This window comes from Ictidomys tridecemlineatus, chromosome 8, assembly GCF_052094955.1.
Source record: "Ictidomys tridecemlineatus isolate mIctTri1 chromosome 8, mIctTri1.hap1, whole genome shotgun sequence".
NCBI lineage: Eukaryota > Metazoa > Chordata > Mammalia > Rodentia > Sciuridae > Ictidomys > Ictidomys tridecemlineatus.
The window spans coordinates 126048019-126120107 of NC_135484.1; the positions used below are offsets into that span (position 1 = coordinate 126048019).

Sequence of the window (72089 nt, forward strand, 5' to 3'; positions counted from 1 at the left end):
GGATGATCAGGGGAAGAGCTTTATGTTCTGGTCAGCTGCCACTAGTGTGCTTCAATAAAGGCTTGATTCAGTTATACGTGAGTGGTCTGGAAGTCAGTTTATGAAACCCTGGAATGAAGCTTTAACTATAAAAAAGTGATGCTTCATTATTTAAAACTTTTTCATGCAAAAAACTTTATTGTTTGAATTTAAGTTAGATACCCTGATACATATATATGTGTGTGTATATATATATATATACATATATGCATATATGATTATAGTCATATAAGCATATTACATTCAAATATATATGATTATAATATATGATTATATTCATATAGATGTAATCACATGATTATATTCAAAACACATATCAACTCACATGGCTTATTTTTGCATATAATAGGATTCCTCTTCATTAAACATACTTATCGTCTTTGTGGAATGTTTGTTCAAGACATTTGCTTAAAATTAACAGGTTTCTGTTCACCTCTTTGGTTCTCTCACCTTGTTTAGAGTCAGTTTCCTTTAGCCACCCTTTTTGTTTCTGTGACTGTATCACACTTTCCTGTTTCTTTACTTGTCTCATATTATTTTAGATTGTGTTCAATTCTTATTTGACGCCCTAAAAATTATTGTTTTAATAACTTAATCTGTTAGTTTAAGTTAATAAACTTGTTTTATCATCATTTGAAGTTTTGTTACTACTCAGTTTTAGAAACTTCTTAAGTTTTAACCTTTGAGTCCAGAGTTTCCCTTGTACTTGCATAATTTCATAGTCAGTTAAGGATTGACAAAGATTTTCCTCAAATACTTTTGAGTTCAGAAGGCCTCCATCCTCTGCTGATGGATTTGTGTTCCAACTGAACCAGAATGGTATGGGAGCCATACTGGTTAGAGAGTTACAGATTTCCATGATTCCTGATATTCTAGTTGGGTTTCCTGAATAATGCTTCTCAATTTATTTTTTGCTTCAATTACTTTCTAGAGCTGCCCAATGATTTTTGACAATCTTAACAATCTTAAAATTTTTGCCTGATTGTCTCCTATTTTGGAGGGAGAAAGAATTTTCTATTTTCTCACTTCTAACATATCTGGAAGTCCCATCCATCTGTTTAGCTTTGACTTATTAATTAACTCTACCTATTGGATTACCTCTCTCTCTCCAGCAACCTACAGAGTGGAGCACCATGCTTCAGATGGCCCCACCTAAAACTGCTGAGAAGAGAAATTGAGATTATTTTGAATTTCAATAGAAAACAATATTTATTTTATTGTCAGCATTATTTTGGGGGACACACCTTAAGATCTCAACCCCTAGAGGAATCTTCCTTTATCTCTAGTGATCCTGAGGGGAGGAGGCCCCTCCTTGAGCACCAGCAGGAAGAACATTCTTGGCCTATTATTTCTTAGCAAATACCATTTTCTCCTTTCCTTTCCCTGAAGACACTTTTTCTCAGCTTTTATATTTTTAATCAAACCAAATATAGGATGTTTCTCAAACCAGATATAAGTTGTATTATTTTCTCAAACAAATAAAGAATTCACATATTTTAGTTCTGTTTTGTATTTTATTTTTATTTATAATCATTTAAAATTTTTGCTTTATATTTTTTCTCCTACCTGTTTCCCTTGTTTCTCTCTTTTTTTCTGCTAGCAGACAATCTCTATTTTTCTATTTCTTTCTTTAATCTTTTACTTCTGTTTTCTCTTTCCTCATAATCATCACATCTTATATCACTTCTGTTCTCTTCCAGTCTACCATCTAAATATGTAAACCCTTTTGAAATCTTGCTGTTCTTATTATAGGCAATAACTAATCATAGCATTTCTGTTTATTGTGATAATTAACATTATAGACATTATAGTAGAAACTATTTGGTATAATGCTGTAAAACATGTGCATTTATTGTTGTTATTATTTGTCTTCCTCTAATAGTGAGGTACTGAAAACCATCAGAGACACTATAAATTCACAGTGTAGAAGCCCTACTGCTTCAGATCCATATTTTTAGATGAGTATACAAAAAAAAGAAAGAAAAAAAAAAGAAAAGAAAAAGAAAGGGAACAAATCACTCCAAGCAAACCAAGATACTCAAATAACAGAATCCATTGAAGAAATGTCATAGAATGAGTTTAGAATGTAAATGATTAAACTGATTTGTGAAATAAAGGATTTTATAAGAGAGCCAACACAGGTAGCAAAAGATGACTTCAATAAAGAAAGATTCTAAAAAAAACAGAAATTCTTGAAATGAAGAAAATCATAAACAAAATTAAAAATTTAGTAGAAAGCATCACCAATAAGACTAGACCACTTGGAAGGCAGAACCTCAGGCAATAAAGACAAAATATATAAGCTTGAAAATAGAGTCAACCACAAAGAGAAGATGGTAAGAAACCATGAACAGAACTTCCAACAATTATGGGATACAATGAAAAGACAAAATTTATAGGGATAGATGAAAGTGTGGAGATACAAACCAAAGGAATGCACAATCTTTTCAATAAAATAATATCAGAAAATTTTGTGAATCTAAAGAATGAAAAGAAACCTCAAATACAAGAGGCTTGCAGGATCCCAAATGTGACACCAAATGTGCGAATTTTTTTTTCTATAATTTTTCTGAATGTGTTGACAAATATAGAAAAACAGAATTGTTCTGTGATTGTTTATTGTACATCCATTAATCATGTTATAGGTGTAAAAAAGGATTCTAGGAGTTTATAAGTCAATGATAATTTTTGAATTGTTACATTGACACTTAATAGATTCATTTGTACATTAGCTTTCAAAAATAGACTATTCCTAATTTTTTCTCTTCTCAAAGATAGAACTCTAGAGATTATTACACTATGTGAACTGAGAAGAACAGTGGAATTATTACACTAGAGATTATTACACTGGATTTTTACACTAGAGATTATTTCACTATGTTAACTGAGAAGAAACAGCTGCATTGAAAGGCTCCCATGACAACAAGATGCACTTCTTGACTAACTAGTGTTATGCTGTGCAGACCTTAGGACCTCTGTACTGTGGAACAAACCATTTTTAAAACATTTTGAATTCTCCCTTAAAGATTTTTCTAAAAGCATCTTCAGTGTCTTTACAACCAAGATTAAAATGCTCTGTTTTTTCTGTTTGTTCTTCAGGATGTCTTGCTTGAGAAAAATTCTCATGATTGCTTGTGCTTTATATTAAGGGTAATGCACACCTGTCTTTTCTTTGAAAGTGTTTCTCAAAAGTTAGCTCACATTTTCTCTATGTTAGAAAATAGTGCACATATACCCCAGAAATGTTAAGCAATCTAGTACAAATAAAATATTTCTGTGTGTTTTCTTTTTGCTTCTCTCAATATTATTTATCCTGAGATTTTGTATAAAATTTTTGGTAATCCTGATTTTTCACAGAGTCTGGATGTCACTCACAATTCTAGAAGGAATAATATCCATAGACTTAAAAGTTTACATACACATTAAGTTTCCCAGAAATAAGGGTATTGAAGAAACTTCTCAGAAGAAATATAAACAGTTTGTGCTATACTTCAGACACAAATATTACAAGGTTTTTGTTTCAAAAGAGAAAACATCTCATTTCTTAGCATGTAAAAAATAAATTAAAGAATGCCTTAATTAATCAATTAAGTTTAAAGCTATTATTTAGCATTATAGATTTTTAATATTTAATTTGTGCATGTGTTTGTGAGTCTGCATAAAATAATACTTTATGACAATTTTAAGTTACACAGACAATTTTCAAGCTAAACATGTCATAATTTTTCTCTTATAAAATAAAGTTAATCCAAATAAAGAAAAAAAAGGTGGAGGGTGTCTCATGGAAATAGAAGGGAGATCAATGCAACAGAGAAACAGGATTAATGGGGAAGAAAGAAGGATAGAAAAAGAGGAACAGTTGAATGATAGCTATGTATCTATATGAATATACCCCAGTGAATTTCATCTATGTATCTAATAAAATAAAAATATATATATTATAAAACTAATTTAAAACACACATACATATTTACATATATGTGTATATATATTTTTATATTTTACATTTATATATGTGTATATGTGTTATATATACACATATTATATATATATATATGTATATATAAATACACACATATATATATGTGTGTATTATATGTAAAACTACAAATAACTACAAATAAAAAGAAGAAAGACCAATAGAGTAGAGAAAAGGTAACTAGGGCAGGGAGGGGAGGGAAAGGAGAGTCATGAATACTGAGGTTCAGCAAATATATTCCATGTCTGTATGATGATGTAAATAAGAACACCAATATTATGTATAACTATAATGCATTAATAGAAATATAAAAATAGTATAAGAACTAGATCAAACACTGTGTGATGTTATTTTTTAACGTAAGACATATCTTCCAATTTTGTGTTTAGATCTTGATCTTGTCAGAAGACATGTTAAAAGTCTGAATGATATTTTGTTTTCTTAAAAGTGATTGCTTTTCCCTAAACCTCAGATTAAACTCTGAACATATTTATATATGCACATAATTATACACATAATTATGCAACCAACTACTTTATTCTCAAAAGTTATAACTAATTTCATGCTAAAGTTTTAAGCTTTAGTTCGGTGTTAGAGTTACATTTTAGCACCTTCAATTTTTAATTATAGAGACTTTGGAAATTTTTACTTGCAAAATACCCATTGCTGGAAATATATGTTGTTTGTTGAAGTATCCATGTTGGTTTATAATCCCTGATTGCTAGAGACATGTTGAACTTTTTCATATATATCTTATCTATTTGTGTTTCTACTTTTGAGAAGGGTCTTTTTATTTCTTCTTAACATTTGTTAATTAGGTTAATTGGTTTTCTTGGTGGTAAGTTTTTTGAGTTCTTTATATACTCTGGGTATTAACCTCTGAGGGGTACGTTTCCTTTCCTGTGCAAAAGCTTCTTAATTTGATATCATTCCATTTATTTGGGTTGATTTCTTTGGCCTTATGAGTCTTTTTAAGAAAGTAAATGCCTGTACCAATACATTGGAATTTTCAGTCTATCCTTTCTTCTAGCATTTTCAGAGTTTCTGGCCTAATTCTTACTCCTTTGATCTGTTTTAACTGGCTATCCAGTTTTTCCAGCATTATTTATGCTTCCTTTATTTTATTGCTTCAATTTTGGCCGGTTGTATATGTCTAGAAATATATCCATTACTTTTGAAATTTCATTTTATCATATAAACTTTCAAAATATCCCTAATGATCCTGTTCTCACTTTATTGGTTTTATTCCACTTTGTTTTTCTTTTGGTTAGTTTGACTGAAGACATATTTTTTTGTCTTTTTATAAACCAACCTTTTTGTTTCATTGATTCTTTTTTAATATTTATTTAGTTAGTTAATTTTGGGTGAACACAATATCTTTATTTTATTTTTATGTGCTGCTGAGGATTGAACCCAGTGCTTTACACATGCCAGGCAAGCATGCTACCATTTGAGCTATATCCCAAGCCCCTCATTGTTTCTTTATATTTTTCTTTATTCTCTATTTTATTAATTTTAGCTCTTATTTACTTCCCTGTACTGATACTGGAAATACTTATTTTTGTTTTCTAAACTGACTTACACCATTGGATTGTTTATTTGGGATCTTTGTTTTGTTATATAAGTATTCATCACTCAAACCTAACCTTTTAAGAATTGTGTTCATAGTTTCCCAAAGATTCTGGTATGTTATGTCTCTATTGTCAATTAATTCTAAGAATTTTCAAATCTATCCATTAATTTCCTCTATTTTCCATTCATCATTCAAAAGTGTGCTGTTCAATATCCATTGATGTTATTCCTGTTGTTTTCTTGTAGTTTATTTCTCTTTTGTTCTGTTATGATCTGATAAGATGCAAAAAATTATGTGAATTTTTTGTGTGTATTTAATATTGTGTGGTTTTTGTTTGAAAATATAGTCTGTTTTGGAGCTGAGAAAAATGAATTTTGTTCTTGAGGGTTATTCTATTAATATCAGCTGAGTCCACCTGATTTATATTATTATTTTAATGTCTAAATTGTCTTTGCTGACTATGTGTTTTTGATGAGCTACCTGTGAATGAGAGAGAGGTGCCAAAATCTACCTGTTATTACTGAATTGGGAGTCTGAGATTTTATGTATGTGTGTGTGTGGCCCCCAGTTTTCTGAATATTTGTATCATGACCTCTCATTGTGTTTTCTATACTTATGACATGTTTGAGTCATTCATATTTATTATTATTATATCTTTACATTTTATTGTTCTCATTTTACCAATACAAAGTGGCCTTCTTTTTCTCCTCTGATTAATTTTGCCTTGATGTCTGCTTTGTTGAATATGAGTGTGTCTACACTTGTTTTCAATCTACATTTGCATGAATTATCTTTTCCCATCCTTTCACTTTTACCTCATGGATGTTTTTGCCTGTAAGATGAATCTCTAGCAAATGACATTTTTTGTCTTGTTTTTAAATCTAGCCTACTGATTTGATTTTTTAATTGGTTAATGAAGACCATTTACATTCTGTGTATTTATACAGAGATGTTTGCTATTATCTGTGATTCCTTGACATTTTCTATAGTGCTTGCTTAATGGTTATCAATGCTTTTAATTTATCTTTATCTTTGAAGAGTTTTATCTCTTCAATTCTGAAGAATAGCTTTGTTTGATATAGCAATCTTGGCTGGATATTATTTTTTCTCAGGGTTTGGTGTACATTGCTGCATGCCCTCCTGGCTTGTAGAGATTTTTCTTTCTTTTTTTCCTAGGAAATCACAGGTTATTCCTATTTATTTATATGTATATCAGCCACAAGTTCTCTTGAGGCTTTTAGGGTTATATTCTTGTTCTGAATGTTAAGAATTTTAGTTATAATATGTGGTGGACAGTTTCTCTTTTTATCTTGTGTATTTTTGGATTCAAAAAGTGTCCTGTATCTATGTATCTCATACCAAGATTTGGAAAATTTTTCGATATCATTAAAAATGTTTCCATAGTTTTTTCTTACATCTCAATCCCTATTTTATTCCAAGGATTCAGAAGTTTGGTGTCTTAATGTGGCCCTCAGTTTTCTGAATATTTGGATCATGACCTCTCATTGTGTGTTCTATACTTATGACTGTGTTTTCAAAAAACATAGACCTTATCTTCAAAGAATAAAATATCATCTTCTACATGTTCTAATCAATTGGTGAGATGTTCAACTGAATTTTATTTACTGAGTCTTCCATTTATTTTTCAGTACAGCTCTCTTAATTAAATTGTGCTTTCACTTTCTGATTTTTAGGTCTTAGGTATTTTAGTTCTTTGCACATTGAGTGACCAACTTTTTGAATACTTTGGTATTTTATTCACATCATTTTTTGTAAATTCATTCATGGGGGAGTATACATTTTGAGGCATGTTAATTTGCTTCCTAATGTTTTCTAACATCTTATTTTTGCACATCTATTGAGATGGTTTCTTTATCCTCTTTTATACAGGTCCTTTAGGGAGTAGTTGTCTGTTATTAACAAGCCCTTCAATTTAGCTTTCACATATATGATTAGTCTATTCAAGGTGATAATTTCAACCACTATTACCACTATGAAATTGGAGAATTATCACCAATATTGATAATAATTTAAGATCAAACTCTACATCGACATATGATGTACAAGTTATTGTTACTGATCTTTACAACTTTATTGAGAAACATGGGAGAGAATTGATTTAGAATATACCGATAAATTAAACATCCATGGTATTATGCTAAAATGGATTAGATGCAGGAATATAAATGGACAAATAAAAATTTTTAAAATAGTGTGTTAAAAAGAAAAGTAAAACAAAGAAAAATGGTGGGGGAGGGAAGGTTTATAAAATTAAATTTGATGAGTATATAAGATACAGAAGAGAGGATGAGAATAGAAATGGGGAAGCAGATAAGATGTATCAAGAGAAGATCCAATTAATAGATGAAATACCTAAAATTAAATATAATTTTTTCAAACTCAAAATGTGAGGGAAGCCTAGGAATGAGTTTGTATCAAGCATTTGATGAAATTCAGGTTATTTCCTTTTTCTTGGTGAAGTTTTAGATATGATTTATTTTGATTATTTCTATTTCTGACCCAAACCAGCCAAACTTATTCAGGAGGTCTGTGTGCAGAATTCCACCCACATTTCTTGCTTAACCAGATCTGTGGCACTTCTCCTTCCAAGGGTCTCAGTCTGTGTGGAACTTGTCAGTCTATCCTCCAGTCCTTTCTAATCTTGGGAGAAGTGGTTCTTGGGTCACTACATTTCATCTGACCCTAATCAAACATAGTCACCCCCAGCACAATAGTCAGGCTCCTTATCCCAGAGCTCAGATAGTCAGTTGCAAATGAAAGTGTCCTTTGTTCTTCTTAGATTTGTAGGCTCAATTTCCTGCCATGCCACCAAGCTGTTCCTTTGATTTTATCTTGGAGATATCCTACAGCATTTTGAGTTATTCTGATCCATACTCTTTCATTCACTAAAAAAGATATTAAAAATACAGCTCATTAAGAGAAAATAAAATGTGGTAAAAGAATAAAACAGAGCTTAAAAATTTCAAATTTGGAAAAAAATTAGAAGAGAGGTAGCACAAGAAAGCCATAATAAAGGAGAAAGAAAAAAAGAAGGGAAACAAAGAGAAGAGAGCTTAAGAATTTGAATATTAGAGTGAGAAGGAAGGAGAGGCAAAATAACAAAAAAGAAATTTAAAAAATTAAACAAAAAGTAAATAAATGACCCCCACAAAACCCAAACAAAAAACAACCACTAACTGGGAATAAAACTACCATTTGACCTAGCTATCCCACTCCTCAGTTTATATCCAAATAAATTTAAAACAGCATACTACAGGGACACAGCCTTATTGATATTTATAGCAGCTTAATTCACAATAGCTAAATTGTGGATCCAACCTAGATACCCTTTAGTAGATGAATGGTTAAAGAAACTGTGGTATATATACACAATGGAATATTGCTCAGAAATAAAAGAGAATAAAACCATGGCATTTGCAGGTAAATGGATGGAGTTGCAGAATATAATTCAAAGTGAAATTAGCCAATCCCAAAAAGCCAAATGTTGAATGTCTTCTCTGATATAAGGATGCTAATTCATAATGGGGATGGAAAGCTGGAGCATGGGAGGAATAGATGAACATTAAATAAGGCAAAAGGAAGGAAGGGGAAGGTGGGATATCAGGGAAGGAAAGATGATGGAATGAGAAGGACATCTTTACCCTAAGTACATGCATGAAAACATGAATGGTGTGACTCTACTTTATGTCCAACCAGAGACATGAAATATTGTGCTCTATTTGTGTAATATAAATTGCATCACATTCTGCTGCCATGTATAAATCATTAGAATAAATAAAATTTAAAAAAAAATAAAAGAAAAACACTATCCCTTAAAAACAAAAATAACAAGAATAATAAAATGAAAATAGAAGAAACAAGTGTATGTGCAAGTAGTCAAAATTATGAATAAGGCTGAATGTACATTATATAAGCCAGAATGTCCTTTTCATTTCTTCTTGGGATATTTGTCCCTTAAAATGAGCAAGGAATGGATTTTTTAAGGCCTTTCTCTTATTTATGTGGCTCACCAAGCTTCCAGATGGAGTTGCCTAAAACTGAAACTGGTTGAAATGGCTCTCAGCTTTCCTCTTCACCAGTTCAAGGTAAGATAAAATAAAAAATATCATCTACTGCAGTTTTTGTTTTCCCAACTGATGCACTTCCATGGTGATCCAGACTGCAGTGTGTTTATATTGGTGTACTTCCAGGATGAACATAGGAAGTTCTGGTGGCTTGAGTATAGGTTGAATCTGAACATTGGAAACTTTGTCAGGTTGTATCTAGTCTGAAGAGATTAGCTTAATATATTTCCAAGAATGGTCCTGAGGATCATTCAGATGCCAATCTCAATGGGACATTTGAATCTCAGGTGCCTCCTGAGAATTCTATTATAGAGTAGAATAACTTAGCTTCCTAGGTGAAGAGGGAAGGTGACATATCATGCACTCCATATCTAAAAAGATATAGTCTTCAAAGACTCAGTCCCTTAGTGTAAGCTTGCCTAATTGTTTGGATTCCTGAAGACATCTGGTCTCATAAATGAAAAATGAAAAGTTCAAATGAAAAGTGAGTAGTACTCCTGAATTCCCAGGATACAATTTCCTCTGTGTCTATTTCAATTACATTCCACAAGGTGCACCCTAGTTCACATGGAAGGCACCGTATGGGATGGGACACTGTGGCAATATTTGCGATATCTCCCTGTTTTGCATAGTGGCAAACTCAAATGTACCCTCCACAAGAAGAATCTCTGCATCAAGCATTCCACTCACAAGTTGAGAAACATGGAACAATTTCAAACACTAATTTGCTGTACTGTCTCTGTGTAAGTTCAAATTACCTTCCTATGAACATGATGTGAAGAAAATGGAACACTTTTACACTGTTGATGGGATTATAAATTAGTACAACTATGGAAATCAGTGTGGGAGTTACTCAAAAGAGTAGGCATTGAATGACAATGTGACCCAGTTACAGCCTCAATATTTATCCTAATGAATTAAAGTTATCATACTATAATGATACAAGCAGAGCTATGTTTATAGAAGCAGAATTCACAATAGCCAAACTATGCTACCAGGCTAGTTATTCATAGATAGATGAATGGATGAAGAAAATGTGTTATATATACACAGTGGAGTTTTATTAAGACATAAATAAAAATGAAATTATGTTATTTTCAGGAAAATGGATGGAAATGAGACCATTATGTTGAACAAAATAAGCCAAATTCAGAAAGTCAAAGGTCATATTATTTTTTCTAATATATGGAATCTAGAGAGGAAAAAAAGAAATTTAGTATTTGGGGTAGGAATATAATGAAAATCAAAGGAAGATTAGTATAAGAAAGGGATTAAGAGTCTGTAAGGAGAGCAGGGAGAGGGAAAGGGTGAGAAATGATAAGGGCCAAACTATATTGTTCTATTTTATGTACATTTAAATATGAACAACAAATTTCATCATTATGTATAATGCAACAATAAAAAATGTGGAAAAAAAGATAAATCATTCTTTGAAAATATAAAGTGCTTTACACAGAATGCACAGAGTAGCAAGGTTGTCTACATAGATTTGGGACTACTTGCAGAGTGATTAAATATTTCTCAAGTGACATTGATAAGATGTTCTTAGATAAAATATTGTCATGCTATTTTTATTATGAGTATATAGAACTAATGCACATATATAAAAATTTATATTGTTTTAAATTTTTACAACTTAACAAAGTTAGTATTTCATTATGTACCAACTCAAATAGAATTATTTTAATATATTTCCAAGAACAGAGTACCATTCTGGTGCATATTAGCCAAGTATAATTCTTGCCTAACGTGATGATAATTGTTATAACAAATGCAACAGATTTTGCAAGACGAGCTTATTATATAAGAATTAGGACATGAATGAGTTCATAAGAAAAACTTTTATAAATTTAAAAAATTATAATTGCTAAATATTTTGAAAATTTTATTTGGAAATAAAAATTTTCCTCACTAGGTTGCTTAATGCCCTTTTTATATCCTTATTCCTTAAGGTTAGATAAAGGAGTTGACTGTAGGAGTCACCACTCCATAGAAGAGAACCATGCACTTGGGCTTGTTTCTTGTAATGGAAGAAGAGGGGCTAAAGTTACATGCTAATGGCTGGGCCATAAAATAATAAAACAACAAGGAGATGAGAGAAACATGTCACAAAGTAGTTTTTTTTCTTTCAGAAGATTTAATATTAAGTACAGCATGTCCAATACTAGTATAGGAGGCAAGAATGAAGCACAGAGGAATAGCAACACAAAAATGCACACCTCAGACAGTGTGAGCTCATTATCCACCCTTTTCATCACAGGCACTCTTTATAAGAACTGGTATCACACACAGCAAGTGATCCAGTTTATTGATGCCACACAGTGGTAATAGTGTAACAATGGCTTCTGAGACAGCAGTTATTCCACCCAGCCATACAGTGGACACTAACAGAACACATATTGACTGACTCATGATAAGGGTGTAGTGCAGAGGTCTGCAGATGGCCATTATAGTGGCCAAAGAAGATGATAGCCAAGAGAAGACATTCTGTGCCCTGCCCCCATTACATGGAAGACATAAAGTTGAACTTCCTCATATAGCTGAGAATCTTCTTAGAGCTTCCCAGGTTAAACAGCATCTGAAGTACAATGCTTGGGGTATAAACGGTGTTCAAAAAGGAGAGGTTAATGAGGAAGAAATACATGGGGCTCTGGAGATAAAGCTTTAACTTAAACATCAGAATAATGGCAATGTTCCAAATCATGACCGAGGAATACATTAAGAGAAGAATAATGAACAGAGGAAGTTCTAGTCAACACTGGTCAGAAAATCCTAATAGAACAAACTCCTCAGGGTGGCTTTCATTACTTAGTGCCATTTTCTTTAAAGTGTTTCACGTATAAAAGAAAGTGCCAAGGGAGTTAGCAAGATGGGGACAAAAAATGTGACAATACATTTGCTTGCACTCATAGAATATTGAATACAGTAATTTGGGGTTGAAGTAACATAAAGCAAGAGGTGATGTAGGGAAATTTTTACACTAAAAATTATAGGTATTTGACAACTATTTACCTTACCATTCTGAAAGAAGTTTTCTCTTCTGTATAATAAGGTGGAAAATAACTATCTCCTTTTGCCTTTGTGAGGATTAATTGAAAAAACAAAAGCAATAGTGTTTTGGAAACTCCAAATTTATGGTTTTGGAAACTCCAAATTAATGGTTTTGAACTTTAAAAATCAACTGAGAGGTTAATATTAATTTCTTTGCTTCCTATGTGATAGAGTAGATCTGATAGAGTAGATGTGAGATGAGTTTAAGTAATTGGATGGCTCATTTTAAGAAAAACTGCTTCAAGATATTACATAAATAATAAGAATCATAAAGGTAGTCTGGCATGGTGGGCCATGCCTGTAATTCCAGTGTATCAGGAGGCTGAATCAGGAGGATGACATGTTTCAGGCCAGCCTGAGCAAATTAGTAAGGCCCTAAGCAATTTACTTAGACTTTGCCTTGAAATAAAAAATAAGTAGCTCTGAGGTAAAGTGCCTCTGCACTCAATCTTCAGTACAAAAAAGGCAGGGGGGGGAGTTAAAGAAAAAAGAATCATGAAAGTGATCACATTACAATAACAGAACACCAAGAAAGAGAAAATATGAAATTTTGAGTATCATCAAGACAAATGAGTCTAGGTTTGAGGGTATAGCTCCATGGTAGGGCAATTGCCTAGATTGCACGAGATCCAGAGTTAAAATCTCAGCAGCCTAAAATAAATAAATAAATAAATAAATAAATAAATAAATAAATAAATAAATAAATAAATAATCCTCAGCTACATCTAGTCAGTTAACTCATCAAGTCTTCTCTATAAAGAGAAGTTTTGATTTTAAAAAGTATATCTTAAGTATTTGAAGTTAATCAAGAATTATAAACACTTTTTAACATTAATTTCCTTACATTTACACAGTTTGCAATGACACACTGGTTTTATAAATTGAAAGAGCTAAGCTATAATAATTGAGGTCTCTTCATACCCTAGAATTTCTTTATACATTTATGTTTCTTTGCAAAAAGATTAGTTCAAGCTTTGAGCATTTAATCTTCCCTGTTCAATTTTAGATAATTCATCCACTTTTTAGGGATTTTTATTTATCAAATTATCTCATTACACTCTATTTGGGGAGAGAGGGCTACTGGGAATTGAACTCAGGGGCACTCTGCCACTGAGCCACATTCCCAGCCTTACTTTTATATCTTTGCATTACAATTCTTATTACACATTTTTCCACAATTTTTCATATCTCTGTTTGTATATAAAATATGTTGACACCCAATTTGTGCCTTCATACGTGTACTTTGGATAATGATGTCTATCACATTCCACCATTCTTGCTAATTCCCTGCCCCCTTTCTTTCCCTTCCACCTGACTGCCCTATCTAGAATTCATCTATCCCTCCCATGCTCCCACTCCCTACCCCACTATGAGTCAATATCCTTATATCAGAGAAAACATTCAGCATTTGTTTTTTGGGGATTGGCTATCTTCATTTAACATTATCTTCTCCAATGCCATCCATTTACCTGTAAATGCCATAATTTTATTCTTTTTTATTGCTGGGTAAAATTCCATTGTGTATATATGTCACATTTTTTTTATCCACTTATCCACTGAAAGGCATCTAAGTTGGCTCCACAGTTTAGCTATTGTGAATTGTGCTTCTATAAACTTGGAGGGGCTGTGTCCCTGTAGTATGATGTTTTTAAGTGCTTTGGGTATTGTCTGAGGAGAGGAATAGCTGGGTCAAATGGTGGTTCCCTATTAGATTTCTAAGAAATCTCCATACTGCTTTCCATATTGGCTGCATCAATTTGCAGTCCCACCATCAATGTATGAGTGTACCTTTTTCCCCACATCCTTGCCAACACTTATTGCTGTTTGTCTTCATAATATTTGCCATTCTAACTGGAGTGAGATGATACCTTAGAGTAGTTTTGATTTGCATTCCTCTAATTGCTAGAGATAATGAGCATTTTTTCTTATATTTGTTCATTGATGGTATATCTGCTTCTAAGAAGTGTCTGTTTAGGTCCTTAGCCCATTTGTTGATTGGGTTGTTTGTTTTTTCAGTGTTTAGCTTTTTTAGTTCTTTATATACCCTAGAGATTAGTGCTCTCTCTGATGTGTGATGGGTAAAAGTTTGCTCCCAGGATGTAGGCTCTCTGTTCACCTCACAGATTGTTTCCTTTGCTGAGAAGAAACTTTTTAGTTTCATTTCATCCCATGTATTGATTCTTGGTTTTAACTCTTGTGCTATAGGACACAGAGATTAACTCGCAAAAATACAACTACCTTATATTAGACATAGGTGTCAAAAACATGCACTGGAGAAAACATAGCATCTTCAACAAATGATGCAGGGAGAACTTGAAATCCATATGCAACAAACTGAAATTAAAACCCTATCTCTCATCATGCACAAAACCTAACTCAAAATGGATCAAGGACCTAGGAATTAAACCAGAGACTCTCCATCTAATAGAAGAAAAAGTAGGCCCTAATCTTCATCATGTGGGATTAGGACCAACTTCCTTAATAAGACTACCAGACTTAATTTTTATTTAGAGACAGGGTCTCACTGAGTTATTTAGCATATCAATGTTGTTAAACTAATGATCCTCCTGCCTCAGCCTCCTGAGGAACTGTGATTACAAGCATACACCACTGCACCTATTTTATTATACTCTTTTATCATAAGACTTTTGACATATAAGTACAAATACATTTTTTAACTTTGGGTAATTTCTTTCAGGAGATATCCCAATTCCAGTGGAGAGACATTCAAATCCTGAAGTTACTTTATATTTTTCAGGACATATTTTTTCTTTTTTATTTAAAAGTCTTATAAAAAAGTAATGATATGAATGAAGTAATATTTTCAGGAAAAAAAATTGATTTTTTAAATTTATGTACCTTTCACTTATTTATAATGTATGCTACATAAAAATTACAATCTTTACAATGATGAATACCCAGATGTGAAATTAACATTGCATCCTTTGGAAAAATTGTAAGTTATTCCACCAGCCAAATGGTTTCATATAAACAGATTATATTCTTAGAGCTACAAAGCATGTTTTCAATAGTCTCTATTTCAATAAATCTTGAAGGCCACCTGTTCAGGTGACAAATAGTTCTACTCAGAGTTAAAATATTAATGTTGCCAATTAAAATAATGTATCCATTATTTTAGCTATATATGTGTTATGCCATAATGATTTAATAAGAACTGATTTAATAATTAATAATCAAATGAAAATTTAATAACAAAATGGATGGCATTAAAGAATTGGATTGAATTTAAAATTTGCAATCTAAAGACATTATTGAATAATTGCACTATAAGATACTTACTAAATATACTTTTAACATTATTATATTCACATTTCGTAATTTTCTACCTTTAATCATCCATTAATTTTTTTAAAGAGTAATTTTATATTTGATCCTCCATTAATTCTTCCAAAATTATTCTTATTTATTCTATTAATATTATTCACATCTATATATGTATATATTAACATTAAGACATTTATACTATCAGGGACTTTGTTATTTTTCACCTCATCAAGTGTAGTTTTGTTTGTGAGCACTGATCCCCTTAAAGACATTTTACTTCCCCAGAGATCAATAGATCTACTCTTGTACTATCATAAGCTTTATAATCCTATCCTTATATTTCTCAGGTCTAACCTATTATTCTCATCATATTTTATTACTTTTAACTCTTTTTTTGAACCTCTACTTCTAGTAATCTTTCCATACTTATTTTACTACACATTACACTATATCCATGAATATTTAGTCATGTTAAAAGTTGACAAGCTGTGTTCTTTCTGATATCTTTTTATTTCTATTCACATTTTATTTCTAGTTTATTTATACATATATAACTTCATCAAAAGTAGTATTTTAGTTATAATTATAGTACATTTAGCTTTATATTTAGTAACAGATCATTAGAAAAAATAAAAGTAGTTGCATTCAAGTCCATAGCATCTGGTTGAAACATATAATTAAGTCAGTCTACCAAATTCCAAATATATACATATATAATTTACATGATTGATAGAAGACATCATACCTCATCTGAGTATTTAATACGTGGAATATAGTGTTTATTGTAATTTAAATGACTCTAATTATGATCTGTGAGACTCAGAAATATATTAATTACAGAGAGAAGTCTAATTGTTCTTAGGGCCAGCAAAGTAGCATTTTTTAAATTTTGAAAATGCTCTTTGAAATGAAACTCTCTCTCTCTCTCTCTCTCTCTCTGTCCCTCTTTATGTGTATTAGGCACTATAATCTTCTTTCTAGTACACATTCCACCTTCCCTAAAATTCATGGCCTCAATACATGTGTATTATTTTACTTACCTTATCTGGGTAAATATTCAATAAAAATGAATTATGAGGGAATAAACCAAGAATCAAGGAATACACTTGAATTGTTCAAGCTTTCAGAAAAGAATAAATAAACCATAATATGCAGATGATTATTTAAGTATTCCATTCAGAACGTAATTTATCAGGTGATATGGGGTACCAAAGAGAAAACAAACAAACAAGAAAAAAACCTAGGTTAGGAAGGCAATAGTAGAAAATATCAAGTATATGCATTGTGGGAGTGCTATTTGTATGCTATTCCTGAGACTTCTTGGGCATTACTACTGCATAGTCCATTCACATATCTTTCTCCAAGATGACTTAACAGAGCAAGTTCCTTTAAATAAAGCTCTCCATGGAAATGCTTCTTATGTACACTTGGTTACCTCCAAGCTGAGTTTGGGAGTTAGTCTATGTTAGATTTATTTAAAATAAACTCACTCCATTTCCCAAGATGCTGAACAATAATTTTAAAGATAATACAATTAAAAAGAATAAATAAATAGAAAATAATTAGAGTATAGTTAATTTGAATAAATGATTCTGGAGCATTTACATACGAATACCTTGAATTCTCTTATTTGACAAATTCTTACAACAGCTCACATAGATTTTTGATAATGGAGCAGAATTTTGAAAGAGAAGAAGAAAGTGACCTTTCCAATTAGAAAAATTGAAATGATATTTTAAAACAACCTTCAAACTATTGAATTTATTTATTAAGAAAAATATGAAATGATGATTGAGTTCTGTGTACTGTTTCTTTGTCTCCCTCCACTTTGTGTACATTACACACAGAGATACCACTAAGATTTTTTATTACATATATTAGCTACATTTTTCTGAAAACAAAAACAAGTAGGTTGAGTAGAGAGATAAATGGAAATAGTTTTCCTCTGACCACTCTCTCCTTTCTCTAAAGGTAGCCACTAGTATTAAATTACAATGTATTTACACATTATATATCTGGAGGATAGTCTCTACTCCCATCCCCTCCCCAAACCCATTCTGTATCTCAATATATATTTCTGGTCAAAAGACAAAATTACAACAAATTTATTTACATATCAACTTTTTAAAATCATGATACCCAATAGCTCCCTTTTTTAAAAATAGGATACAAGTCCCCGCTGAACAATGTCAAAACAGAGAATTTTGGAAGATGAAGATGAGGAGATAGTGTTCAAATTTTAATTGTTTTTCAGATTACTTGAAATTTCTTTTCTGTCTTTTTGTTTTTGTGTAATGGGTAAAGTACAGGAAACATCCTTATCACACTGACTTAGGTAAACTGGAATTTCTCATTTTCAGGAATAAATGTTCTTTTGGAGGATCTAGTTACTTAAAGTTTCCATTTTAACTATAACATATGACCTGAGTGACTCCATTTAGCTTCTTATGGGCTTTTGGGATAAAGTACAGGTGCTCACTCCTAAGCAATAGCCTCCCATTCTTCATGTTTAATACTTTTACTGTGTTGTTTCTCTAGTGGCTGGATCAAAAGGATTCCATGATATGTGGCTCCTTGTCAGGTTTAGCTGATAGGAAACCCATCTGAGGATTAAAGAATGAGTGGATAGCTGGTTTTGGCCATTTTCTCCTACTTCTAACTCAGATAGAACAAATGACAGTGACTTTGTTACTCAATCAAAGGACACAGCTCTTGGAGAAGGCCTTGTACATTCAGACACTGTTTCCAATGGCAAATACCACTTCTTCTCTTTGCTACATTAGGCCTTTTTTTTTTTTAAACCAAGCTCTCCACTGTTGCTAGCTTCAGGGTATTTCTTATATAATACTCATAGAGAACATCTTTCTGGTTTATCTCAATCCACCCCACAACCTTATAAATGCTTTTTTTTTCAAAACTACCCTTAATACTCCAGATAGAGTGCACTCTACGTGTTATGTTGGGAACATTAAGGGCATTCATTTACCATTACAAACAATCTAAGATAATTTTCTGTTTTATTGTTTGTTTACTGTTTTTGTTTGTTTATTTCCAGCTTGTATTTTCCTCATATTTTCTTTACTTTTTCAGTTCATAGAATAAACTTGTATTTATCATGTACAACATGATGGTTCAAAATATATGCAAATAGTACCATGACTAAGTCTACTTAATTAATATGTGGTTATATAGCAATTATGTTTTGTGGTGAGAACATATTATATACACTGTCCTAGAATTTTTCAAGGCTACTACATATTTTGAACAAAGTGACCAAGTTGTACAATAGATGTCTTGAATTATCCTTTCAATAACTTGAAATATTGTTCACCAACATGTTCCTAACCCACCCATGTTCCCAAAATCCTAACTTCTGGTAGCTACTTTTTTACTTTCTACTTTTATAAAACCATTTTTTTTGCTTCATGTATGAGTGTAATAACATGGAGTATTTCTCTTTCTCTACCTAGCTAATTTTGTTAATATCATGATTTCCAATTTCATTCATGTTGTTATCAATGGCAAAATTTGTATATATAAAGCCTTTCCCTCATCCACAGATGGGCACTTAGATTAAGATATTTTGAATGTGGAAAATAATGGTATAATTAATGTGGGATTAAAGGTATAGGTTCATTATGTTGATTTACTTTCCTTTGGATACATATCCAGTGTTGACATTGCTGAATCTAATGGCAGTTCCATTATTTCCAATAGGCAATTTATGTATTTATTTTCCCTGCATGAGACTTTGTGGTGAGCCGTTCCTGCGGACTGTGGTCGCCATTACATGATGGCGCTGGCTCTGCTGTGGTCTGTGAAGGACAACTCCATATCAGAGAGAGTTGGCGTATTGTCAACTCCTTATCAGAGAAAGTTGGTGTGTTGTTTTCTAGCACCCTGTGAGAAGGGTCCACGTGGCAGCTTCGCATTGGGGTTCGCGGTGCTTTATTAAGGCTGGGAGGGGCATCCGAGGAGATTAGAAGAATTATTAGAAGAATATCAAGGGCCTGAATAAACTGCTGAAAGAAGATTCCTGAGTCGCGTCTTCCTTGCGGGCAAGGGGGTCGTGACAAGACTTTATTATTTTTGTTACAAAGGTTTGTTCCTGAAACCATACTTTGGATTGAACAAACAAAATATAGTAATTTACAAGTACTATTTTCCAGTATTTATTATTGTAAGCTTTGTACTCTGAAGTATATATGATCAGGACTTGTCAGGTTAAAAGTATTGAAAAGTGTTTCCATTCACATTGTTTTCTGATTTCGTTTCACTTTTAAATTAATACATAGAATTTTAAATATTTATGAGGTATCATGATATTTTGATATACACACACTTATATATAGTGTATGGTCAAATAAGAGTAAATATATCTATCTTCTTAAACACTTATAATTTTTTTATTATAAAAACAATTAAAATAATTTCTGCTAGCTTTTTTGAAGTATGTGGTGCATAATTAATGATAATCTCCTAGTATGCAATGGAACACCAGAATTTATTAATCTTATCAAACTGCAACTCAGTATTTATTGACTAACCCCTCATTTCTCTTTCTCCCTTTTACACTCTTTAAGAGCTTTCTATACCCATGATCTTAATCAATTTGTTTGAGATTATACATGAGTAGAATTTCATACTTCACACTTCTTTTTCTGTGTCTAGATTACATTACTTAGCATATTGATCTCCATCCAGTTCCAGTCATGTTTTAACAAATGACAAGATTTAATCCATTTCATGTGGCTTCATATTATTCAATTTTGCATATGTATGACAATTCTTAATTGATTCCTCAGTTGATGAATAGTAATTAGACTATTAATATTTCTAGACTATTATGAATAGAACTACATCAAACATAGGAGTGCAAATATGTTTTAGAAATACTGAATTTATTTCTTTTGTATATACGTTAAGTATTTTTATTGCTAGATCATATATATCAATTTTTAAGATTTTGGAGACCTATATAACTTTTCAATGATAACTCTATTAATTTGCTCTCTTCAAAAAAAAAAAAACAGTATGGGAGGATTCTTTTTTCCTCCACATCCTCTCAAGCACTTTTCGTCTTTTGTGTTTTGATAATAACTAATCTAAGTGAAGTGAGATGATGCTTAACATTAGGATTTGATTTCCATTTCCTTAAAGATTTTTTCCTTTTCATAATATTGGTCATTTGTATGTTTTCTTTAAAAAATTTTTTATTTATGTCTATTGCCCATTTATAAATTAGATTTTAATTTTCTATTTTCCCCTGAGTTGCTTGAGAATTTTTAAAATATTTTTTACTTGTTCTTTCTACATATAGATGAAAACAGAGTGCATTTTGACATATTATGCATACATAGAGTAAGTATAACTTGTTCCGATTAGGATCCAATTGATGTCTATGTATATGATGTAGAGTTACAATGATAAGGATAGAAAAGTTATGTCAGATTTATTCTACTGTCATTTATATTTCTATTCCCAATCCCTTCCCTTCAATCTACTTTGTCTAGTCTAAAAAACTTCAAGTCTTTCCCTTTCTTTTTGTGGGTTAGCATCCACATATCAGAGTGAGAGAGAGAGAGAGAACATTCTGCCTTTATTTTGGGGGGGACTGGCTTATTTCATTTAATGTGATATTCCCCAACTCCACCTATTTATATTCAAATGCCATAATTTCACTATGGCTGGGTAATATTCTATTGTGTATATATACCATTTTTTTATCCATTCATCTGTTATAGGGCACATAGGTTGGTTCCATAGCTTGGCTATTGTAAACTGAGCTGCTAGAAACATCCATGTGACTGTGTCACTGTAGTAGGCTGATTTTAAGTCTTTGGGGGATATGTGAGGCATAAGAAAACTAGGCCAAATGGTGATTCCATTTCGAGATGTCTAAGGAATCTCTACATTGCTTTCCAGAGTGGTTGCATTTGCAGTCCCACTACCAATATATAAGTGACCATTTTCCCCCACATCCTCCCCAACATTAATTGTTAATTATATTCTTGATAATTGCCATTCTGACTGGGGTGAGATGGAATGTCAGTGCAGTTTTGATTTGCATTTCTCTAATTGCTAGATATGTAAAACATTGTTTTCCTATATATTTTTGACCATTTTTGTTTCTTCTTCTGTGAAGTGCCTGTTTAGTACCTTTGCCCATTTATTGATTTTGTCAATTCTATTTATTTTTTCCAAAGAACCAACTTTTTTCCTTTGATTTTTTGAAAACTTTTTTTCAATTTTCTGAATTTCACCTCTGATTTTAACTATTTCCTGTATTCTACTGCTTTTGGTGTTGATTTGTTCTTCTTTTTCTAGGACTTTGAGATTTAATCTTAAGTTATTTAGTTGATGATTTTATGTTCTTATAATGAATGAGCTCAATGCAATGAACTTTCCTCTTAAAACTATCTTTATAGTATACCAGAGATTTTGACAAGTAATGTAATTATTCTAATTTATCTCTAAATATATTTTATTTTATACTTGATTTCTTCTGCTATCCATTGGTCATTCAGTAGTGTATTATTTAGTTTCTAGGTGCTTGAGTACATTATATTGTTTTTATTTATCATTGATTTTTAACTTCATTTTATTATGGTCTAATACAATGCAAGCTATTATCTCTAATATTTGTGTTTGCTAAGATTTATTTGTGGCCTAAGATATGGTCTATTTTAGAAAAGGATCTGTGTGCTACTGAGAAGAAAGTGTACTCAGTTTGTTGTCTATAGATATCTCATTGTTTGGGGCATAAATATTCAAGATTGTTATGATTTATTGGTGTATAAATTCTCCTTTTGTTAAAAATTGTTCAGCAGTATAAAATATTCTTCTTTGTCCCTTCTAATTAATCTTTACTTGAAATTCACTTTATCTGATATGAAAACCTCTGCTTAAGAAATCCACAAGAATAAAAAGTGTTTTTTTTTCCCCTTCCTTTGACCTTCAGTCTATAAATGTCTTTGCCTAAGAGGTGCATCTTTTTGAAAATAGCATATTGTTGGTTCTTGGTTTTAATCCAATCTGCCAGTCTATATATTTTGATTCATGAATTCAGACCATTTACTTTTAATGTTATTATTGAGAAATAATTTTTATTCCATATCATTTTGGCTTGTTGCTGATTTTAAATTTGAATTACTTTTTATGTTGGTTGATTATCCCTTTAGCATTGTTGCTGCCCTTGATGGTTTTCTTTATTCTTTTTCTTTTTTCTTCATGAAACATGTTGCTGAGAATGTTTTGTAGTAAAGTATTTTTAGTTGTGAATTCTTTTAACTTTTGTTCATTATGGAGGGGTTTTATTTCATCTGAATCTTAATTTTTTAAAGGTATAGTATTCTTGATTGGCATCCATTTTCTTTAGGAGCTTGGTACATATCATTTCAATACCTCTTATTTTGAAGGTCTGAGTTGAGAGATCAGCTGAGATCCAGATTGTTTTTCCTCTAAAAGTTATTATTGAGAAATAATTTTTATTTTTCTCTGGCTGCCTTTAAAATTCTGTCCTTATTTTTTATGTTGGGCATTTTCATAATAATATGCCTATTTGTGAGACTGTTATAATTTTGAATATTTGGTTATTGTATGCCTCTTCTATTTGATTTTTTATTTTGTTCTTAAGATTTGAATTTTTGGGTATTATTTTATTGAAATGATTATGCATTCCTTTGGTTTATATGTCAAATTATTCATCTATCCCAACAAATCTTAAGTTTGGTTTTTTCATGCTATCCCATATTTATTAAATATTTTGTTCATGGTGTCTTAACATCTCTTCTCCATGGTCAGCTTCATTTTCTAGAGTATATATTTTTTCTTCATTGCCTGAAACTTTGTATTCCAATTGGTCTAGTCTGCTGGTGATGGCTTCCAAAGAATTTTAAATTTTGTTTACTAATTACTTCATTTTTAAGAATTTCTGGTTTTTTTTCAGAATCTCTCTTTTTTGAAGTAATCATTTGCTTCCTATATTTTATCTCTTACATCAGTTTTTAACCACACAGATCAATTTAACTCTGAATATTCTAAACTCCTTGGTCATTTCTTCCATTGTGGTATTGATGGAATCTGTTGTTAAATTATATTGGCTTTTTTTTTAGGTGATTTGTTCCCTCGATATTTCATGTGTTTTGTGTCTGCTCATTTGTCAGCATGATTTTGAGACAATAGAGTTTCTATCCTGCGAATTTATAGGGACTCAGAAGGTTTCTAGTACCTTATAGTTTAGAGGGACTCTGATATTAACAAGAACCAATGCAAATGTTTGCAGTATCAAAACAAATAATTCCTGCTTTGGCATCTACTATGCTAATTGTGACAATAAACAGTAATGATATGATCAGTTATTGCCCACAGTCAAGAAAATATGTTTACAAATGGATTTATAATTTCAAGTTGTAAACAGAGATAAAAAAGAAGTGTAGGATGTGATGTTTGGGGAGAGGAGAGAAAAAGAGAAATAGAAAATAAAGGATGAGTAAAACAGAGACCCATAAAGGTTAGCTGTTAGCAATGGAAAAGAGAGAAGGAGAATCAAGGGACACAGATAAGTGTGAGAAAAAAAGTGTATAGTTTAAAATTAAAAATTAATAGTAAAAATAAAAATAAGTAAAAGGGTACAATTACACAAATGATATATTCTAATCAAACATCTTAGTTCTCAAATTATTGATTAGTAAGAAATAACTACCTTAAAAATTACTTTTGATTAGACAAAAGGGGGATGGAGGGAAGGGAGTGGGAATGGAAACAGAAAAAAATAATAGAAGAAATCAACTATTACTACCCTATGTGCATATATGATTACATGACCAATATAATTCTACATCATGTACAACTAGATGAATAAGAAGTTACACTCCATATATGTGTAATATGTCAAAATAGATTCTACTATCATGTATAAGTAATAAAAATTAAATATAATGGTACACAAAAATGCTAGAAATGATAAACAAAAAACAAAACAAACAAAAATAGGCATGAGAATGAATAAGTGTCTATGAACCATTCAGGTTATTATTAAATAGTAAGTTGAAAAAAAAGAAACTAAAATAAAGCGGACAATATTGACAAAAGGTTAAGGGATTGTTTCCATTATATTTCTAAGTAATATTCTTTGGTGTGTCAGGTGGCATTCCTGAAGTGATGGGAGGTGCCATATGCAGGACCTCTGAAAGAAGGGTTTGAGTTTAGTTAGTCTCTAACCTCTGCCTTGGATTGATTTGAAGATTTTAAATCAAGGCACCTCCTGGGTCAGGGAGTTGCTTGGCCACACTAGGAGACTCCCCCAGGAAAAACCCATGGGTTTTACTTGTGCAATGGAGGGGCCAATTCTTGATCCTCTCAAGCACATGTGTTCTCAGGACTCTTGGGTTTAGTCTCTGAACTCACTCTATTTCTCCCTGCCTTTTTACATTCTCTGCCTGGCCTGACTTTCCCAGATGATTTCAAGAAGCCTAAATTACAAGCAGTTGTTCTGGAAGAGGAAATCCAGGTGTGTTTTCCTGACTGGTTTTCCACTATATAAGTTGGCTCCACTTTTGATTTTCTTCTGGTTTCATAGATATACACTCTGCTGTGTGTAGTAAGTTTGTCAAATCTGATTTTTGGGTTAGACACATTTGCCATTATTCAGATGCCTCTGATGTCATTCCCCTGTGCTGCAAAATGGACTCTTCCTCCTATTCACCTGGCAGCCTGGAGAGAGCTGGTTTCTTATTTTCTATCCTACCACACAATAATGTTGTGCAAGGTACCTCTCGGAGGATTAGTCGTTCAGTGTCTTTAATCACTGATGTTTCTGTATTCATACACACCTCAGACCTCTTAAATTTGGGAGTTCATTTAATTGATGTATCTACCACTATTTTAGCACAGGGAAGATGGCCCATGCCACTACCACTGGTGGCTCCAGTAGTGTTGATGTTTCTTTATTTCTTTATCTAGTGGACCTGTTTTCCCAAACTGTTTTGAATGTTCAAAATTAATTCCCAAAAACGTTCCCTGTCTCACATCTAGATCCTTGGCTTCATGCCACCAAGTGGCCAGGAAAATTACCTTCTGTAATATGCCATTTCTAAGGTCTATTTGTATGTGTATGTGTGTGTGTGTGTGTGTGTGTGTGTGTGTGTGTGTGTGTGTGTATGTATGTGCTAAACATATTCTGGATATTAACCTCTTGTCAGATGTGTAATTTACAAATATTTTCTCTCATTCTGTAGGTTACCTCTTCACTTGACTTTTTAACTTTACTTTTCAGAAACATTTTATTTTGAATGATTTTCATTTTCAAGTTTTGCTTCTGTTTTGTGTTTTCGCAAACTTATCCAAAAAAACCCTGCCCATTCCAATGTCCTAAAGTAGTTAATGCTATGTTTTCTTCTAGTAGATTCATAATTGCAGTGTTTACACTTAAGTCTTAATCCATCTTTTGTAGATTATTGTATGGTGAAAGATAAGGGATTTAGTTTTATTCTCCAGTCAACATCAAATTTTCCCAGCACCATTTTTTAGAATACCATATTTTTATATATACAAAGAACCTTAAACTTGCAGGTGTTTTTCCTAGGTACTATTAATTCACTATGGAGAGTTCCTCTAGGAAAAGAGAATTGCAAATTCTAAGGCTTAGAGGTTTCTGCAATAGCAACAATGTGGTGGTGCTCAATGGTAGAATGCTTGCCTAGCATGTGTGGGACACTGGGTTTGATCCTTAGCACCACAAAAAAACAAATAAATAAGATAAAGTTATTGGGTTCAATTACAAGTTTTTTTTTTTAAATAAACAAACAAACAAACAACTCTTGTCCAACTTTTTAGTTCCCAGTACAAATTCTTCTAAAATTCATGTTACATAACATTAAAAAAGTATTATATGAATACATCATTCATACTAAGGTAGAATAGTACTATGGTAATTGTATTTTTTTAAGACAGAGAGAGAGAATTTTTTAATATTTATTTTTTAGTTTTCACACAACATCTTTATTTTATTTTTATGTGGGGCTGAGGATCTAACCCAGCACCCCGTGCATGCCAGGCGAGTGTGCTACTGCTTGAGCCACATCCCCAGCTCTGATTGTATTTTTTTAATGTCATCAAAACAATAAACTTTAAAAAACTGTTCATATTTATCTTTTATAATTTAAATTCTTCTTTTTATTTTATCTTTTTAAAATTAACTTTTTAGTAGGCCCACAAAAAACATCAACATTATACAAATGGATAGGTAATAGGTAATGTTTTGATATATGTATATATTGGGCAATATTAAGCCAAGTTTAAAGAATGGTAGATGGAGAAGTGAAGCGAAATAGTGACATTGGTGTGCATCAGAGGTAGTGAGCCAGGGATCATTGGTGTGCATCACTCCATTTCAAGAAAATCTCAAGACAAGGCTGATCCCTTTGACCTCAAGATCCAGACTAATATTCAAATTCAATTGCTCCAGTTCAGCAAAGGCAGACCCTGACTTCAGGCTTCAGACCAACCCCAGAGGAACTAGACTCCAGCCCTGCCTCAACACTAGCTGGATGCAGTTTCCAGGTTTATCCCTGTGGTCCCAGTTTTCAGTGTATGCAGAGTTTAGGTTGATTCCTAGTAGTCATCACCTTATGCTTTATACCTGCTTGAGCATCTATTATGAATAATAAAAGGTAACTTGTATTGGCAAGAATGTAGAGAACAGTAAATTTTGTATGCAGCTATAGAAAAGGCAAATTATTAGTTATTATGGAAAACACTCTGGGATTTTCTAAAAAATTAAAAATATCTATCACATGATAAAATAATCCAATTTCTGAAGATCTATCAATCTCTCTCTCTCTCTCTCTCTCTATATATATATATATATATATATATATATATATATATATATATATATTCACACACATACATACACACACACACACACACACACACACATATAAACTGAAATCACCATGTTGAAAATATATTTGCACACCAAAGATCATTGCAGCATTGTTATAGCCAAGGTATGGGGAAAAAACATGTCTATTAACAGATGAATACATAAAGAAAATAGCATATTTTCAATAACACAGAAACACTGAAAAATATTATGCTGGGTAAAATAGCCATGCACATAATGACAAATATCTTCTGTTTAAATTTATATGTGCATTTTAAAACGTTGAACTTATAAAAACACAGTTGACTACACGGATAGTTGCCAAAGGGTCTGGAGATTTAGAAAACGTGGAATGTGGCAATTTTGAGCAAAAAATACTAAGTTCAGAAAAAAGAACTATTGAGATTCAGGAAAAAAAAAGAACTATTGAGATGTGTCTATAACAGGGTGACACTGATTTTTCCAATGCATAAACTGACTTATGCTCCCACCAACAGTGTGCAAGTGTTATTTTTCTCCACATCCTTGTACACACTTGATTTCATTGTTCTTTTTGATAATTATGTTCTACAGTGAGCTATTTAAATTTGCATTTTTCTGATAATTCACATTGTCAAGGAATTTTTTATATACCTGTTGGCTATTTGAAGATCATCTTTTCAGTAGTCTGTATTCATGTCTTTTGTCTATTTTTTTAATGGAGTCATTTATTTTCTTACAATTGAGTTCCTTATTTACTCTGATTATTAGCCTTTTATCAGATAATGGTTTGCAAATATTTTCTCTCATTCCATATATTGACTCTTTATGTTTATTTTTTCCTTGGTTGTGCAGAAACTTTTCAGATTTCACTAATTTGACTTTTTTTCTTTTTTATCCCAGCAATGTTTCTTTTATTTTTTATATATTTATTTATTTCTATTTGACAGCAGAATGCATTACAATTCTTATTACACATATAGGGCACAAATTTTCATATCTCTGGTTATATACACAGTATATTCACACCAATTCATGTCTTTATACCTGTACTTTGGATAATACTGACCATCACATTCCACCATCATTAATAACCCCATGCCCTGTCCCTTCTCCTCCAACCCCTCTGCCTATCTAGAGTTGTTGATTCCTCCCATGCTTCCCCTCCCTATCTTACTATCTTGTTGCTTATGTTTTTCAGGTCACATCTTAAAAAATACCCAGACCAATATTGTTTAGATTTCCCCCATTTTTTCTAGTAGTTTTATAGTTTCTGGTATTACATTAAGTGTTTAATCCATTTTGAGTTTTTTATATGAGAAACCAATTCCATTCTTCTGTATGTGGATATCCAGTTTTTCCCATACTATTTATTGGTGATACTATATTTTCCCCGTGTGTATTCCTGGCATTTTTGTTGAAAGTCTATTCAATGTATATCTGTGGGTTCATATTTGGACTCTCTATTCTGTCCCATAAGCTGATGTGTCTATTTTTTATCAGCACCATGTTTTCATTACTATAGCTTCAAAGTATATTTTGAATGAAGCAGAACAATGTTTTCAGTTTCTTTGTGTAATGACCATTTTGGTAATATTGGAGTTTTTAAAATAATTCTATGGGAATTTCAGAATTGTTTATAATATTTCCATGAAAAATAACATTAGAAATTTGATAAAGAATTGCAGTGACTCTGTAGCTCTCTTTGAACCTTTTAACAACAGTAATTTTTCCAATCCATAAACATATCTTTCCACTTATTTGTTTCTAAACTCAGCTACTTTCATCAGTGTTTTGCAGTTTTCAATGGCAGGTCTTTCACTTCATTGGTTGAAAGTATTCAGAGGTATTTAAAATTTTCTAGTTTTATAAGAAATTTTGTTCTTGAGATTTTTATCATATAGTTCATTATTAGTAAATAGAAACATTGATTTTTGTTGTTGATTTTGTATTTTACAACTTTATAAAATTCTCTAATTAGTTCCAGTAGTTTTTTTTAATGGAACAAATGGTGACAATTTCACTTCTTCACATAATTATTATGACTAAGACTGCAGTACTGTGTTGAAAAAAAATGTGGTGAAAATGAATACCCATCTGGCTTTCAACTTTTCATCATTGGGTATGAGGTTCATTGAAGGCTTTTCATATAAGGCCTTTTAAAAATATTTTTGTTTTAAGATCTATATGACATTAGGGTGTGTTTTGATATATTAGATATACATGGAGTGCAAGACATTAAAATTTTGATCCCATTCTTGTTGTTAAACAATGTGGAGTTACCCTAGTCATGTATTCATATGTGAATATAGGAAAGTTATGTATGATTCATTCTACTTTCTTATTTCAATCTCCCTCCCTTTTCTTTATTCCCCTTTGTCTAATCAAATAAAATTCTATACTTCTCCTCCTTACTCTTTCTTGTAATGAGTTAGCATCCATATCTCAGAGAGAATATTCAACCCTTGCTTTTTTGAGACTGACTTAGCATGATATTGACAAGTTCTATCCACTTAATTGTAAATTTCATAATTTCATTACAGTTGAGTAATATTCAATTGTACATATATACCACATTTTTAAATTAATTCATCTGTTAAAGGGCATCCAGGTTGGTTGCATAGCTTGGCTATTGCTAATTGAGCTGCTATATACAATGATGTGGCTGTGTCACTGTAGTATGTGATTTAAAGTCCTTTGGGTTGTTTTTGATTATTATCTCCTTACTTCTTATTGGTTTGTTCTGATTTTCTATTCATGTTTCTGTCTTGATAAGTTGTAAGGCTCTAAGAAATCATATATTTCTTCTAGTTTTTCTAATTACAAGCATGAATTATGCATAGTAAACTTATTGTCCTTTGTATATCTGTGGTATCTCCTCTTTTACATATGATTATGTTTATTTGAAGTTTTACCTTTTTCTTAATCTAATGATTTTTGACTATCTTTTAAAATAGCTAAAATTTTAATTTTTTATTTCAATTTTAGTCTCAGCTTAATTTGCTTCTGCACAAGCTTTGGAATGTTGCTTGTTCATCTTTTTTTTTTGGTCTCATATATTTTGGTCTAAAATATATTTTTAGTATTATTTTTATTTGGTAAATTGGTTGTTCAAACAACAGCATGTTGCTTAATTTCCATGCACTTGGAATCTTTGTAAATTTCTCCTGTCATTATTGATTTCATACCACTTTATTCAGAAAAGTTTACATGACATGACTTCAAACTCCTTAAAATAGTTAGAAATAGTTTTATGGGCTAACACATGATATTTCTTGGAGAATGTCTTCTGTGTGCTTAAGAAGAATGTGTATGCCAATGCTTTGAGATAGTGTTTTATGACCATCTCTTAGGTTGGCTTGGTCTTAAGTGTAACTTAAGAATAATGTTTCCTTATAGATAATTCTGTTTGGACAATCAGACTATTGGCGAAAATGGAGTTTAGAAGTCCCTTACTTTTATTGTATTCTCTCTCTTCAGGACTTTTAATATTTCTTTTATCTAACTTACAATTATTATATCCTTGGTGATGTTGGTATCATCATTATATAATGATTTTTTATTTAATTTTATGGTTTTGACTTAAAGTTTATTGAAACTGGTGTAAGTTTTGTTAATCCTGTTCTCCTTTGGTTTCCATTCTCTTTGGACAGTCTTTTTCCATCTCTTACCTTTCAGTCTCTAATGTCTTTAAAGATGAAATGAATCTTTGTAGTCAGCATTTAGTTGGAGCTTGTTTTCTTATCTGTCAGTCATCTATGTCTTTCAATTGCATACTTAATTCATTTTCATCACAAATAATTAGTGATTGGTAAGAACTTAATTTTTTATTCTTTTTTGTCTTTGTATGGTTTTGTTTTGTTTTGTTTTGTTTTGCTTGTAGTACTAGATATTGAACCCAGGAGCACTTGATAACTGAGGTACATCCCCAGTCTTCTTTATTTTTTAAAATTTTGAGACAGGGTCTCATTAAGTTGCTTAGGGTTTCACTAGTTTTTTAGGATTTTGTAGATCCTTTGTTATTTTATGTTTCCTTTGGTATTGGGCATTTTTATTTAGCAATATACAGAATCATATTTTACAGAATGTATTTTCTCATTATAATAGTTCATTTTAAGGAAGGTCTTAAGATGTAGGCAATAAGAAGGAGTATTTCTAAATCCAAAAATAAATGAATGAACAAAGCAGAAAATGCAGAAAAGTATAGAAATTGAAATTATTATATATTACAATTGGTATGGGAAGGGAGGTTTTTGTTAGTGTTACATATACAATACAATCTAATGGTTGAAAGAATATTAATGAGAAGTATTGAACTTGGTTTCTGTCTGTGCTGCAGTCTGGCTGCAGCAAACTAACTATGGTGTGGGGGGGGTGGGGTTGGTGGGTGACATGACGAGCGACTTGTGTACATTGATCCAGCAGGAGTGGGAGCCGTTTATTGTGGGACAGGAGGGATATATATACTTTACACACAGCTTATCTTAATTAACATAAACTAGATATAGCAGTCAACCAATAAGGAATCTCCACACTTAATGGCTCGCTGGCGTTTCTTCTCAAACCACTCCCTCTGGCAAAATGCCAGGTGCCATCTTGACTTGTTTACAGACTCTAACATGTCTGTATAAAATAACAGAAAGCACCAGTCATTATTTAGGTCAGCCTCCTAATTCTCTGCATGTAGTAACCAAAGTTCAATATATACGAGGATACTAAGATCTTGAGATCACTAGTTAAAATGTCTACATTTAACTACTTTTGGAAAGTTTTTGAAACAATTTGCATGATGTAAATCTTAATAAAAGTAAACATATTCAGAGGTTATTTTCCTGTAAAATAAATTCTTAAATGATTATTTGAATACTCATTACATATTGAAGTTTATTTTGTATTTATGTGTATTATATACATACTTTTGCTCAGGTGAAAATTTAAGCATTTATTCAAAATACACTTATTTTAATCACAATACTGAAGTGTTTACTTCTCATATTAGACTAGGATATTAGTTATCTAAATTTAAGTCTACTGTTTTTTCTTCAAACAAATCTGACAGATTTTCCAATCCCACCATATATAATTCTTCTTCAGTCTATCCATTTTTACTAGTGGCCTCTGTGTCTCCTCTAAGGCTTGGGAATTCCAAATATGACATTTGAAAAAATATTGGATTTATATTAAGGCCTAAAGGCATTTGTTAAAGCAGAATTCTAATTTACATCTAGTTTAATTATCCCTCTTAGAAGGGGATGCACTTCTTGTCTAGCCGTTAGTATGCTAAGCATAAATGAGGATATCTTTAGTTTAGAGAAAACCATGGTTAAACCATTTTGATTTCTTAAAGACTTAACTGTCTTTTATCATTACAATTAAAATCTTTAATGTTTTCTATTTGTTCTTCAGAATAAGTCTGATTTCTTTGGGAAATCATAAGTTTCTAATTAATTTTCTTGAAAAAGGCACTCTCAATACTTCTTATGCTTTCCATTGAACATAGAATACAATTTCACTTTGATATAATGATATGCCTTTTCTTCAGAGCTTCTTAAAGGTTAACTAAATTTTGAAACATACGGAACATACATACCTTAGAAATGGGAAGTTCACTAGCACAAATAAAATATTTCTGTGGGTTTTTTCCCACCCCTGTTATAAATATTCTTTATCCTGAGGATTTTTTATTAATTCTTAGTTCTGATACTTCACCAAGTCTGGATTACATTTACATTTCCAAAATGAATAATCTGTACAGACCAAGAACATAGCATACACATCAAATGCATCAGGACTCAGGATAATATAAGAAAGCACTATGAACAACTATAGGCAACCTTTATAGCTATGCTTTTAATGCAGAATTGAAGTCTTTCCTCCCAAAGCTCAAAATATTCTTACAGGTTGAGCATCCTTAATCCAAAAAGCTCTGAAATCTGAAATATTTTAATACTAATGTGATGCTACAAGTGGAAAATTCTACACTTATCTGCTGTGATGAATTATAATCAAAATGCACAAACAATATTTCTCAAGATTACCTTCATCTGTGTATATAGATTTCATATAAATACAAATGAATTCTGCCATATTTAAAATGGATCTCATCCTCAGCCTACCTCATGAATATGCAAATATTTTAAAAATACTAAGAAAATTTAAAGTATGACAGTCTGGAAATTTAAAAACTTTTGGTGACAATCCCTTAGTAAGTACCCAGAAATCAATATTTATATTACTTAAAATAGTTGCCAAGCTCCAAAGGTCTCAAGACCTGCTCTAGCACCAGATGTTCTGTTATTTTCAAAGAATAGATCTGGTTGCAGTTGATTCTGGTTGTGTGGTTCATTATACCATATGATTTTTCTTTTTTGTGATTTTTCTCAGATCTTGATTATACTAGAAGACACATTTGAAAAGTCCAAATGAGGTTTTTTTTTGTACAAGTATGTATGCATTCACTATGCAACATCATATTTACTTCTTAACATAGGAATTCAACACTACTTAACCACAAAAATCATAAATTTGCTTTCACAAAATAGAACTAACTATGACAATATTTTAAGATAGAAGAGTAAGTTTTATAAATAAGATTTACTTTTAGGATGTCACATATTTTTGAATATCATTTGCAACCAAAATTTGAATCAATAAAGAGATACTTGTATTATTTGTTGATGTAATCTAGTTACTAGCCTTCCAAATATACACTTCATTCTCACACTGATTCTTTCTCTCGTTCAAAAGACATTTCTGGCTGTTTCAATTTATGCATAGAAATATTTCCAGGTAGTGATCCATTATTACCTTATTTACTCATTGATTCAAAAGAGTCATGCTTTTGATATTTAAAATGAACATTAAAACACCTACTAATAGTTTTTCTCATAATTCTATTCATTGTAACATTTAATGATAAGTTGTTTAATTAATCATGTAAAACATTGCATATTAATTATGTAAACAAGATTTACAATGTGTTTTTGAAGAAGTGATAAGATCTACATGAGCTGAGCTTGATAAACTAATGATTCTTTTAAAGCATAGAATGTTTCAGCCTAAACAAAAAGTTAAGCCATACTGCCTGCAGAAATTTGTCAAAATACAAAAGTCATGTAATGTTTAATATGTAACCCTGATAGGAAGCATATTGTTGTTGTTTTATGTGGTGTGTATTTATAATGGTGAGCTTGAACTAATGGATTTATATTGCAATTAAAATTTAAAATTCTCCTTTTACTACTCAATACATTTACTAGTTCAATATTCAAAAAAATTCTATTTACTGCATTTTTACAACTCAACTTTCCCTACTAGTACAAATACTCTGATATCACTCATACTCAATGTGACTAAAAATGTCAGAAACAAAATATATTTGACAAAAAGAACATATAGCATGTGATTATATTATTAGTCAAAAATGTATTATTTGGGGGTTGGTGTTGTGGCTCAGTGGTAGAGCACTTGCATACAGTGTGTGAGGCAATGGATTTTATACTCAGCACCACATAAAAATGAATAAATAAAATAAAGGTAATGAGTCTGTTTTCAACTAAAAATATTTTTAAGTGAGTTATTAGAAAAACTGCATTTTACAAGTAATTTTATTTGCGTTTGCAAATGTTCCTCACTAGGTTCCCTAAGGCCCCTTTTACATCCTTATTACTTAGAGTATAGATGAAGGGGTTTAGTGTTGGTGTCATTACTGCATAGAAGTGAGCCATGAACTTGGGCTGGTCCCTTGTGACAGAGGAGGAAGGCTGAAGATACATGCTAATGGCTGGACCATAAAATAAGGAAACTACAATGAGATGAGAGGAACATGTACCAAAGGCCTTCTTCCTTCCCTCAGAAGATGCTGCAGTCTGGCTGGGCACAGAATCACGAGCCACCACACACCTTGTATTTTCAAACAGCAATTCTTTATTCCTGATCTCAGACCGGCCCTCTATAAACACGTTCTGGGGAAATTCACGTTCTGCCGCAAAAAATTCACCTACTCCACTCCGCTTTGAATCCCAAATACTTTTCTAAATTCCAGGAGAACTCAAGGGGAACTCAGGCAGGTGGATGCGCCCTATTCCCAGCAGGAGTAACCTTAAACCTGGAACTGCCCTAAACCCAGATTGTTCTAAATCAGGAACGCCCTAAACCCATGGAGCAGGATACTCCCTAAAACCTGATCCACCCTAATCCAGTAGGATCCTCCTTAAACCCGGATCTACCCTGGTCCTTGAGCAGGGTCACCTTTCTCAAACATACATGCAATGTCACTTCAAATGTCCATTTCCACGAGTCCTTCCTCTAAGCAACATGGGGTATGCTGGCAAGGAAATTGTCATACCTACTTGGCTAATGGCTCTCAGCATCAGATTTAATCTTAAATACAGCACGTTCAATACTAGCATAGGAGGCAAGGATTAAACATATAGGAACAGATGATATAAAAATACACACCACAGACAGTGCAACCTCATTAGCTTCCTTTTCACCACAGGTGGTCTTTATCAGAACTGGAATTTCATACAACAAGTGATCCAGTTTATTGACACCACACAATGGCAATTGTAATTTAAGAGTGGCTACTGAGAAAGCAAAGATCACTCCAGTCATCCACATAATGGACACTAGCAAGATGCAAGTGCGTAGATTCATGATGAGGGTGTAGTGCAGAGGTCTGCAGATGGCCACATAGAAGTCAAAGGACATAATAGCCAAGAGCAGACATTCTGTGCCCCCCATTATAAGGAAGATATAAAACTGAATTATACACCTAATATAGCTAATGATCTCCATAGAGCTTCCCAGATTAAATAGCATCTGAGGCACAATGCTTGTGGTATAACACATATCTAGAAAGGAGAGGTTGGTGAGGAAGAAATACATGGGGCTGTGGAGACAAGGATCTAATTTGGAAACCAGAATGATAGTAATGTTTCCCATCAAGACCAGGGGATATGTTCTGAGAAGAATAATGAATAGAGGAAGCTCTAGCCAAGGTAGGTCTGCAAAGCCTAGTAAGAAGAACTCTTCATGATGACTTTCATTAACTATTGTCATTCTCTTCAAGTTGTCTCACCTGTAATAAAGAAGTGGCAAAAAATTAGAAATAGTTATAATTAGTTAAAAAGTATAACTACATATTGGCCATACTATTATAGAGGATAGTGTGCAATAACTCTTGGAGGAAAAAAGGCAAAGGTCTGTAGCAAGGTGACCAAATTTCCATTCATGATACTACAAGAAATGGTATGTACGATAAAAATATGACATTTCTAGAGTAAAAAATGGGAAATATAACATATTTAAAAGGAACTTATTGTTTGAGGTAATCTCTTTATAAGGCTATTCTATAGCTATATTCTATCAGGAAAAAAAGAAAAGAAAAAATTCACAACTGTATAGCCAGAGTTGAAGCAGGTAATGAGGTGAGAAGGGGAATTAGCATCCAAGTAAAGATAACTACTTTTCTGTAGAAATTTCAAGAATATGTTTGCACTTCATTTAATTAAAGATGTAAATATGACAACCACATAAAAATAGCTAAATATTCTGCATCTGAATTACCTCCTTTGAATAATAAATTCATACAATAATGATCTCCTTATAGTGAAAATTCAATTGCAAATAGAGGTAACTATGCTGGGACACCACCAGTCAGTGGTTTTCAATCTTTGGCTGCCATAAAAATCAGCTAGGGAGACTGTTTACTGGTTTTTATCTCCAGGTCTCTGCTAGAGCAGCTATAGCATGGAGTCTTGGAATCGCATGAATCCTTTTCACAGGCAGGGTTGCAACATTTCAGAAATGTTAGGAAGAGTAGAATATCAAGATAGTTATAGTAGAAGAATTAACAAGAAATTTAGAACTTTGAGAATCATTATTATAGGCCTATCCTCCTCCAACAAGTTCGTGGTATAGTTAGACCATCTCCATGGGGAGTAAGAAGTCTTTGGATTTAATCAATTCTACTAATTACTTGGAATTGAGTAAGAAATCTAGCACTTCCAACATCAGTTTCTTCAGGTATAAATTGAGTGTATGAAGATACAATGACATAAGTTTTACCATGCTCAAGAATTTGTGTAATAATAAAATGTTGGCATGGATGTGGGGGGAAAAATACACAGTCCTACATTGTTGGGTCTGCAAATTTATGCAACCACTATGGAAAGCAGTATGGAGATTCCTAAGAATCTCCATACTGTCCTTGTGTGTTTAGCACCTTTCTGAAAAATCAGTTTGTTTTAGAAGTATGGCTTACTTTTAGACTATATTTTCTATTCTTTATATCTACTTTGATAACTGTAACTTTCTAATAGATTTTGAAGCCAGGTTAGTGTAATATTTCCTGTTTTGTTCCTTTTCTCAGGATTGCTTTGGCCATTTGGTGGTTTTTGAGATTTCCTATGAACTTTAGGTTTTTTTTTTTTTTTTCTGTAGTACTGAGCATCAAACCCAGGGCATCACCCCTGATTTTAAAAAAAGCTCTCTAACAGTTAAAAGAATTTGGATTCTGTTTCCCATGGATGCAATGTTCTGTATATGTCAGTTATGCCTGCTTATATCATTGTTGAAGTCCACTGTATCTATATCAATATTCTCTCTGTATGTTTCCATCAATTATTGGAAATCATTAAAGTCCCCTTCTATTTTTTGTTACTGTCAATTTTCATCTTTAGTTTTGTTATTTTTTTTCAGGTTTTTAAACTAACTATTATTTATTTTTTTAATTAATAAGTGTAATACAGCAAACAGAACAGCATGAGAAAAGAACTGTCATCCAGTCACAGGCAGCTTAGTTGGATTTGTCCTTCCAGGTTATGTGTATACATATATAAAATCCCATTTTGTGCAATTGATAGCATAGTGTATACATACATGTGTGTATATACATAAAATTCCATTTTGTGCAATTGATAACATATAATGTTTTTCCACATATCATGAATATTAATCAGTTCAAAATCACAAATCTACATGAGCATTTTTGATAACCAAGAATACCGAACCAATTTGATCTGTTAGAAAAAAAATTGTAATGCTGCCTTTCATGACAAAAAAAATATTGAAGACAGAAATGCCAACAAGCCTCTGGATATACATATTGGCAGAGCTATAACTACAATAATACATTTCCTTAACAATTTAAAATGACACAAAGTGTCCAGCACTGTGGCACACACTTTTAATCCCAGAGACATGGGAGGCAGAAGGATTGCAAATTCAAAGCCGTCCTCAGCAAAAGCAAGGTGATAAGCAACTCAATGAGACACTGTCTCTAAATAAGATACAAAATAGGGCTGGGGATGTGGCTCAGTATTCAAGTGCCCCTGAGTTCAATCCCTGGTACCCTCCCCCAAAATAATAAAATTAAATAAAAGTAAAATAAACATAGAACCTTAAAATTTAAAACTACTAAAAGAAATGGGAAATTCTTAAGAATTCTTATATGGGCAAGGATTCTTTGAACAAGATGGCAAAAGCACAGGAAACAAAAACAAAAAATAGAACATGGGAGTAAATAAAAACAAAAATATTTCTGCATAGCAAAGGAAACAATTATTGTGAAAATACAGCCTACAAAAAGGGAGAAAATATTTAAAACTATGCATATGAGAAAGGGTTAACATTTAGAATATATAAAGAATTTATAACTTAATACCAAGAAAAATAATGTGATTTAAATAGTGACAATCGACCTATCTAGATAACTTCTTAAAGAAAACATAAAAATAGTCAATTAATATATTAAAAACTGGATAGGTTGGTGCATGAGCCTGATAACTAGGTCTATGGAATTGAGCCTATAGGCAGAGTTATGTCTCATTGAGTGGGTGTGGATATTTTGTCCATTGGGGCTAGTCTGGTATGAGATTATTCTGGGGTGTAATCATTGTCTGGGTTGTAGGAATGGGCTGAGAGATCATGTTTATGAGGGCAGGTATAAAGTCTGTTTCCACAGGGGATGACCTAAGTTCTGGGTCAACAGAGTCTACTAGATAGACAATAAATATGAATCTAAAAATTTGGCCAGTTTCTAGGATGAACTTGAAAGCTGGATTCTCAGGACTGGACCTCAAGTCTTGGTCCATGGGGACAAGTCCGTCCCAGGGCCTACTGGAGTGATTCTACTTCCAGGTCAACTAAACTGAGTTTTTTGGATCCTGGATCCAGATAATGTTGGGACTATGGAGTCTGTCTTGCTGACTGGGTTCTTCCTGGCACTAGGACAAATCTGAAAACTGATTCTGTAGCAGTCATTTCCATTCCTGATTCTGTGGAGGCTGGCCTTGTTCAGGAATCTATTTGGATGGGCCTGGACCCTGAGTCTGTTTAGGAGACCTGGACCCATCGTGTAGAGGCTGTGCTGGCCTGATATCTAAATCACTTCACATATTTTTTGAAAATTTTGTTTAAGAACATATAATCATTATGATCTACATTGTATTCATTATTTCCATTATTTATTTTTAATCTTACAGTTAAATTTTACCTAATCCTTAGTGCTCAGACATAGACATCCATGGTGGAAAGACAGTAAATATCTGGTACATTTGATTTCCAGAGACAGAGGTTACAAATATTATGAAGGGCTCACCAAAACAACAAGAGTGATAGGAACTTTAATAGAGGAAAAAATAAATACTAATTCTGGCAATAAAAATTTAATTAATTGAGATATAAAGACAGGTTAAATAGGATAACCCATTGAAAACTATATTTTTTCTAAAAATATAAAAATATTTCCCTGTTGAAGACATGAAATTAGTGCATATTCTCTCATTTTTATTATAATTAATTTCTCCCATTTACAGAATAGAAAATCATTTTTTCTTACCAGTGTGTGCATGTGTGAATATAGATAAAGAGAAGAAAATTAACTAACTTCCCATGAAAAACACCCCTATGTATTTTACATTTTTTTCTTATTTGCTCTTTACATTTACTAAGCAAGTTTTGTATCAATGTCAGATGAGGAACCAATGATTCAGAGATGGTAAGTAACATGCTCAAGGTGACACAGCTAAGTTTTTGAGTTAAGGTGGATTGAAGTCAGCCAAGAAGTTGAAAAAGTTTTATTTGTAGGACAAACCTGTGAAACTTTTGCTTGATGAAAAATAAATCCAGTTGGCAATATTTAATTCATGAAGAAAATCAGGAAAGCATTTCCAAAAAATATTTTTCTGGTTTTACCACTTTTCCTAGTATGATTGGGGTAAATAACATCATTGTGGTACCTAAACTGACCCATAAGTAGTGTTTATATATTGAAACTGAGGTTAATTTAGACTTTATTTTTTCATACCAGGGATTTAATTTAGGGTTACTAAATCATTGAGCCACATTCCCAGCCCTATTTTGTATTTTATTTAGAGACAGAGTCTCACTCAGTTGCTTAGCTCCTCACTTTTTCTGAGGCTGGCTTTGAATTAGTGATCCTGCTGCCTCAACCTCCTAAGCCACTTGAATTACAGGCCTACACCACTACACCAAGCTAATTTATACTTCTTTATTTTATTATATAGTTAGACATTTTTGTGCCCATAAAATTTAGTTTTCCTTATGTTAAAACACTAACCAATAAAAAACAATATTTTCACACAAGTGAAGCCAACTACTTCCATGTTTTTTGTTAGTTGTTATGTATTATGGTCAGAATTGTCTTTAATGTTTTAGAAGTTGGTAATTCAAAATATCATATATATATATATTATATATTATATAAAATTTCAAATTGTATTAATGACAAAAGAATTCACTAGCTGATCACTGAAGAATCAATAGTAGGAGACTGGGAATATCTTGGAAGCAACATTGTGAGAAATAATTATTATGTGGATTATCTATGATTTCTTTATATTGTCCCTATATAAAATCTCTAATGTACTGCTGCCTCTTCAGTTTTTTTATTTATAACCATAACTATCTATTGAACAGATAGATTCCATATAATCTGAGACACCTGAAATAAATCTTAAAAAATTGGGTGCATAGACTTATTCATACATTAAAGTCTTTCACTAACTGGAAGGTGGTTTCCAAAGACTTTTACTTAAATTTTATCATAGTAATTCCAACATAGCATTCTGTCACATTATTAATATTTGACACTTAAAGCAATTTACTTGAAAGTTAATGTAACTGAGTGTACTAATGCTTGATCATTGTGACGTTATTTTATTGGCAAAAAAAATATATAGCTATAGAAGAAAATAAAGGAGTATAAATTAACCTTGAGTTCAATAAATAATAATTTATTTGTTCTATAGTACATATCATACATTATATATAATATATAATGTACACATACATATGTATAAACATACACACATATATACATACATGTATGTATATATGTATCTTCTATGTTTACATATATGTAGTCATGATATATTTTATGTATAATAGTATACATGTGTATATAAACATTTTATACATACATAATGTATATATATTTTAATGTTTGATAATTATGATATATTTCTTTTATTGTATATAATATATATTTATATATGTAAATGTGAATATATGCACATATAAGATGTATCATATATGTTATATGTATATTATATATTGTACATATCCATATATAATATAATGATTAAATATATGATTGTATGTCATATAATTATATGTCATGTACTATCACAGATATATAAATATAAATATAATATATATTATATAACATACATATGGTATATGTAGCCAGATATATTTGAACCTTCTTCACAGAAATGCAATAGATAAATATACTTGAAAATTTATCTTAGTCAATTAGTTTATTTAGATAAAACCATATTATGAAAAATGTTTCTCATGACATTTTATTTAATTAGTAGTGAAGGCTATTTGTTTAATTCTTTTTTTATATGAACTGTTTTCAGTCATAACTACTTGAATTACTACTAAATAATTCCAGTAGAAAGAGGAATTATTACCATATTTTCTTTGTTATCACAAAATAATAGTACCTCTATGTTAACCATATAAAATTCATTCTCATGAAGTAACTTTTTACAGTACCTATGAAACAGCAATTTTTTACATCATCATCTATTTATTGTTTAATCTGGTCTTTATTTGCTAAATCACTTTTATTCTATGAGGATATTTACTTATATTTATCATTTGTTTTAGATATGTCCATGCTGTTTTTTAAGACTCTCTTCTTTGCCACATTCATAATGTGGAATTTCTCTGCCAAATTCAGATCTTAGAGAATTTTTAGAGCATCTCAAGTGCCACGTATCTCCTGAATATATTTCCATTTTTTTTCTAATTTGGACAAATGTGTAACTATTCTGAGAATTCTTTGATGTAATTAGTGCCAAGCTTAGCATTAAGGTAGTTTAGTAAAAAATGACCTCCATATAATATCATGCAATGTTGGTTTTCCCAAACTAAAAAGCTAGTATCTTTGTTCCTGTGTGTTCCTATGTAGTGCTTCATTTTAATTTACGATAGAGGAAGCAGGAAGCACAAAATTAATTTAATTATGTCATATTTGTTATTGCATATTTGTTATTGTTACTTTGAGAGATTTTCTGGCTTCAAGAGTGAACCTGGAATCACAACAATGTCCCAAATCAGAAAGTCTATCCACCACACAATAGGTCTCCTTTACTAGTTGTTCTGGATGGGATTAGTCAATATGAAAGAAAAGCTAAAGATAATGAAGCCAAATATAGTAAATTGGTGAAAAACATGACAAGAAAATAGAAAAGTTATTTTAATAATTGACTTTAAATTTAATTTAAAAACCCTAAGAATATTAAGTATTTTTTTTTCTCAAAGTAAATTTAAAATTCAAATTCTGTTCTTCTGGGTCCTATACTCATGTTTGTTTCATACTTTATCCTTTATTTGTTCCTTCTCTTCTTATTTTTTATCTTGCTGTGTTTATTGTCATCTTTTTTTCTTTATTATGACAAGAACAGCTGTCAAAATATTTATTCTCTGGTCAATTTTTAAGTGTATGATTTTTTTTTTACATCACGTCATGGTCAAATATAAGCACAAAAATTTCTTATTCCTGTAAGCATTTTTCATACATTTAGGAATAGTGACCATGTCATAATCAACCATTTACTTTAGGTGATCTAGAGTGGGTGAGGTAAATTTTCATAAATATTTGAGTCATGGTCAGAAGAGCAACTCGTCAGTATACAGAATCATTATTATTGCTATTACTTACAAGTATACTTAGCCTTTTAAGGCCATATATTATCCTACAAGCATGAGGCAAGACTTATATAATTGTAAAACCACTAATGAGTTTATTTTTGTAAGCTTAATATATTTAAAGGATTTAATATAAAATATTTTCTGGATATATATTTACTTAGCAAGAATAAAATAGTAATTTTGTTAGTTTCTTTATCACTTTCACCAAAATCCCTGAGAAAACCATCTTAAAGAAGGAAAGATTTATTTTGGTTTACAGGTTCAGGGGTTTCAGTCCATGGCCAGCTGGTCCAAGGTAAAATAATCATGGTGGAGGGTATAGTTGAAAAAAGTTGTTCAGCTCATGGAAGCTAGAAAGCAAAAGGGTTGGGAGAACACAACTCTGGCTGGATATAAGAAACACCCTTCTAGGATATTCCTACTTTCTCCAACTAGCCCCACTCCCAACAGTCCATTCAAATTATTAATTCTTTAGATGGATTAATACACTGATGAGGTTCGAGCCTTCATGATCCCATCATTTTCCTAAACCTCCACTTCTAGACATTGCTGCATTGGGGGATGTTCTAGATCCAAACAGTGACATCAAGTATTTGAAACAGTGCTATAATTTGCAATGCAAATGCAACAAAGACAAACCAAAGAGACAACAAAACTAGACATCTAGAAAACTATTATACTATAAAATATAATGTTCTCCTATGTATATAAATAATTCATTTTTGGTATACTTAGTTACTGGAATTTGTAAATAATATAATATATCTCCTATCATTAGTTACAGACCTTATTGAGTCAGAACAGGAACCTCAAGAGGATAGGTGGGAGAATTGCAAATTTGAGATTAGCCTCAGCAATTTCGTGAGGCCCTAAACAATTTAGAGAGACACAGTCTCAAATTTTAAAAATAAATAAATAAATAAGAAGGGCTGGGATGTGGTTAAGTTGTTAAGCATTCCTTGGTTCAATTCTCAGCACCCCACCACTTGGTAAAAAAAATTGTCAAAATACGCATAGTGGTAGAGGATAAAATATTAGGTTACATTGATATTCCAGAAATTTTTGTGATGAATCCTATTTTGTTTGAATATGATTATTAATTTTTAAAGATAGGTATCAGATCATAGGAGAAAAAACATTTCATTGAAAAGTTATCACATTTTCCAAAACAAATAATATATCACCTTGATAAATTGAAATCAAAAGTTTCATTTTATTAAATACCACTACAAAAAAATAATACTGCATTTCTGAAAATTCACATTAATTCCCTTATTCCAGAGATGTATACTGAAAGCCTAACTGGTCTCAAACTATTGAGATTCTCTTTCTAAAAACATTAGCATAATTATATAATAAAGTTTTGCTAATGAATGAGAAAAGAATTAGTCTGGATTGTCACCTTTAAAAAGACTTTGATAAATAGCTTTTATTTTTCTCTGTCATGATACAGAAAAAAAGAATTAAATCACAAAGATTATTTCCTCAAGATATTCATCAACTTCCATTGAATAAACAGAAAATTTTATCATATACTGCTTATGATAATTACTGGCTTGTAGCTATAATTCACTATTTAACATGAAATCCAAAATTTATATGACACCATGTATACAGAACTTTATGATGATTTTCCATTGCATTTAAAATACAAAAGTAGATAAACAAAACTGTTTCTATGTGGCTTGAGAAGAAAATTCATTTATTTGCTCTTTTTTTATGTCAAGTGAAAATAAAAATTATTAATGACCTTTTTCCCAGACACATACCTTTGATTAAAGGCATAAGAGCTAAATAATATTGTTATGACATTACTTACATCAACAAATTTTTTGCAAATAAGAAGTATTATGTTAATTCATCACTATGATCTAAGGATTACTTGTTTCATAAAAATTAAAGACAGTTAGTAAACACATTTCATTACTTTATTTATTCTAATATCTATCTCTTCAAATAACTCGTCACTTTCACAGATTCATGTTGAACTCTCATTAGCTTCTTCAGTGCATCCTTTATGTCCTTATTCTGTAAGGTGTAAATGAGGGGGTTGAGACATGGAGTGATGAAAAGAGGATGACGAACTTTCCTTGGTCCTTGGAGGCAATGTTACCTGGTTGCAGGTACAAGTAGATAATAGCTCCATAGAACATGGACACAACAGTGAGACGAGATCCTCAGGTATTTATTGATCTGTATTGGCCAGCTTTAGATTTCATTTTTAGCACAGCTTCAGCAATGCAGCCATAGGATATAAAGATAAAGATGAGGGGTGTGAGGACTATGTCAATGCCTAAAACAAACACAGACATTTCTATTGCTGTGGTGTCTACACAAGCTGTCTTGGCCATAGCTGGAAACTCACACAAGAAATGATCCAACACATTGTTTTCACTCTTAGACAAATTTAGGGTAAATTTACATAACACTACAGAATGGCCAAACTAATACTCCAGACCATGAAAATCATCTTGAGACATAGACAAGGGTTTATGATTACCAAATAATGCAAAGCTTACAAATAGCTGTAAAGTGTTCATAGGACATGACAGCCAGGAGAAGGCACTCAATGGAGCCCAACCACATGTAAACATAGAGTTGGTTGATACAACCCACATAGCTTACTGCCTTCTTGGGTCCCCATAAGTTGACCAACATATAAGGGACAATGCAAAATATTCCATGAGGAGGAAATTTTAAAAAAATAAAAATCAGCAAAGGGGGGAACTACCCTAAAGTAAAAGTCAAAAGAAGGTGAAACTAAGTCAAGTTCAAAATAAAAAATAAACCAAAGTGATTAGGAATACAAATCATATCTCAAAAATAAACCTGAATTTTAATGGTTTAAACTTATTAATCAAAAGACATGGATGGTCCAATTGAATTAAATAAAAAGATTCAACAACATACTGTCTTCAAGGAACTCACATCCTAGGAAAAGGTATCCACAGACTGAAGGTGAAAGATTGGAAGAAAACATATCACTCACATAGACTGTGTAAAGAAATGGAGGTTTCCATGCTCATATCAGATAAAGTGGACTTCAAACCAAAGATAGAAGGGATAAATAAGAAAATTTCATATTGATTAAGAGAATCATACATCAACAAGACATAACAATCATAAATATATATGCCCCAAACAATGGAGCATCTATGTATATCAAACAAACCATTCTCAATTTTAATAATCAAGTAGACAACAACACAATAACACTGGGTTACTTTAATACACACCTCTCACAACTGGATACATCATCCAAACAAAAACTAAATTAAAAAACTATAAAACAAATAATGCAATCAATAATTTAGATGTAACACACCATATAAAATATTTTATCTATCATAACTCTTTCTTCTCAGCAACACATGGATCCTTCTCTAAAATAATTCATATGTTGTGCCACAAAGCAACTCTTAGCAAATACAAAAAAGTAGAGATACTACCTTGCATTCTATCACATCATAATAGAAAAAAAACTAGAAATCAATGATAAAATAAAAATATAAGACACTTCAACACCTAAAGAATAGATTATATCTATTGAATGATACATGGATTGCAGTAGAAATCAGGGAGGAAATTTAAAAATACTTAGAGATTAAATAAGAACACTTATACAACATATCAAAAATTTGGGGACACTGTAAAGGCAGTGCTAAGAGGAAAGTTCCTTGCATTGAGCATATTTATTAAAAAATAAAAAAGCCAACAAATAAAAAACCTAGCATTACATCTCAAAGCCCTAGAAAAAGAATACAAAATCACCAAAAGCAGAAAACAGGAAATAATTAAAATCAGAGCTGAAATCAATGAAACTGAAACAAAAGAAGCAATTTTAAAATTGGAAAAAACTGAAAAGTTGGTTCTTTGAAAAAAATAAATAAAATTGACAAACAATTGGCTACACTAACAGAAAGAGAGGTAAAACCAAAATTAATAAAGTCATGATGAAAAGCAAATATCATGACTCTACTGAAATACAGAAGATAATTAGAAACTATTTTGAAAATTTGTACTCCAATAAAATAGAAAATCTCAAAGGCATCAACAAATTTCTAGAGACATATGAATGACCCAAACTGAATCAAGAAAACATACATAATTTAAACAGATTAATTTAAAGCAATAAAATAGAAAACATCATCATAAGACTAGTAACAAAGAAAAAGCCCAAGACCAGATTTTAAGCTGAGTTCTATAAAACCATCAAAGAAAAATTAACACCAATTCTCTTCAAAGTATTTCATGAGACAGAAAAGGGGGAATCCCTTCCAAACTCATCCTATGAGGCTAGAATTAACCTGATACAAAACAAGACAAAGACATATAAAAAAAGCTTCAGACTAATAACTCTGAGAATATAGAAGCAAAGAGTCTCAATAAAATTCTGGCAAATCTCTTAAAAAGGTAGTGCACCATGATCAAGTAGGTTCCATTCTAGGAATGCAAGTTTATTTCAACATACAGAAATAAATGTAATTCATCACATCAATGTACTTAGAAATAAGAATCATGATCCTCTCAACTGATGCATAAAAAGCATTTTACAAAGTATAGCATCTCTTTATGTTCAAAACACTAGGGAAACTAGGGATAGTAGAAACATACCCCAACATTTTAAAAGTTATCTATGCTAAGCCTAAAGCCAAAATCATTTTAAGGGGGGAAAAATTGAAAGCATTCCAAGATAGGGATACCCTCTTTTAACACTTCTACTCATCATAGTTCTTGAAACTCTCGCCAGAGCACTTAGACAGATGAAAGTAGTTAAAGGACACAAATAGGAAAAGAAGAAATCAAACTATCACTACTTGTTGATGATATGATTCTATATTTAGGAGATCCAAAAAGTTCCACCAGAAAACTCCAAGAGCTAATAATTGAGTTCAGCAAAGTAGCCAAATAAAAAATTAATACCCATAAATCAAATGCATTTCTATAATCAGTGGTGAGTCCTCTGAAAGAGACATTAGGAAAACTATCCCATTCACAATAATCTTAAAAATATACTTGGGAATCAATCTAACAAATGAGGTGAGGTGAAAGACTTCTACAATGAAAACTACAGAAGATTATATAAAGAAATTAAAGAAGACCTTAGAAGATGGAAAAATCTCCCATGTTGTTATATAGGCGGAATTAATATTGTCAAAATGGCCATACTACCAAAAGTGCTATACATATTTAATGCAATTCCTATTAAAATCCCATTGACATTTTTCATAGAAGTAGAAAAAGCAATCATGAAATACATTTGAAAAAATAAGAGACCCAGAGTAGCAAAAGCAATATTTAGCAAGAAGAGTAAACAGGAGGCATTACAATACCAGACCTTAAACTATACTAGAGAGTAATAGTAACAAAAATGGCATGTATTGGCACCAGAATAGACATGTAGCTCAATGGTACAGAATAAAAGAAACAAAGGCAAACCCATGTAAATACAGTTATTTCATACTACACAAAGACACCAAAAACACACTTTGGAAAAAAAGATAGCCTATTTAACAAATGGTGTGCTGGGGAAATTGGAAATCCATATGTAGCAAAATGAAATTAAATCTATATCTCTCACCCTGCACAAAAGTCAACTCAAAAATAGATCAAAGACTTAGGCACTAGAACAGAGACCCTGCACCTAATAGAAGAAAATATAGGACTAAATCCCCACCGTGTTGGCTTAGGAATTGATTTCCTTAAACAGACTCCTAAAGCACAAGAAGTAAAACCAAGACTCAATAAATGGGATGGATTTAAACTAACAGGCTTCTTCACAGCAAAGGAAATAATTAATAATGTGAAGAGAAAGCCTACAGAATTGGAGAAAATCTTTATCATATGCATGTCAGATAGAGCACTAATATCCAGGATATATAAAGAACTCAACAAATTTAGCACACACAGAGAAAAAAAAACAATCAATAAATGTACTAAGGAACCGAAGGGACACTTCACAGAAGATATACAATCAATCATAAACATGGATAAATGTTCATTATTTCTAGCAGTTAGGGAAATGCGAATCAAACCACCCTAAGTTTTCATCTCATTTCGATCAGAATGGCAATTATCAAGAGCATAAGCAACAGTAAGTGTTGGTGGGGATATGAGGGAAAAGATACTGCTGGAGGGAATGCAAATCGGTTCAACCAGTCTAGAAAGCAGTATGGAGATTCCAGAAAATTTGGAATAGAACCACCATTTAACCCAAATATCCCATTCCTAGGTTTATAAAAAAAAAAAAAAAAAAAAAAAAAACCTTAAAATTAGCATACTACAGTGACAGAGCCACAACAATGTTTATAGCAGCCTAATTCACAATAGCTAAACTATGGGACCAATCTAGAGGCTTTTAAACAGATCATTGGATAAAGAAAATGTTGTACATATTACTCTGTCTTGAAGAAGATAAAATCATGGCACTCGCAGGTAAATGGATAGGGATGGAGAATATCATGCTAAGTGAAATAAGCCAAAGCCCCAAAAAGCAAAGGCTGAATTTTTCTCTGATAAGTGGATGCTAATCCACAATGGGGTGGAGGAATGAAAGAACTTTGGATTTGGTAGAGAGGAATGAGGTAAGGAGAGGGGGTGTGTGGATGGGAAGGACAGTGGAATGAGAAGGACATTATTACCCTATGTACATGTATGATTGATTACACTACTGGTGTGACTCTTCACCATGTTCAGACACAGGGAGAAGAATTTGTGCTCCATTTGTGTACAATGGTCAAAACGCACTCTACTATCATGTTTAACTAATTAAAGTAAATTTAAGAATAAAATAATTTCATGTCCTCTTAGACATTAAATTTAGTATTTCCTTCATAGTGTAGATAATAAGGGAGTTTTCTCTACAGAGATTTACAAAATTTATTTATTATCAGATTTCTAAAAGAATAAATAAGAAGAATTATCAGTCTGTACAGTTCTAATTTCTTTCCTTTTTTCCAAAAATTGCTTTACAAACACAGGCACACTATTTCCAAGAGCTATTAAGGATTATTAACGATTAACATTAAACTGGGCACAGTGGTGTACGCCTGGTATTCCAGTGTCTCAGGAGGCTTTGGCAGGAGAAGGACCATTTTTTTAAATAAAATTTTAAAAGGGGTTGAAGATGCAGCTGGTTGAATTCCCCTGAGTTCACTCCCCAGTATCACCCTGCCATACTACAAAAAAAAAGAATAACATTATAGTCCAAAGAGAGTTCCCTTAATGTCCTACTTCTCTACCAATGTAGAGTCCACAGTATGGAAAAAGGTCCTGGAGAACAAACAAGTGTTTGTTCTCCAGGGTTGCCAATCTCTCATGTTTTTCCTGTAGTACCGTGGAGGAATAGGTTCAAGAGATCTATTGTACAGAATGGTAACTATAACTAATGACAACAGGTTGTAGAGTTAAAGGACATTTTGGGAGGGATGATGGACATTAAACTCAGGGTCTTATGCATGCTAGGCAAGTGCTGTACCACTGAGCTACACCCCCATCCCTTAAAATCCCATATTCTTGAAAAATGCAAAGGACTGAATTTTAGGTATTATCACCACAAAAATAACTATGTAAGGTCATGCCTTTAATAGTTTGCTATGTCTAACCACTCCATAATGTATACATAATTTAAAATATCATTAATACATGATATATATGGATTTTTAATCACAAATGTAAATTTTTTTAAAAAGAAGATATTGGACAGGAAATAAGAAAATGTATCTATTTTTTCTCTATAAATAAAACTTTTTCTCAAATAATGTAAATTTCCAACATTAGAATTATAGCATATGTTAACTCTAAAATAATTTTTTTTGTTTATAGTATGTACTGATTTGGAAGGTAAGTTTACTCTAAGCAGATACAGTTGTCTTTGAAAAAGAAGGTGATTGATTTCCAAATCCTTAAGTGGTAAATTCAGGATAATAATATTTATGTTTTTCTTCAGTTGTCTTGGTTACTGTGAGGTGTAGTTAAAATATTTCAATGTCCTTGAAAATTTCACTATTGTCTCAGTATTCACTATTTAAGCAGGTGATCCTGGAATATGAACTCTTAGGATTTTTATGAGGTAGTTTATGATAATGAGTTCTAATACCTCTCTTGGATTAAAATTACATATCACCAATAAGTACTACAATAAAATTAGTGATAAATGTTTGAAGACATGGAATTTTTTATCACTGACTAATAAAACAACTTTAGCTATATTTTTTATTATAGTAACCAACTTATTCTGCAACTTGGATAATGTAAGATAATTGGGTTGATACACTTTGGAGCTAAATTTTCAGGGATGAATCTTGGTAGTTCCAGTTATCAAATGGGCCAATTTAGGAAAATTATTCAACCTTCTGAAGCTCAGAGTTCTTATCAAAATAGGGAAATTATAATACACAATAGAGGGTTAGAATGAGGATTAAATATACTTAATTTACATAAGATATCATAATACTGGTTAGCACACACAGTAAGCATCCCTTAAGTATTAGGTGTTAATGATTTCAAATTGAGGGAATATGCATGCTGCAAAAATGTTCTTTTTATTAGTTTGAAAAAAAACTTATATATGTTATTTTATAAAATATCTGAGAAATGCTTTCTCCCAATCAAATACTTCCTTTAGGACTATATGCACAATACATGTGTACATTTTTGTATACATCTATATTAATATTATTAGTAATGATGATAAGAAACAAAATCAATCAATGGTCCATTTTTTGTTTTTCAAAATTCTAAATATCAGGACCCTTCAAATGGTTCACTTCAAATTAGCTGAACCAATTTTCATATACATGGTCTGGCACACAATAAAAGTACAAGGAGGAATAGAAGTTCAGTGGATTATACCAAGGCAAATGAAGGAAAGGATAGGGGATAGGAATAGGAAAGAGAATAGAATAAATCAAACATACATTTTCTAAGTTCACTTATGAATACATAACCAGTGAATCTCCACATCATGTACAACCACAAGAATGGGATCCAAATTTGAATGAGTTATACTCCATGTATGCCTAGTATGTCACAATACACTCTACAGTCATATATTAATACAAAGAACAATTTTTTAAAAACAATAAAAAATATAAACTACTACTGCTATGTGAGGACTTGGTGACAAGGTGAGTATATGCAAGCTAGGGAGACAGTCTTCCTTAGGAACCAAATCTACCAGCACCTTAACTTTAGACTTCCCAATTTCCAGAATTGAGATATGTCTGTAGTTTGTGCCATCCAATGAATATTATTTTGTTACACTAGTCTATGCTGATTAAGAGAGCTGAGGATGTATATTTAAAAAAATCAAAGAGGATTGCCACCCAACTCCTGAAAATTATTTACTTGTCTTGTTGCAACTAAAATAGTTTGAGAATATTCCTGAGGTCCTCTTTGAAATGTAGCAGCTTCCCAACAAGTTATTATAAATCAGATGCTTTGAAGCTTTTGGCTAAAGTATTTCCTGACTTCAGTGGCAACTTTCCTAACCTTTGTTATCCCAACTTTTTTAACAAGTTCAAGACCTTTGTTCATATATTAAGACTTTCACATATGGATTATAGAGAGTGGTTTTTATTTTTCTGATCAAACCCATCCTGACTCTGGTTCTGGTAATGGAAATTGGTGTAGGTGAACAAAGTCATAACAATAGGGATCTAAAATTTTTTACTGATCTAACTTAGTTTGGGGGAATTTTCATCATGGAATTGACAAATCTTTGCTTGTTAAAAAACCTCTTCATTCCCTACTAAAGGAAACAAGTTTTCTTTGGATAAAGAACATATTAGTTCACCTGAGAGGATGCTGATTCTCCTTAAAATTTGCAACCAGAACCTCTTTTTCTTCTTGATAATATCTAGACTTACACCCTGGCATACTTCTGGGAAAAGAGTGCAAATTCTGACATGAATATCTAAAATATTATCTTCCAAATAAGACATTTCATACTCTGTAAATTTTCTAAGGGCACGTGCACAGATAATAATGATTTGCTTGTTCAGTTGACTGAACCTGTACTCCATTGTGGTCTGCAAAAAGTAAAGCAGAAATGTCAAAACTTTCTAGAATACTATATGAGAAATAATCCAAAGATTTAGGAAAATAGTAATACTGAGATGAATCATGTGTCATCTTCATAGTTGAATTTGATCATATCATTGTAATGTGTTTGAAGTAAGACTTCTGCATTTGTCCTACAAGAATTTATTTGATCATTATAACTTGGGTGTCTGCTCCCAAAATTGGTAAGTTTTCAGTAATTATTTCCTTAAACAGTATTAATATCCATTTTCATCCTCCTACTTCTTAAATTGCATATACTATGTTCTTTCACTTTGATGATTTCTCATATGATCTGCACTCTTTTTTATTCTTTCTTCTTTCTGCTTGTCTGACTGAATAACTTCAAATGATCTGTTTTGAACTGAGGCTTTCTTTTGTTTCATTGACTTTATTGTTGAAGTTCTTTACTGAATTTTTCAGTTTACTTGTATTGACCATCTTAGGATTTTTTTGATTATTTTTATTATTTATATTTTGATGAATTTCATGCTTTATTGGCTTATTGTTTTCCTAAATTCATTTAGTTGTCTATCTTTATTTTTACAGTTCACTGAATTCCTTGTTAAGCATAACCAGAGGCTATGCTCCTCAGAAATGCAGGATTTCTGCCTTGACTTCATGCCTAGGTAGGGGAATAGGCTGGGCTCTGTTTATGATGAAGTCTTTTTCTTTTAAAAAAAAAAGAAACAAATCTTCTATTCTGTGACATCAGCCTATGTGTCTGTTTTAGTGACAGTATGATGTCATTTTGTTACTAGAGTTCTAAAGTATAGTTTGAGGTCTGATGTTGTGATTCCTCCTACTTCTCTCTTCTTGCTAAAGAGTGCTTTGGCTATTCTTGGTCTCTACTTTTCCAAGTTTTTCCAAATGAATTTCATGATTCTATGAAGAATTTTCTGGTAATTGGGATTTTACTAAAAATTGCATTAAATCTGTATAACACTTTTGGTAGTATGGTCATTTTGACAATATTAATTCTGCCTATCCAAGAGCATGGAAGATCTTTCCATCTTATAAGGTCTTCAATTTCTCTCTTTGGTGTTCTATAATTTCCATTGTAGAGGGGTTTTCACCTCTTTTGTTAGATTGATTCTTATGCATCTTTTTTTTGAGACTGTTGTGAATGGGAGATATGTTCTAATTTCTCTTTCAGTGGATTAATCACTGATATAGATAAATGCATTTAATTTATGGTTATTGATTTTATGCACTGCTAGTATGCTGCATTCATTTATTAACTCTACAAGTTTTCTGGTGAAATTTTTCAGATCCTCTAAATATAGAATTGGCAAGTAGTGAAAGTTGAGTTGTTCTTTTCCTATTCATATAGCTTTCATTTCTTTTGTCTAATTGCTATGTCTAGAGTTTCAAGGACTATGTTGAATAGAAGTTGTGAAAGAGGGCATCCCTTTCTTGCTCCAGGTTTTAGAGGGAATGCTTTCAATTTTTCACCATTTAGACTGATGTTGGCTTTGAGCTTAGCATAGATAATTTTTACTGTTTTTACTTGTTTGTACCATTTCTAGTTATTCTAATGTTTTGAACATGAAGAGGTGTTGTATTTTGACAAATGCTTTGGGAGAAAATCTTTATTACAAACACCTCAGAACACTAATCTCCAGGATATAGATACATAAAGAACACAAAAAAACTTAACAACAACAAAACAAATAACCCAATCAATAAATGGCCCAAGGAACTGCACAGACACTTCACAGAAGAAATACAATAAATCAATAAACATAGCAATTAGAGAAATGCCAATCAAAACTACTCTAAGATTTAATCTCACTCCAGTCAGAATAGCAATTATAAAGAATACAAGCAATAGACACCAGCCCACATTGGAACTAGGCTCACAGCAGGCCCAGTCCATGTCTCCCCTGGTGGGGCAGACACCCAAAAGAGCCTCTGGTGCAGGACAGCCAGCACACTTCATCTGGAGGTCAAGCCAGGAGCCCAGATCTACCCACACTGACTTGTGCCAGACCTAGTTGCAGGATGCAGTAGCATACATTAAGGGACACCAGCATGTCTGAAAGCCCAACATCAAAGTGAGGTACAGAAAATCTGCATATCAAAAAAAATCATGCACAATGATCAAGTGGGATTCATTCCAGGGATGCAAGTTTAGTTCAAAACATGGAAATCAATAAATGTAATTTATCACATCAATAAACTTAAAGATAAAAATCATATAATCATCTCATTAGATGCAAAAAAGTGTCTGATAAAATACAGCACTCCTTTATGTTCAAAACACTAAAAAAATTAAGGATAATAAGAACATATCTCAACATCACAAAGGCTATCTATGCTAAGTCCCAGGCCAATATCATTCTAAATGGAAAAAAAATTGAAGGAATTCTCTCTTAAAATGGGAACTAAACATGGATGCCCTCTTTCAGCACTTCTATTTAACATAGTTCTTGAAACACTGACCAGAGCAATTAGACAGACAAAAGAATTTAAATGGATATGAAAAAGAAAAGAACTCAAATTAGCACTATTTGCTGATGATATGATTCTATACCTAGAAGACCCAAAAAGTACCACCAGAAAACTTCTAGAACTAGTAAATGAATTCATCAAAGTAGCAGGATACAAAATCAACATCCATGAATCAAAGGCTTTTTTTGTATATCAGTGATAAATTCTTAGACAGGGAAATGAGGAAAACTACCCCATTTATAATAGCCTCAAAAAATAAAATACTTGGCAATCAAATCAACAAAAGAGGTAAAAGATATAAAAAATGAAAATTACAAATCCTTAAAGAAAGAAGTGAAAGAATACCTTAGAAGATGGAAAGATCTACCTGGCTATTGAATAGGCAGAATTAATACTATCAAATGACCATACTTCCAAAAGCACTATACAGGTTTAATGCAATCCCAATCAAAATTCCAATGACATGCCTCATAGAAATAGAAAAGGTAATTATGAAATTCATCTGGAAAAAACAAGAGAACCAGAATAGTTAAACAATCCTTAGCAGGAAGAGTGAAGCAGGTGGCATTGCTATACCAGACTGTAAACTATATTACAGAAAAATAGTAACAAAATCAATATGCTATTGGCACCAAAACAGACTGGTTGACCAATGGTACAAAATATAGGACACAGAGAGTAACCCACAAAACTAAAATTGTCTTATATTAGACAAAGTCACCAAAAACATGCACTAGAGAAAAGATAACCTCTTCAGCAAATGGTGCTGGGGAAACTGGAAATCAATATGCAACAAAATGAAATTAAACCCCTATCTCTCACCATGCACAAAACTTAATTCAAAATAGATTCAGGTCTTAGGAATACAACCAAAGACGCTGTGTCTAATTAAAGAAATCCCTAATTCCATCATGTGGGATTAGGTCCTAACTTCCTTAATAAGACACTTGTGGCACAGTAATTCAAATCAAGAATCAATAAATGGGATGGAATCAAACTAAGAAGATTCTTCTCAGCAAATGAAACAGTCTGTGAGGTGAATGGAGAGCCTACATTTTGTGAGAAAATGTTTACCCCTCACACATCAGATAGAGCACTAATCACTAAGGTATATAAACAACACAAAAAGCTAAGCACCAAAAAAACCAAATAACCCAATCAACAAATGGGCCAAGGATCTGAACAGACATTTCTCAGAAGATGATAAACAGTCAATCAACAAATACATAAAAAATGTTCATCAACACTAGCAATTAGAGAAATGCAAATAAAAACCACTCTAAGATTTCATCTCACTCTAGTCAGAATGACAGCTATTATGAAAACAAACAACAATAAGTATTGGTGAGAATGTGGGGGAAAAGGTACACACATACATTCCTGGTGGGACTGCAAATTTGTGCAGCCAACATGGAAAGCAGTATGGAGATTTCTTGGAAAATCAGGAATAGAACCACTATTTGTCCCAGCTATCCTTGTCCTCAGTCTATACCTAAAGGACTTAAAAGCAGAATACTACAGTAACTCAGCCACACAATGTTTATAACAACACAATTCAGAATAGCTAAACTGTGGAACCAAACTAGATGTCCTTCAATAGATGAATGGATAAAAAAAGTGGAATATATACACAATGTAATTTTACTCAGCAATAAAAGAGAATAAAATCATGGCATTTGCAGGTAAATGGATGGAGTTGGGGAGGATAATACTAGGTGAAGTTAGCCAATCTCAAATAACCAAATGACAAATATTTTCTTTGATATAAGGAGGCTGATTCATAGTGGAATAGGGAGCAAGAGCATGGAGGAATAGACAAACTCTAGATAGGGCAGAGGGGTTGGAGGGGAAGGAACGGGCATGGGCATGGGTTATAAATGATGGTGGAATGTGATGATAAGTATTATCCAAAGTACATGTATGAAGACATGAATTGGTGTGAATATACTTTGTATACAACCAGAAAAAAAGAATACAAGCAATAATAAGTGTTGGTGATGATGTGGGAGGGGGGTAAGTACATTCAAACATTACTGATGAGACTTCAAATTGGTGCCATCACTCTTGAAAGCAGTATGGAGAAAACTTTGAATACAGCCATGACCCAGCTATCCCACTCCAAGATTTATACTAAAAGGACTTAATACCACTACACTATAGTAACCCAGCCACATCAATGTTTATATCAACTTAACTCACAATAGCTAAACTATGAAACCAAAATACATGCCCTTCAACAGATGAATGGATAAAGAAAATGTGAAATATAAATATACATATATATATATTTTACATTTTCTTTATTCATTTATATATATATATATATATATATATATATATATATTAATTATAAAACTCAGCCATTAAGAAGAATAAAATCATGGCATTTGTAGGTACACGGATGGAGCTAGAGAATATCATGTTAAATGAATTAAGCCAAACCCCCAAAACCAAATGCTGAATGTTTTCTCTGATAACAAAGGCTGATCCATACTCAGGGGTGGGCAGGGAAGAATGGAGGAACTTTGGATTGGGCAAAAGGGAGTGAGGGGAAAGGATAGAGTGTGAGGGTAGGAAGGATGGTGGAATGAGACAGACATTATTAATATATATATTAATATATATTTATGATTACATGACCGGTGTGACTCTATACGATATACAGCCAGAAAAATGAGAATGTGTTCCATTTGTGTGCAATGTGTCAAAGTGCATTCTACTGTCATGTAAAAATAAATAGAAAAAATTAAAATAAAGAAAGAAATAGATAAGTAAATAAATAAAATGTGCCTTATTACCAGAATCAGCCATATTGATAAAATTATGTTCATATGTTCACTGACAAAGTGCTAACAAATTGATGATAACTAATTGATTTGGGGTTTAATAGCCATACAAAAGTAGAACATTTCCAGTAGAATCCTGACCTGCATGAAAACAATGTACATTGTTGTTCTTTCTCCCCATTTGTTCCTCTTTCTCTCAATTCCCAACCAAGATATTTTATTAATATTGAGTATTTTTTAACCTAGTAATGAGTGCTATTATGATATGTTGGAAAATTACTTCCACCTTTTTCCCCAGGGAGACCTGAAGCTGCTTACATTAAAGATTAGACATTGGGAAAGAGAAATGCCCAGAACTTCAGAGACTTTGGATACTACTCAGATTTGATGCTAAAATATGAAAACTAAAATACCATTGTGATCTCATTAATGAGAAAACTGTATGTGGTTTTCCAGTAAAATAATTATGACCTGCTTTTACTTAATATTTAATATAGGCTTAGGAATACAAACTGTAAGATTTCTCTTATTTTCTTCTATTTGCACTACACAGGCAGAGTAAATTCATTGGCAATAGAATTTCCACATGGGTTCTCTCATTTATAGTGGTGGCTATTGTGGTATGGTCAAATTGAAGCTCCTGGAATTTCTTCACAAAAAAAGTAAATCAAAAGAAGTAAAAAAACCCTGGGGCATTGTAAGAGATTCATGGTGAGATGATGATATCTCTCAGTTAAGAAGTTTATGTATTGATTTATATCACATCCTAGTGGCTCACCTTTTCAAACAATACTTGTTTTTGAAAAAGGACCATAAATTTTTTTTATTTTTTCAGCATAACTCAAATCACAACTACTCCTCCTGCATGTTACTTCTTCACTAGGGAGTCAATCAACTATAGTTCCTGGCACCTGGTCTGCAGTTATTGACCTATTAATGTGGCAGTAACTCAGGTTTCTGTGGTATCTATGCCCAAGACTTATTAACTTTCATTTAATCCATATATAACTTCTGAAAATTTATCTATGACAAACTAGCATAGGAGAAAAAAGTTCAAATGAGGCTATAGTTGAGCTTCTACAGAAGTGAACTTGTACTGGTTGTTGGGGCAGACCCAAAATGGCTATAATTAGCCTCTCTAGCTAAGACTTCTGGCAGGCTGTGTTATGCTTTATGTTATGTTTTTAATGGGTAGCCAGGCCTGGGAACCAGCCATATTTTGGTCAGTGTGTAGTCAAGGACAGAAAAACTCTGAATACTCAAGTGCATAAACATTAACTTGTAAGCCTGTACCCCCTTATGTAACTTGTTGGCACTGTGCTTTCTTTGGATTGTACATGAAAATGTCTTGTGGAGCTTGCTAAGAGCTTTGGGCACCTCTGAATTAAGGAAGACCAATATTTCCACCAAGCCTCATATCCTTTTACAATAGCATGATCCTTAAACCTTGGTTTCCAGGCCTGAGCCCAGTATGATGCTGGTGACATTAGTTCTGAGTTTCAATCTTGCCATCATTTTTGCCTTTGTAAAAACACATTATTAAACTTTTAATATTCAAGTATTTATTATTAAGCATAATAAAATAAGAATCACCACCCTGCTACTCAGCTTAGAAAATAAAATGTTATTGGGGCTGGGGATGTGGCTCAAGTGGTAGTGTGCTCGCCTGGCATGCGTGCCGTGAGGGTTCAATCTTCAGCACCACATACAAACAAAAATGTTGTGTCCGCTGAAATCTAAAAATAAATATTAAAAAAAATTCTCTCTCACTCTCACTCCCTCTTTAAAAAAATTTTAAAAAGAAAAAAAATGTTACTTTATCAACAGAGTTAAATTGTCATGTTTACTTCTACCCAATGAAATCCCCTCATAACTAGATGATCACTATTGTGAGTTTTGTTTCATCTTTAATATCTTCATATTTTACTAATGAATTCATGCCTTCATTATATAACAAATATTTTGAAAAGTAAATGGCATTATGTTATATGTATTCTTCAGCAGCTTGTCTTTTCAAATCCCTGATAAGTAGAATAATAACACTTTAAAAATCACTGTGCTCATTATTTCTGGAATATATTAAAACAAATAACATTGTACAGGTCTGTTTCTCTCAGATGTTCCTACTAAATCTTCCACTTATTTGCCATTCCCAAGTGGTGAAATGAAGATACTGATTGTACTGAAAAGGTTTGGGGATTGTACGTGATAACAATATCAGGGTGATATACCAGTGCTTTATTGTAGCTCTGACTGGTATCTCTAAAGAGATCATGGAAGAAAATATCTAACTCACTTTAGCCTTCCACAATAAACAATTTGTAATTATCTCTTTCTCTTCACCCTAGAGATTATTTTCCTATGTGAACAAGGATGAAATATTGGAAACTTTTAAATGTCTGCCTTGGGCATGGGAAGAAAACATATTTCAACAGTACTCTTTCAAGTTTGACAGAATCCCAAGGGTTTGGAGAAAACAAGCTCATTACTGTAAGTCACTGTACATAACCAACTTAATAATGAGATCCCAAGAGATCAACTTCCTAGTTAGAAAGAATTGTGTACTTTGAATATCTCCCAATTTTCCTAACATTAAATGACCACCAGGTTCCTCTTTAAGTCTGTAAATATTGCATGAGCAAGTACAACAAGTTTTTAATTCCTCAGAAATAGTAAGGACCATTATTAGCAAATGAAACTATAGTCTTACTGTCATCCTAACTCTGTCTGCAGGGCATAGCTACCAAAAAGGTAAATCAGGCAATTGCTCAGGGAATTAAGAAACAAACAGTATTTCTTTTTCACTAAGAGGACAGAGAAGAAGTAAGAAAGATGCAAGTAATCAAATTCCCACAACACATTTTAATTGATTTGATTCATTAATGCTTCACTCCTATAAGGATTTTCCAGAATGTTTAAAAAACTATGTATGTATTTTTTCTTTCTTCTGAGACTATGTAAAATATAAAATGGAAAAAATAGATTAAACTTACAAAACAATATTGAAGGAATGTTCAGGAATGCCAAATTCATAATCTGCAACAGGGCACATATAGCCAAATAGCCAAATGGAAGCTAGCCTAGATTTTATTAGTGGAATTTGGTTCCAGTTTCATCAGACTTTTGGTGTTGGGCTTTGAAAAGCATTTCATTATTATTGCCTGAAAGCTGTAAAAGGGGCACTATTATTTATTACCTACTAAATTTCTTAAAATGATATAAGAAATTTGTGAGGTGATATGTTTTGCAGTTTTTTGGTGATATTAGTATGAGATAAGAAACCTGAGTTGCTATGGAGCTAAAAAGTTAGGGAATCCCTGGGACAAATGTAAAAACACAATCATGGATTTCATATGACACAATTCTTCTATAATATCTATGCAACCATTTCTTTTAATACAAAACATTTGTGATCATTTTGCTTCAGATGAAAATATGTCAAATTAATTTCTGTGTTTCAACTAAAGCAGTGTTGGGAAGTGGGGAATATTTTTAATGGTAAGGTATACAAATCAATAAAGTTTGATTATTGTTTGTTATTTATTCAGTATCCTTATCACCAGGTCAATTTGTTTCATTATTAAAAATACACACAATCTCCCTTCTAGACATGAAATATTGTCATTACCAGTAGAACCTGGGATGGCCATATGACTTGTTTTGTCCAACAGAACTTTAGTACACATGACTGAGCAGGGTTAAACTGTGATTGCAAATTATGGCTTCTTCTCTTATGGCACTTGAAACTCTGAGCCTCCCATGTAATTCAGCCCAAACCAGACCTGGATGAGGGGAGAGTAAAGGATAAAAGAGGTCCCTAAGCAACCTAACAGTCTGACAAGTGGCAGAAAGCAATGCTATTCTAGAACAACTACTTATGTGGCAACCTATCAGCTGAACATAGACTCTAAGAGCTCAGTAGAGATCAGGTAAACCAATCAGATGATAAAAAAAACTAATCAACCTATTCAAATAAGTTATGAGCTCTATGAATTTTTACACAACATTATATAAAACTTTCCAAGAGAGAAACACAAATATTTACCTTAACCATGATCTGATGTTATCCCATTCTCTTCCTTAATGTACTTTCCTCTGGTCTCTCCTTCAGTTCTAGATAATAAGTAGTCTTTGTCATTTCAGTAAGAAGTCATGTGATACCAATTTGAACAAATCATCTTTGATTCTTTTTATTCTTTCCAGTATTTCAATGCTTTTAAATGGGCATTGTTTATTATATTGATTCACAGGAATTCCCATGTCAGGAAATAATAAGTCAGTACCTTTTGTTCTCTGTGAATGGGGAAGTTAGACAAAGGGCAAGAGGAAGGGCATTAAATGTTAATTTATTTTTCTTTAAAATTTGGCATTCATCTCCATATTTAATTTATCATTGATTTCCATCCATTTCTGAGCTAATTGTCATGCTATTATTTCTTCACAAGTTCAAGTTATAATGGCTCTTACATGCTGTATATCTAGAAAAAGTGACAGATAACTGTTCTTTCCCCTCTCCTGGAACTTCCACCTTTGTTCATTTTATTCCCTCCTTCATGAGACTGACCTCTTAGGATTACATTAAGAACTTCCATCTCCTCTGCCATCCAGTTCAGTTTGACCAGTGGATAACCAAGGAAGTGGGAAAGCATAATAACCATTGAGAGGAAAGTGAGATTAATAAGATGCATTCTAAGGAAAGACTTGGAGAGGCAACATGAACAGGGAAGATGCACTAACCTAGTAAATTATTTCCTACTGTGCTGTCATTGAGTTGCTTTTCTAAAAAAATTGAGATAAGTATTATTTCCCCAGCTTATAAAAAAGGAAACTGAGGTTTCTGGAGGCTTTCACACTTGATCCAGCCCACCTAGGTGAAATGGACATGGAGATGAATTGCTTAGACCTCTCCAAGGAAGGTCTTGCTGCCCAGTTGCTGGATACATCCAGGATCTGCCTCAAACACAGAGATCATCAACCCCACTCAAAGCATGTCCTTCTATAGACAATCCATACCCAATGACTTACCAATAAAGGGTATAAAAGGCCAGACATGTCTTCCCAACAAGAGACAAATATTACAGAGAATTTTAATGTGGTGCCTTCCCATAGGGTTTCAGTAAGGTGGTTATTAATCCTAAAGAATGGTTCAGTTTCCTCCTCTGTTCAATTCTGCATTTTTTCCTTCCTTCCAGAGATCCTAAGGGCATTCTGTAATAAATGTGTATCTTTGACTTAATATATTCTGTACTCAATTATTTCCCATTTTTTGGAAGTTAGTTGAAATACCATATCCCCAGGAATTTTTGTCATCTTAACTTAAAAATACTGTTTATTTTTTGTATCCCATATGCAGTCTCTTATCATATAATCATGAGGACAAGATCTAAGAAATGTGTTGTTAAACCCTAGAATGCAAATACCATAAAGCATACTGTTTTCTGATCTCAAAGAAAAAATTTTCAGTCTCAACAAAGAAGTTTTGCACATTTTAGTCTTCACTCACTCTTTGGTGGTAGCTGGCAGGGATTCAGTGGAGTACCACAGTGCACCTATAAGCAGTTGGACTAAATGAGATAAGCTGCAGGCCTACTACACAGATTCCTTCAGATATTTTATGAATACATTATTTTACTTTACAACCAAGGTCACTCTTCTTTGATATTCACCTAGAGATCAGAGATGAGGGAAGTGGTTAGTTTTCATCTCCATTTCCTTCATTGTCACATAATTTAGAGTTCTTATTATCTCACTGCAAGCTTTCCTAGACACTGATTAGTGTTTACCCCAAAACCCCATCCCTTCATTGCCTTGAAAATCCCTTTATGTCTCTCACAATCTTACACTACCCCACATCTTCCACAAATTCTTTGGGATAAGGCTCCAGAGGCACATTGCATTCACATTTTACAACAGTTTAAAGAACCTATCAGCAATCATGCTAATTAAGATAGCATTAATTTGTTTGGACACTTGGGTTAAAGCATGAGAACTATTGTGTTTTTAGTTAAGTTCTGTTTTATCTAATTCCCTTCTATCTCAATGGACTTCCCAAGGAAGTCCTTGTTCTGCAGTCACAGGGAGTTATGAGCAGATCCAGAAATCAGTCTGGATGACATGATGTGCAATTTTTCTTGCCTAATCCATTAATAGTCCAGTAATATATTCCTTGTTGCTAAACTATAAGAATATGACAAATGTTTAATAAGCACTAGTGATGTCAAATCAGTTTCATGAGGCAGTTTACAGGTTACTATATAATCTTGTGTTGCTAAAGAAGCCTACAGAGTAGGCTTGCCTGGTCAAGTGTACCATATTGGTCAAATGTACACCTCCTGGTTCCCTGTGCCCCTCCTCAGGAATAGATATATATTAATGGTACCCCCCATGGGGTTGAATATTAAGCCAAATGGAAAAGAGCCTGGGTGTTCAGCCACTAGGTCCGTGAGATGGGTGGTTCGTATAGCTCTGAGAGAAGAAACTGATGCATCTTTACAAGAGACTACAAAAATGAAGAAGTTAAAAGATAAGAAAGAGGCCTTGGAAACCAGTGTATGGTCATTGTAGGAGGATCTTCATACCTTGAAAGTACCCTTCGCCACTCCCTAGTTATGATGGAGTCAGAAGAGGAGGAGGAGGGTATCAACACATGCAAACCCAGGCAGTGGTAATGCTAGAAAATGAAATAACTGCAGCCATTGGCTTCAGGTGGACAGCCAGCATGGTGAGCCCCAGGAACCAAGATAGCCAAGTTATATCTGTTGTCCAGTGGTGTGAGATTTAGCATTATGTGTAGTTCCTCCAAAATGAAGAGGTTAGCACTTCTCCTTAAAGCAGAGGTTTCAAAATGATTGATACCATGGAGGTGTTCAGAGGGTGCAAGGGATCTCAGGTGTTCTGGAAGCCAGCATTGGTCAGGAGATTTCATATGCTACACGTTATTGATCTTTCAAAATCTTGTGAATTATATATGCATGTAAACCAAGAAGGGTTTAGATGGGGACTATGGCAGAAAGCCTAATGGCTAAGATATCATATCGGATTTGGGTTCCAAATGTGGAAAGGTGCAGAAGCTTGCTTTACCCTGATACAGAAACAGCTTGTAGATGTGTATGCAGCTCTGGTGGCTTTGGAGGCTATCATATGTGCTATTGACATCTTGGTGAACACCACATATCCTGTGGTAGAATGAGTACAGTATTGGGCAATCAACCTAAGAATGGGTATAGCCCAGATGCCTACCCTAGCAGAGTTGGGGGTATGTTTTGAACAAAGAAGTGTTTTGTCTACATATCCTAGGTCCAGTGCAATATGCAGCTGTGAATCTGCTAGACAGTGCTGAAATCTGTGAATGAATGGAGCCATCACCCTTCACGGAAGGAATGGCTCAACTGGGTGACAGTGCTTGCTATATCAACAGTTACAGCAGAGGGCCCTCAGCCCATTGGATCATCATTGCCATACAGCCCTCCACTTACATCTTGTGGTATGATGCTGAGCTGAGGCAGAGCAGTCAATGGGCTGAGTAGTGTGCCATATGGATGGTGGCATTGCATGATCCAGGAGTCCTATCTGCCCAGAGAGTCGAGAAGACTTTAAGGGGTTAACCTTGTGAATATCACATGAAGTTGGATGATAGGGCATCAGCTTCTGTGGGATTGTCATGTGGAAAGACCATTGGGACATAGACCATGAAAAAAATATTATGGTAGTAGTACATGTTACTGGCCATAACTCCCTGAATAGCCTAGGGGGTGATAAAAGAGATACTTTGGCTAGGGTTCAGTGTTTGGAATGATCACCTCTCATCAACCTGATGGTTTGGCAGTACTGCAACCTACAGCTTGGAGAGGTGAAAACCATGTAAGATGTAGTGAAACCGTGAGGACTGCTTTAACATGGAGCATCCTGGTAGAAGCCTGCCAGGCATGTGTGATTTGAACTGAGGACTGTCCACACCCTTGCTGCCTTGGAGCCATGGGTGTCCAGGTAATGCATGGATGGATTCTATTCCCTTGACAAGATGGCAGGTTGACTCCATCTGCCTTCTGCTTAAGTTGGAGAGGGCCATGTTCACCTTGATAGCATTTGATATGGCTACAGGGCTATAGCTTGCCTGGCCCAGTGGCCAAGTGAATTAGTGTACTACAATTTGTGCCCTGACAATGTTAATGACCTTTACAGTGCGTCCATTATAGTAGAGAGTGATGAAGGCACCCAATTTTCAGGTCATATTATCCAGTGATGGGCAACTCAGTTACAGATTCAATGGAAGTGGTATGTCCCATATCATCCATAGGCTACAGGCATGATAGAATTATTACAATTACTTACTTAAGCAAGGACTTAAAACTATAGACCACGCACCTTCGTTGAAGGGATGGGCACAACATTTGTAGACAGATGTGTGAGCGCTAAAATAGCATCCCCCAAAAGGGGGGCCAGCCTTGTGGGGGCTTTACAACACTGGACAATAGAGGTCCTGGTGATAATAAAGGACATTGTTCTTAAGCCCATGTTTGGGCAGTAAAAGAATGTTCTCTTGTCACCTATGCTGAATTAAATCAGGGGCAAAGAGTAGATTGGACATGACCCTAGACAATCAAGGCTCCCCATATGCATTAGGTGGCTTGGTTAGGTCCTTGGGGGAGAGGTTTGGAATATGATCTCCTCATGACATCATGAGTAAACAAAGAATGGCCCCCATCCCTCATGGTAGGTGTTAACTGGCCAAGTCCTGCAGATGAGACACAAATCTTAAAAGGCACTTTTGCCATTTCCTTTTGGCCAATTATGAGCTTCTTGATGCTGGTACACACAAAACATGCTGAGATATAGGCCCAAGTAGTATGAGTGTGGTATCATTGCCCAGGGAAGCCTCTGCAGGTGGTAAGTGTGCTTTCCTGAGACTCAAAGCTGACATGCATTCTCCTGGATAATTGGGATTTACCTTTGTTAGTGCCAGTAACTGCCTTGTCTTTTTATCCCAAGGTGTGTGTAGGCCAATGTGCTGGTCAACTGGGCACACACATATGCCACCACTGTCCAATCTTCATGTTGGGTCTACATTGAAATGACCCTGAGTGTTGCCAATGGTCAGCCATGGTGAATTGTTTCAGCAATGATCTTTAACTGGACTTGGTTGCAAACATGAAACATGGCTGACCCTCAATGAAACTATAATGTAAGCCAGCCACTGCAAACCCTAGCCCTTGAAACTCAGCAAGTATACTATTTATCAGGAGATCCTCTTTAAGAATGGTGGATACCTTGACTGCCCCATGGAGATGGGCCTTACTTATATTGAGGGGTCAGATCATATATTAGTAACTTGCTAGTATGATTTATATTGTTGTTGTGGATTATGGGGTATAGACCAATACCCCCCTTACCAAGAAATGTTCACAGAAGACACATGTCATGCAGATTGTATGTATGATGAGGAAACAAAGTGGTGGAATATAAGGAAAATGGAATTTTATATCATGCTGTCTCACCTGGATGTCTGAAAAGCAATGAGTAACATGTTCTCTGCAAGGGAGAAACAAAGGTATCTGCATACTCTTATGTAACCTGTTATGTCATGCTTGGCATGCTGCCAGTTTTTTTTTCAACATCACATACAAAACTGACTGGGACTTTTCACTTTTCCAGTTGCCCACCCATTAAATAAAGCCATGTCCTATCTCCCTATGGCCCCACATACCTTCTTTCATCCACCAGAATCTCAAGTCAAGCTGCCTGGGATGGAGCAGTGGTGCTATATATCACAAACTGAGAATATAAGGGAATACCCTTGTGTCTGGGCAGTGGCTGGGATTGCTACAAAGAAAGGGGCAACAATATATGAAAGAGAAACACAGCATACAATTTTAGCACATAAACTCCCATGGAAGGCAGGCTATCCTTAGTTAATTCAAAGACTGCACAGTGAACTGGTATGTAAAATGTGTTCCATGTTTCTTAACTTTTAAGTGAAGAACTGAGGTGGAGATCCAGTTAGAGTTTGGGCTAAATCTTGTTCCTACAGGAACCTAAAAGTTCTTAGCAAATACTTTTACTCTGTATCAGCCAGTGTTTGTTTTTTGTTTTTTGTTTTTGTCTTTTGTCAGTTTAATTCACAGGCCCCAGCCACAGAATATAACAGGGTAGAGGAAAACCCACAGAATATAACGTGGTAGAGGAAAAAATATTTCCTAAAAGAGCCCAGATTTTAAAAAATTTGTGACCATGTGGCTTAACCATGTACAGATACAAATAGCCTAAGATATTATATTAACAAATATGGATGATTCTGTCAAAAAAGGTCTGTTAATTATTGCTGTAATCAGTTTCTAGCAATTGCTGCAATACATCTAAACCACAGATGTCCCCAGTGACCCCTCTCTCCCATACACAAGACTCACAGCACAAGCAGGTACATTGTTAAAATGCATCTGTTTGCAAGGGAAGACAGAGGAATGCATAGAAAAGTGTCAGAAGAAGCTATTTCTGGATGAGGAAACTAAAATTTCCTTTTTGCAGCTTTCTTTATTTTCTAAGTTTTTTACCAGCAAATATTAGTTTTATCATAATAAAATTTGTCCTCCACAATAAATATTAAATTGAAAACAAAAATTAGTAACTAAAAGTTATAACAGGTATATTCTAGATCACTCGTTTTTCCTGGTATTTTTACCTTTTTTTAACCTTTAATCCAGATTTAACAATGCTGCTTAAGCATCTATGCATATTCAGCATTCCTTGCTCTTTGGATGGTTATATGTAATAAAAGGAAAGTCTTTCCTTTGGGATTTTGAAATATATGCAGGGATTTAACCTTTGCCTCCTACCCTGAAGTCAGAGCTTATTCATTTATTTATTTATTTGGATACTGTGGATTGAACTCAGGGGCACTCAACCACTGAGCCACATCCCCAGCCCTATCTTTTAAAAAAAATATTCTAATTTGTTATATATGACAGTAGAATGCATTTCAATTCATATTACACATATAGAACACAATTTTTCATATCTTTGGATGTACCCAACATAGAGTCACACCATTCATGTCTTTGTACAGGTACTTAGAGTAATGATGTCCATCTCATTCTACTCCCGTATCCTATCCCCATATCTGCTACCTTCCCCTCTTTCCCCTTTGCCCTATCTAGAGTTTGTCTAATCCTCCCATGCAGATCTAATTTGTCTAATCTCCCCACATCCCCATTATGAATCAGCATCCTTATATCAGAGAAAACATTTGGCATTTGGTTTTTGGGGATTGGCTGACTTCACTTAGAATTATCTTCCCCAACTCTATTCATTTATCTGCAAATGCTATGATTTTATTCTTTTTTAATGTTGAGTAATATTCCATTGTGTATATATGCCACATTTTTATTCACTCATCCCCTGAAGGGCATCTAGGTTGGTTCCACAGTTTAGCTATTGTTAATTGTCCTGTTATAAATATTGAGGTGACTTTGTCCCTGAGGTATGCTGTTTTTAAGTCCTTTGAGTATAAACCAAGGAGTGGAATAGCTAGGTCAAATGATGATTCCATTCCCAGTTTTCCAAAGAATCTACATCCTGCTTTCTATAGTGGCTGCACCAATTTGCAGTCCCAATAGCAATGCATGAGTGTGCCCTTTTCCCCACATCCTTGCCAATCAATACTTATTGTTTGTATTCTTAAGAGCTGCCATTCTGACTGGTGTGAGATGAAATCTTAGAGCAGTTTTGATTTGCATTTCTCTAATTGCTAGAGATGTTGAACATTTTTTCATATATCTGGGAAGTGTCTGCTTAGGTCCTTGGCCCATTTCATTATTGGGTTATTTGGGGTTTTGGTGCTAATATTTTTGAGTTCTTTATATATCCTAGAGATTAGTGCTCTATCTGATGTGTGTGTGGTAAAAATTTGCTTCAATTCTGTAGGCTCTCTATTCACCTCACTGATTGTTTCTTTTGCTGAGAAGAAGCTTTGTAGAGCCACTCCTTACTTTACTTAACTGTCAAATAACCATCCCAAAACAGTTATAGGGAAGTGTGGATCCAGGAGTATTCAAGACAGAAATAAAGAGGAGAAGGAATCATTTCCTCCCTCCAGTATTTCATTCTTCTCCCTCAATCATTTGGTTTGAGTCTCATAAGAGAAAATGAGGTATCAGAGCTGGCCAGCAAAGAAAAGAGTTGAACTCAGCACTTTCTCAGACTCTCCTAAATAATTTTATCATATTGGGTCAGAGCTTGGAATAAACAAATTGCACAACAACTGATACCCTAGAATGAAAGTACCCTATTTCAAAAACCCTCTGAGAAAAATAAATAAATGAACAAATAAACTGATTCCAAGGAAATGGTGAAGATAAATAGTAAATCTTGAAGTCATCACAATCCACAATCAAAGAAATGAGAGAAGAGCTGACCAGTAATTCAAATATAGTTTAAAAGCAGTTTTACTTTACTTATTAACTAATTCTCACACAATTTATCACTCAGATTAGAGTGCCACTGGAGAACATTGTTAAAAAGATTTTTGAAAAGATTTGTTAGTATAAGACATTGTTCTAAAGTGGCTGTAATTACTGGGGATTAGCATCTCCTTTCAAAGGGGTGTTAGAGACTGGACATAGTATCAGGTTCAAATTGAATGAAAATCTTGACACCAAGATATTTGACCAACACAGGACATATAGTAAAGAGAAAGCATCTCACTAAAAGTCCATTATATAAAAGT

The 72089-nt window shown here is 32.9% G+C and overlaps 1 pseudogene; it reads right to left on the reverse strand.

The window, feature by feature from the left end:
- Nucleotides 1–35485: 35485 nt before the first annotated feature.
- On the reverse strand, nt 35486–36941 carry LOC101959504 (olfactory receptor 2B6-like; annotated as a pseudogene).
- Between the last annotated feature and the right edge of the window lie 35148 nt (nt 36942–72089).